The sequence below is a fragment of the Oryza glaberrima genome, chromosome 9, assembly GCF_000147395.1.
Source record: "Oryza glaberrima chromosome 9, OglaRS2, whole genome shotgun sequence".
Lineage (NCBI taxonomy): Eukaryota > Viridiplantae > Streptophyta > Magnoliopsida > Poales > Poaceae > Oryza > Oryza glaberrima.
In genome coordinates this window covers 13939033-14007987 of record NC_068334.1, presented here as the reverse complement: position 1 = coordinate 14007987, position 68955 = coordinate 13939033, and the positions used below count along the sequence as shown (strand labels likewise).

The following is a 68955-nucleotide window of genomic DNA, read 5'->3' as shown; positions in this document are numbered from 1 at the left end:
ATGTCATGATGTTTAAATTCGATCTCCATTAGTTCTACATGTGACAATCCTGTGACTTAGCAGAGGGTGCGATATTTTTTCTGTTATTGGTTACTACTAATCTCTATTTTTTTTAACGATTGCAAATTAACCTAGCTTTGGAGATTAGATTCCCTCCAGATACCAAGTATCTCTAATGTTTTGCTTAGTCGTGAGAAGTTATGGTTGAACTGTTGGAAATCAGATTGTCAAAAGAAATATATGTTTTTTAATAATGAAAATACACTAGCACAAATTCTTACAACTGTAACGAGCCAACTGTAACGGGTCCAATAAAACCATTACAAATTATGTCATCTGTAATGGACGACATAGGCAGTTGTTGCAGACGACCAAAACATTCTTGAACCGTTACTGAAGCCCCCTTATCTATAATGGCTCCTAACCGAGAGTCGTTACATATCTAATCCCTTTTATCTCTAACGGCTTTCAACTAGGAGCCGTTACGAATGACTACTCATCTGTAACAGCTCTCCATTAAGAGACGTTACAGATGTCGGTCCCTCATCTATAATGCCTTGATTTCAGGAGCTGTTACAGACTCATCTGTAACGGCTTTCCATTAAGAGTCATTACAAATGTCAGCCCCTCATCTGTAAAGATTTCATTTTAGGAGACGTTATAGATATATCCCTCATTTGTAGCATCTCCAAATCGAGAGCTATATATAGATAACTTCTAGGTCTACTTCACTCCTACTTAAATAAAAAATAAAAATTACAGCCAGTCCCCAACTCCCTCACTTCTCTCATTTTTCCTTAATCTCTCCCCCATCTCTTTCTTGTTAATGTGGTTGACCGGCGACGGTCAAGGGTGGTGGTTTGGCAGGGCTGGTGCAGGTGACGACGGTTGATGGGGGCTCGGGCACAGCCAAGGCCATGGCTACGGTAGCAAGGGCGCCAGCGGTAGACCCCAACGGTGATGCGTAGAGGGCCAGCCTTGGGACCGCCGGATCTGATGGCAGGCGACGATCGGTGAAGGCTCGGTGACGATGGCGCATCAAGCTAGCTTCTGGCGGTGGACCTTGACAGCGGCGAGCGTGTCTCTGCGAGGAACACTATGATGATCCTGCCCTCGCCGACCACCACCAACGTGAACCCACCCGTCATCGCCTCCACGACATCCTCCTTGTCACCCCGGGCACACCACCCTTCCCCTCTCCCGCTCCTCCATGCCACCACAACGTTGATATCGACGCCGTTGACCTACCGTCGTGCAACAGCCATCGGTGACAGGAGACCATCAGTGGGGATAAAGGAGGGGATGAGTTTTGTTTTTTTTTAAAATATGAATTTTCACATATGTAACAGCTCATGAGCCTAGTTTTCTTTTTTAAAGATAAATTTTCACATATGTAACGCTCTACGTTTTTAGCCGTTATAGATAACTTTTATCTGTAACAGCTAGATCGCCGTTTCATATGATTCTCCACATCTATAACTATTGGGTTGTAACGGTTGGTCCAACCATTATAGATGTGCGTTACAGATGTAGTGTCCTGTGCTATCACTTTATATCTCCGACTTCATTCGACAAACACACAAACAAGGATGATGTGACACATTAGATGTTATTTTGGTATTTATGCAAGTTTATACCCTAATCAAAAATTCCTACCAAACTACCATAGACAAAGTCAAAGCTAGTCCAGCCCCATCTATTCATCCACTTTGATCCTTTTGGAAGTCCAAGAGGCAATTTACAAATTAACTGCACAGACACAGAGACTTGCTGGAGACTGGAGCTCGCAGCAAACAGCCGTGGCATATCAGCCACACATAATTTCTTGCTTTGCTTTCTCTCTGATCACCGAGTTGAGAGCGAAGTAAAATGGTTGATTAGTCGCAACCATGTCACTGCTCAGAAGCTCATCCATTCCATCCATATATACATCCTACTACCTCTCCTACTGATGGATGGATTAGTAAAATCATCAATAGGCCGCCCCCGTTATAAATAGCCGGCGACACCAACTCCGTGCAGCTCTCTCTTCTATCTACCCTCTCGCCACCGTCCTTGTCTTCTCCCGGGTTTCTCCTAACCCTAGCTGATTCGAGGAAACCCTAGCGAGAGATGCAGCCGACGACGCGGGAAATGCAAGCCATGGCTGCGGCGGCGGCGGCGGGCCAGATCTCCCTGGACGACCTCCGCAACGGCGGCGGGGTCGCCGCCAATGCCGCCGGCGGCGGCGGCGTCCACGACGACTTCCTCGACCAGATGCTCAGCAGCCTGCCGCCCTCGGCGTGGCCCGACCTCGCCGCCGGGAAGGCGGCCGAGGACGACGCCGAGGGGATGCATCACCACCACCACCAGCAGCAGCAGCAGTTTGGTGGGCCGTACGACGAGTCGGCGATGCTGGCGTCGCGGCTCCGGCAGCACCAGATCAGCGGCGGCGGAGGAGGAGGCGGCGGTGGCGCGGCCGCCGTGAAGCAGATGGTGCTGCAGCAGCTCGCCGATCTGAGGCAGGGGCACCACATGATGCTCCAGGGCTTGGGGGGACGGTCGCCGGCGGGGGGCGGCGGCGGCGGCGGCGACGGGGGCCTTCTCCTCCCGCTCACCCTCGGCAGCGGCGGATCGGGCGGCGACGTGCAGGCGTTGCTCAAGGCCGCCGCGGCCAATTCCGCCGTACTGATTCATCCATCCATCCATCCATCCCCCCTTTGCTCGCATCCACCTGCTACCTTTTCTTCTTCAACTTTCAAGAATCAAGAATCTTTCTCTCTTTTGGCCCAAAATAAAATTCCTGCGTTTTGATTCGCTCCCGATTGTTCGTTCCAGGGAGGAGGAGACGCCGGCGGCGTCTACGGCGGCGGATTCGCCGGCTCGCTCCATCAACAGCAGCAACATTTCCAGCCACATCCACAGGTTCTAATTAATTCGCTCGCTGACATATCACATGGCTCGCCTCGCCTCAAAACGCTCAAACACAGACCATGTGTTTGCTTACAGACGGCGCCGACGATTCCGACGCAGAGCTTCGGCGGCGGCGGCGGCGGAGGAGGAGGAGGAACCGCGTCAGGCGGCGGGGCGGCGCAGCCTCAGGCCGGCGCGGCTGGAGGAGGCGCGCCGGCGCCGCCGCGGCAGCGGGTGCGGGCACGGCGAGGCCAGGCCACCGACCCCCACAGCATCGCCGAGCGGGTAAGCAAGATGACGCTAGCTAAGCTAAGCTAAGCTAGCTCCACCATCACTAGCACAGTACTACTACTACTACACCGAAACTTAAAAATAAAAATATTTTGTCCGGCAATTAGTCGGGAGAACAAAACCACGGGAGCAGTTGCCGCTAATCGGCGCCCGTGTGCGCTTGTTTTTTTGCTCGGTTTGGATCGGATTCCGGCCGGCCGGCTGGCTCCCCAACTACCAGTATTATTCCTTTGTCTGCTTCTCCAACCTACTATTCTCCTCCTCCTCCTCCCTTGTTGTTCTTATGCGAGATTTCACTAGCTCCTACATGCCTCTTCCATTGTTCTAGATTATTAGTGTTCCAAAAAATTATCTAGTTGATTTTAGTTATCGATGTTTCGCAGCTTCGGAGGGAGAGGATCGCCGAGAGGATGAAGGCACTGCAAGAACTGGTTCCCAACGCCAACAAGGTGAGCAAGCTAATCACAACCAAAGATTGAATTAAACGGCTAGGGTTTTGGCTTTGTGGGAGGAGAAAGGGGATCGAGCTCGAGCTACTCCAGCTAGCAATATCTCAATCAGACCGCGGGGTGTGGGGTTTTGCTGATTTTATTAGTGTTAGGGTTCAATGCCGGATTGCCGGGAATGGATGGATTAATAAAAGCTTAATTTAAAAAATACAGTCGAGGCCGCCGCAGCCATGAACATCAGTGGAGAAATTCAAAAGAAAAAAAGAATGGGAGTAGTCGTCCTCGTTTACCCGCACGCTTGCGCGCACGATGGGCGTCGTACTTGACCACCGTCGTGCTGTCTCGGCAGCCGCGCGCGGGCGGATGCTTTTGCTTTGCTTTCTTCCTCCTAGAATTCCTGCCCTTGTCGCGCGCGACGGACGACGCTCGCTTTCTTTTCAGTTCCCCATTTGAGATTAACCTCTTCGTGAATTGCTCATCTCATCTCAAGTGTGTGTGTGTGTGTGTGTGTCTTTCTTGGAGTTGATGCAGACGGACAAGGCTTCCATGCTGGACGAGATCATCGACTACGTCAAGTTCCTACAACTCCAAGTCAAGGCAAGCACGTACACTAAATTACTAATACATGTAGTACAGTATTAATCTGTTTTTAGTTCGAGATACTGACGTGTATTTTTTTTTTTTTTTGGTGAACAGGTTTTGAGCATGAGCCGGTTAGGTGGCGCCGCAGCCGTCGCGCCGCTCGTGGCCGACATGTCCTCGGAGGTAACCCTCGTCCTCCGCTAGCTCGCTCTCTCGGTCTCTCCAACATGGCAGCAGCAGCAGCAGATTGGCTTTCTCTCCTCCTCCTCCTCGTCGTCGTCCTCCTCTCGCTTTCTCTCTCTTTCTAGCTTTTCCGGCACTCGAAAGAATCACCAGGATGTGAACGAACTTTTCAGTGCCACGGCTGATGGCTACTGCCACGCACAGTGGCTCGCGTGCCACCGGGCGAAATGCCGCTACTGCCCTTAGTGCCACTGCTGCTGCTGGCATGGCAGCTGCATGCGTCTCTGACGACGACGACGACGACTCGGTACTGACGTGTGGGGTCGTGGTGCTGTGTTGCGCGTGCAGGGGCGAGGCGGCGGCGCGGCGAACGGCGGAGCACCGGCGGCGGCGGCGGCGGCGGCGGGGAGCGATAGCCTGACGGTGACGGAGCAGCAGGTGGCCAAGCTGATGGAGGAGGACATGGGCACCGCCATGCAGTACCTGCAGGGGAAGGGCCTCTGCCTCATGCCGATCTCCCTCGCGTCCGCCATCTCCTCGGCGACGTGCCATCTCCGGCCGCCGGTGGTCGCCGCCGCCGCCGCGCAGCAGTTCCCGGCCGGGCTCGGCGCCGCTGCTGCCGCCGCGCACCACCACCAACTGAGCGCGGCGGCGGCGGCGGCCATGCGCGGACACCTGCCCGGCCTGAACGCCGATGGCTCCGTGCCGGCCTCGCCGAGCATGTCGGTGCTAACGGCGCAGTCGGCCATGGCCAACGGCGGCGGGGGCGCCGCCGACGGCGAGGGGTCGCAGCTCAAGGACGCCGCCTCCGTCTCCAAGCCGTGAACCGGTGGCCGCCGCCGTCTCTAACTAACGGCGAAACCCTCGACGGCGTCGGAGTCAACGGAGTCAGCGGATGGTCTCGCTGCTACTTCGCTCGCTTCCACGGCCCGCATCTGCAGGGAAACGGGTGGGCTCCCACGGGTGGGCCCACGCACTCTCCTGAGGGCCCACGGGCCTATGGCCCACCCGCGGCTGCAGCAAGCGACGGGGGCTCCTCCTTTTGTTTTTCTTTTTCTTTTCTATTTCTTCTTAGTGTTACCATTATTTCCTATCTTTCTTTCTGTTAAATATTTATTTAGCTTGTTGTTTAATTTAAGTACATAGTAATCCAGGTCTGGTTCTTCTGGCTTTGTACCAGCTTTAGCCTTTCTTTCCTCTCCATCTGCATCAACTTTTCCTCTCTCCTTTCCCTTTTCTCCCCTGCTTTGCTTGGCCCAACTTTTCGTTTAGTTTACACACAAGTTTGTCCTTTGCGGTTGGAAGGGAATTTGGTCTCCTTGCTTTAGTTGCTAACCTAGTGTCATTCAAATTTTTATTCCCAAATATGTTTTCAATGCATCCCCGGTACTCTTCCCTTCTTTCAGTTCTTTTCGATTATTATTTATATTTCCTCTTTCAAAAAAAAAATATATAGCTCCCATTTTGGAGTTGTTTGGTTTCACCAATAAGAATAATATATAGTTGTGTTCTTGTGATTAGAGATACTACTCTACTCCATCCATTCCATCATATTTTGAGTTTGTATCCAGTCAAACTGCATTAAGATTAACTCACTTTATACAATAAGGTTATACTATTTTTAACACAAAACAAATGCACTATAATAAAATATATGATGAATTTAATGAAACTAATATGATATTTAGGTGTCACTATGTTTTTTTATGTATCTTCATCAAACTTGAATAAGTTTGACTCAGTATAGACCTAAAATGACCAATAATATGAATCAAAGTGAGTAGATCAAAGAACTAATTTGCCGTTGTAATTGTAGGTGCAAAGTTTCACTGATGTAAATCGCCTGCCTATAAACATATGAACAAGTGATTTCGATTCAGTAGAAATTTTATTTATGGAACCCTAGCATATCTCAGGCTGGATGAGAGTATATATGAGTTGTGCTTCCATCTTCATTTGCAAACGGAAAAGGGTGTCATTCTAGAATCTTATGTTGCTGAGATTATTAATTGAGTGATCTAGAACTAATTAATGTATCGTGTTAATCTGACTACGAAAATAGACGGCATGAGGGGACGGCTGAAATTGGTTATGGAAGTTTCTTTCTGTTTTTCTATGATGAAAAGGAATCCAAGTGGGCTGACCATATGATGACTCAAAAACGAGACCAGTCAGTGCTGGGTCATAGAGATGTATCATATGAAGTCTGCAGATAATCTTCATGCAAATCCAGTTTTGAACTACGTGGCAATTCCTTTGGAAGATTTGAGAAAAAAGAAATAATAAACAAAGCAATGTGAAATTTTCCCACTCTTTGGGTGGGTGGGTCAATGGTACCTTATTATGTTAGGAACTTTGGATATGTGATCATGTGAGGAGAGCAATTGATGGTCCAAGTTTAAGCCATTCATGGAAAATTAAATTGTTTTCAAGGGTGTAATGATATTATTTCCATGTTTTTTTTATTTCAGAAAATTAAGACTGAGTAATATATCTCCTGCCTCTACACTTAGTACACCCATGCATATCCAATTTCCATGAGGAATACAAATAAAAAGTTTAAGAAGACCAAACGAGCCAATTAGAGGTAGCTAAGAGCTGTATAGTCTAAAATTCTTAATTTTACTATTTGTGACAACTTCATTCACATAGCATGTTCCTCGCCTGTTGCCCGTGGAAATAGTTTTTGCAGACGGTTGATTTTACGTTTGTAGAAGTAGCCACTTTTTTCATGTTCTAGACTATCCAAAAACTAGTGGACGGATCCCGTGGGACATGATACTACTTAATAAGAACAACCCAGATGAGTTTCTTCTTCCCCAGATCTGTTTTCTCATCCTCCTTTCTCTCCGACTCATTATTTTTGTCATCCACCTTGCTTCCTGTCACACCCAAAAATTCTCGAACCAGAATTTCTAAGCTGAATGTGCATTAAATCCCTGTCCAGGACCAGCCAGGGTACACAAACGACAATTGTTGATATACAGACCCACGTCTTACAAAAAAATATAAAAGATTACAAATGCAGCGGGAAAGATAAAAGCGAGCTAAACCGGGAAGCTTGACTTCAGCAGCGGGCGACTCCACTCCACAGGCAAACCTTGACGGCAGCGACGAAACCAACCTCTCTGAGACGGTTCCAACTGAGAAGAACTTCAACTCTGGTGTGGGGGAAAAGAGAGCAAGACTGAGTACTGCCCACTGTACTCAGCAAGTCATACCGGAAGAGGAGGTATGATGCAGGATATAACTAAAGGAAGCTAGGGGTTCTTTTGCATAAAGCAGGCATTTCAAAGCAGTAGTTGAAAGCAGTAAAACAGCTGTAGCAATTAATCAATATTAACCAATCACTGTCCAACGCTACACCACGTTGCAATAGGCCCAACCAACCACCTGAACTACACTAGTTCATTAAGCTAAACTAGGGGTGAGACTAATCACGGTGAATCTGGTTGATCGCCCATAATCGCGGGCACGGCTATTCGAATAGTTTTACTCTGGCCAGAGGTGTACAACTGTACCCACAAGACACGATTCCACACATGTCGCCATGCCCCGAAGTATCACCATGATACTGCAAAGGGGGAAATCGTGACAAGACCCTCCACATAACCCTCCCCTAACCATCCACACCACGCTAAGGTTTCACCCCCACCCCTCAAAAGGCAGTGGGCGGTCCCCTCTTGCGCCGCGGTGAATCCGGCAGCTGGACAACCAAACACCTCGGCCGACCCAACTCCATCATGCCCACCCTCGCCACCGGTGCCTAGGAAAGGGTCGAGCTATACTTCAGATCAAGCAGTTACCCACTCCCGCTTGTGGTAAGCACGGTAAGTCTCCCAGGGTTTCCCGTGAACCGGTCCTTAACTGCCATGGGTGCGACCAGCAAAACCATGCACCCACAGCCCACCATTCAGTGTATTTTAATTAACTAACACCATTGCGGTGGCACCAATCCAAAGCTATTGCCAATAATCAAAGTCTATGCTTTAATGTGATTCCCTTTTTGTGTACTAATAGAACTAAGCGTGGCTAAGCATTTCCTAAACCAACATCTAGTCATTTTAATACCCAAGTTGTCAATGGCATAAGGAAATCAATATATGGCTGAGTAGTAGGACCCATCCCACATGATATTGTAAAAGAATGCAACATTTAATAGAAATGCGGGATATTGGTAAATTGGGTACAATATGATCAAACGTATTGCATGACTTGCCTTGCTCTCGCACTGATGAGACCACAGCAACGTCTTCGAGAAACCGCGGATCGACGAAACGGCCGAATTCTACGCGACAAACAAAGCACACAAGCAAAACATGCTATAAGACTACTGAAACAGGAAACAAAACCATTTTTAATGGATTCTTTGCATTTTTATGAATTTACTGAGACTTGAATGGACTTAAACGGAACTCGGATAAATTACTTATGAATTTTAGAAGATAAACTGTGTTTTTACTAATAAAGAAAAAGTCCTTAATTAATTATTGTGCAATAATACCCAGGGCTGACGTCATCCAAGGGGGGGCCGGCGCCGACAGGCGGGGCCCACGGGTCAGTGGCTCAAAGGGGAGAGGAAGGGGGCGCCGGCATGTGGGCCCCACGGACAGTGGCTCAAGGTGGCCGGTCTACCGTGGACCGGGACCACGCGGGTGGTCCACCGCCGGTCCACGGGACCGACGGTCCGGATCGGCCGGGAGGCCGATCGGACGGCACGGTGACGGCTAGGCACGGCTCGGCTCGGCTTCAAAACCGGCCGGCCGGCCATGGCAACCGGCGGTGACGCGCACGGTCGCCGGCGACGGCAATCAGCGGCGCGGGAAGCGACGGCGGACGGGGTACAGGACGGCGGCGTCGACCGAAGGCGACGGCGAGCGCGTGGAGAGAGGCGGCGCAAACGAGAGAGAGGGGAAGAGGGAGGAGGGGGGATCCTCACCAGCGAGTATGGCGGCCGGAACGGAGGATGAAGGTGGCGGCGACGACCCGGCGATGAGGAGGGGCGGACGGGCGGCGGCGGCACTTACGGAGGGAGTTGAGAAGGATTAGGAGTAGAGAGAGTGACCACGGCGGCCACCATTGTTGGCCGGAGACGAAGGAGAATGGATAGCTCACCGGCGTGCGAGGAGAACCGGGCTCCGGTGGGGTTTAGCGGAAACCGAGCAGCAGCTGAGGTGGCTCACGCGGCGGCAATGCTAATGGCGGCGGCGGCTCTAGTGGCTGCGGCGCGCGACCGGAGGTGGCGGCAAGCGGCGGCGCTAGTGGCGAGTGGCGCGGCGGCGGTAGGAGGCACGGGAGAGCGCGGCGAAAAGGGGAAAAGGGAGAGGGAGATGCGGGGAAACTTTATAGGGGCTCGAGAGGGCGGACATGGCCGGGAAACCCCTTGATTTGGCCGGTGACGTGGGGGGAGAGAGAGAGAGAGTGGGGGGGATTCAAATCGAATCCCGCCCATTTGCGGGCGCGTGCGCGGGCGGGAATGGCGGGGAGGGCGGCGACGTGGGGATGCGGAGTGGGGGCGCGGCGTGGAGCGGAGAAGGCGGCGGCGCGGACGGTTTCGGCGGCGGTTGCCGTCGTGGGGCGGGCGGCTAGAGGAAGGGGACAACCTGACAGATGGGCCACCTGTCAGCGTCCCGGAGAGAGGGGAAAAGGGAACGGGCCGGCCCAAAGGAAGGAGGCCGAGCGCGGGAGGGAGTGGGCTGACGGCCCAATAGAGAAAAAAGAAGGAAAAGAAAAGGAAAAAGAAGAAAGGATTTTTCCTGGGATTTAAAATTGCACTTTGGTGATTTTTAATTGGTTAAAATTATTTCCAAGGCTCTGAAAATTCCACTAAAAATCTTGTTAATGAATTGGAGCATGGGGAACTCAAGAAAAATTCCACCACGCTATTTCCGATTATTAATTGCATTTATTAATTAGGGATTTAGCTCTAGGTTAATTAAGATAATTTCTTCGGGCAATTTATTTAACCAATTTTTAAAGCAAGAAAAGGGGAAACTTCTGGGTGTGACACTCCCTCCCTCAACTCCTCCGCTCCAATCAATCCCGCCTCCCTTTGCCGGAGGACTGACCGCCATTATCCCCAACACTGATGGCATCCCCCATCCTCTTCTCCCTTTCCTACACCACATCAGTGGGCATGTAGAGTCCAACGAGGTTATTTAGTTGTTGGAATCGGTGAAGTTAGCAAGGAGGGAGGTAACTGTGGCAACGAGGTCGCCATTTGTCGTGGCTGAGGAGGTAGAAGAGGGAGGAGGCGAGGCCGAGGGGGATGAGATCAGGGGCACCAGTGATACAGTAGAGTTAGAGTCAATTGTTCTCAGTGTGAGGGCAATCTTGGAGTTCATGCAGATCTCGAGGTTGTCGCATCGTACTAAGTATCAGGCCTACTACCTAGATACCAACCAGTACCATAGGTCCCATGTACCAGGTGCAAGGAGGAAGCGCACGATCGCTGGGTTGGCTAGTGAGCCCCTTGCTGTCATCTCCTATCATCTTCTCCCTTCCTCTCCTCAACAATATGCTCCCTCCCTTTCCTTTTGTTGATGTGCATGGCGAGACACAAGGAGAAAAGAAGTACAACTGCTATTCGCTTGCACGTGAAAGCTCAGCTAGCTAGACAGTGGAAAGGAAGGGGGAGAAATCACTTAATAAGTCCCGTCCTTTAGTCTTTCTCTTAGACTATAGGTGGCTTGCTTTTTTAAAAATAGATTACCAACCAAATGTAAAATTATTTTCTGTACTCATATTTTTTTCTACAACGTTTTTTTATTTTCCAGACTATATTATATATTATATGTTTGATTTATCCTACTCATCGCGATGACACATATTACTACCGATGGCATATAGCTTGAGGCTGTAAAAGTAACCATGTGTTTTAAATCGATCTTGATGAAGACCACCGGATAGACATACAGGCGAAAGTGGGATCCAAATGTTCATCACCATATGCAAGGATGGCTTCGTCTATGAAAAGGATAACAAGATGTTCATACATCACCATATTCCCCTCCTATCATATCCAAACTAGATGCGCATACAACACCTCTTTAGATATTTTCCCCCCTTTTCGGGGAAGATTTGTACGTATTGCACGATATAAATTGCATGCATATATACATACTACTTCTTCTATCCCAAAATATAATAACTTTTAACCTTTATAATTTGTTCCAAAACATAACAACTTCTGTACTAATATTTCTTTCTCAACCAATCATAATCCTTCACCATTCAATATTTTCACTTATCATTACTTTTCAACCAATTACAATATTCCACAATTTAATTCTATCTATTTTCATAATAACCGGGTCTGTTTGGTAGAGTTCCAATTTCTAAATGTAGCTCCTGGAGTTGGGTTTGGAGTGGAGTTGTGGAGCTGCCTAAACTCAGCTCCACCTCTCTAGTTTATTTTGTGAGAGAGGTCCACCCAGCTCCACTCCTATTTTAGGTGGAGCTGAAACTGTTTGGTTAAGCTCCAGCACCATGAGAGGTGGAGCTGGAGCTGAAGCTATACCAAACAGGCCTACCGTGTTTAACTCTATAACTCATTATGTTTTAGGACATTATGTTTTAGACAGAGGTAGTACACGCTTATCACGTTGACGTTTTCTGATAAAATATCTTTTGCATACGTGTTGACCTAATGACCTTGCAACCTCTTGCTGCCAGTTTTGCTTTGCTTTGCTTTGCATGCGCACCACACAGAAACTGCGTCATGTGCCCCAGCTGCTTTCTACTACTCGTACGTTGAAATTTAACAGGTCAAAACATCAACAAGAACCAGGCAGCTAAAGCTCCTACTGATCGACCGACCGACCGTGACGTGTGGTCGGTCCAAACGGCAGCTAGAACAGAGGTCAATCATAAGTTAACAATATCACAAGCGGATGTATATGGCACGCACAAGTATTGCGTGTGCACTAGAAAAATTGCAGGCTACTAAAGGACGTGCTACATCACTAGTAAAATACTGTACTACCCAGAATATAGAATGTTATAGTGTTGGACATAGGTACTAAATTAAACAGGTAAAATTGATTGAGAGAGTTCTGATATGGTTGAAAAAAAGAAAGTAGATGGAAAATTTGAATGATGAAAGGTTGTGATTGGTTGAGAAGAAAATATAGGCTACTCATTTGTACCAGAAGCAGACAAAGATACTACCACCAATCTGAAAGTGGATTTTTATCCCTTAATTGAGCATCCCCTCCTATGCATGTTGCTCAAAAAATCATCAAACTTTTTTTCAAAAAAAATCAACATGAAATATATCATTCCACAAATCATGTGAATTCCAATTCAACATACATAAGTAGAAATAAAAATAATTAATTTCATTGCGGATGTGTAAATTTCACCGAGAATAGTACATATTTGCAGTAAAATTTGTTATTTTTAATTCTACTTGTATAAGTTGAATTTGAATTTGCATGTTTTAATGACATATTTCATATTCATCTATAATACTTTTTTTCAAAAAATTTAATAGCTATTTAAGTGGCATGAAAAACAAATGGATGTTCCTTTAAGGGATAAAAATAGTTTCCACACTGACCTAGCTACCTCACCATTCACTACTTACAAAAACTTTGGGTAGCTAACCTAGCTAGAATCTACTACAGATTGCTGAAGTTGAAAACTTTGGCACATGCACTACTGCTCCCAAGTCCGAAATTTTAGTTCCCAGCTGGGAGATCAGATCAGTCGTCGTCGTGCTCGGATGCTTGGGGCCCCGTACGTTGACTGCGCCACCATTGCCACCGGAGGAGAGGGCCGGCCGGCGCGTGCAGAAGATCTCTGATCATGTGTGTCACCGGCCAAAGCCGCCATTGCCATGTCAAAGCCCCTAATAATTACACCATGGAGTGCGAGGAAAGTCACTGATCGATCGATCGATGATGCCAGCTGCTAGTGGGTGTTGAGTAGCCAGTACTCATCAGCCGCGCGCGACCTGTCAATCCATCGATCGATAGATACGATACGCAGCTTTTAGCTAGATAATTAAGTCCCAAAATACTTATCGTTTTAAGTCTTTTTTTAACGTTTAAACATTCTTCTTATTCAAAAGATTACGGAGTTATTATTTATTTTGTTTGCTTTATTATTGAAAGGACTTTAAGTATAGCTTATCCTTTTTATATTTACATTATCTTTTTAAATAAGATGAATAATCAAATGTTACAAATAAAAAGTCAAAACGACATCTAATTTAGGACGGAGCCAGAAATTAACCCAGTCGCGATCGACAACGACATAGATAAGCATGCAATCAGTGATGGTGATTAATTAATACTAATTGTCTAGTAATACAGTAGTGATATATAGTTATATACTCACCTACTTAAGCGGCTGACTCCAGTAACAATGCACGCGTGCAATGTCAACCCGGCCGACAGGTAATGCGCATTACTGATTTGTTTATCTGATCTACACACGCTCATTAACGGTGACGTCGATGATCAATCAACCGATGCTAATCTATCTCACTGCAATTTTTATTGCTGAAAGCCTGAAACTGTCTATGCATGCTGTTATCTCGCCTTTGTCATCAACCTTTCTTAATTTCTTCTTTCTCGTCGCAAAAGAAGAAGAAAAATTTACATTCTTTCTCCCAGCGATCGAGATCTGCATCAAGCAGCAGAGTCCTCACGCGAGCTGACACTTGGACCAGCACCACAAGCAGCAGCAACTCGAGCAGCAGTGGTGGGTTGGTGGCGAAGGCAGGACGTACGGGGTTCACAGCTCGATCGTCTGATCTGCTGTATCTACCTACTACTCGATCTCCTGTCAGCTGGTTGTGATCGATGAGATCATCGTGGTTGATGATGGGTCTCTCCATTAAAAAAACAATGAACAAAAGGTCAATTTTGACTTGCCTTGTCCTACTAGCCAGCTGTTTAGGTTGACTAATAACGTCAGTTGATTAACTAATTAAACGACATGGTAAACTATTTTAAGTCAGCCTAACTGCCTAAGCCAGCTAGTGTAGCTAGATAGAAGTATAGGTATTTGCCCGATTGTATAATTAGGCATGCGAGCTGTTGACGGCTACCTATAGAGTCAGGCTACACCGTACAAACGTATTAGAAAATAATAAGGGATAAGTCCATTTTAGACCCTCAAAATTTTGACTTTATCTAAAATACACCTCAAACTTTAAAACCGGACATCCAACCCCCTTCGGCTTTTAATACTGTGCAAATCACACTCTAAAGCAGGTTTCTATCCGATTTTCCTCCACTAGGATGCTGCGTTGGATGCCAGCTGTACAAAGTAATGGACCCCACATGCCAGCATGTTCTTCCTCATCCTCTTCGGCTCTTTTCCTCTCCTTTTCATCTCCTCGGCAAGGAGCCGGAGCCACACGCGTAGCTCCGAGCTCCTCCAAGACGAGCCCATCGAGACGAGATGGCAAATTCATAGCATGCAGCTCCAGCGAGGGCACCGCCGCACCCGTCTTTTCTGAGCTTGGCCAACTCCACATCCCCGTCCTCGCGATGACCCAGCTGCTCGTCGTTACTTCCTCTCTGTGCTGCCGTCACCAGAACCCGTCATAGCCGCTCGGAGCTGCGCCGCTGCCTTCACCAAAGCACGCCGCCAGCACTGCCGCCTCCGTCAGCACACGCCACAGCCGCTGGAGGTAGCCTCATTTCCTTCCCTGATGAGGCAAGAGCTGGGGAGCTTGAGCCCATGAGATAGGCTCCGGTGAGCTCGAACTCCGTCTTCCAGCTGTCTCCCCAAGTGCCTCCTCATCCATGCGCCGGCGAGCTCGAGCTTCGGTTCCCCCAACTTCCTCGAGTGCCTCCTCCTCCGTGCGCCAGCAAGCCCAAGCTCCGACTCCCCGCCATCTCCCCGAGCGTCGTCGCCTTCGACAGAGCTCGCCATAGCCACTCCGAGCCGCTTCTTCCTAGGTCACCGCCTTCACCGGCGCACGCCGAACACTGTCGGCCTCCATACACCAAGAGAGGGGAGAGGAGAGATCCTCTCTGTGCTGCCGTCACCAGAGCCCGTCATAGCCGCTCGGAGCTGCGCCGCCGCCTTCACCAAAGCATGCCGCCAGCACTGCCGCCTCCGTCAGCACACGCCACAGCCGCTGGAGGTAGCCTCATTTCCTTCCCTGATGAGGCAAGAGCTGGGGAGCTCGAGCCCATGAGATAGGCGCCGGTGAGCTCGAACTCCGTCTTCCAGCTGTCTCCCCAAGTGCCTCCTCATCCATGCGCCGGCGAGCTCGAGCTTCGGTTCCCCCAACTTTCTCGAGTGCCTCCTCCTCCGTGCGCCAGCAAGCCCGAGCTCCGACTCCCCGCCGTCTCCCCGAGCGTCGTCGCCTTCGACAGAGCTCGTCATAGCCACTCCGAGCCGTTTCTTCCTAGGTCACCGCCTCCACCGGCGCACGCCGAACACCGTCGGCCTCCCTACACCAAGAGAGGGGAGAAGAGAGATCGAGAGAGGAACACCACCTTCTCCATGTATTGGGAGAGGAAAGACCGAGAAAGGAAGAGAGGAAAAGAGGAAGGACATATAGATATCCCTTCAACACAACATAGGTCATCGAAAGGATCTCGGACGACTCACCAAAGCATGAAAGCCAGTTAGAAAATGGATTCCTATTTGAAGAGTGCCTAACCGAATGGATAAGCTCACATTAACCCATCAATTTTGGATCCAATTCAGGATTTTTCTTGGGAAGAGGAAGGTTGACTGACTGATAACAATCCGGCCCAAGTGGGGTTGGCCGAGGCCCAATAACTTAAGGTTGCCCGGACCCCAACAGTTCTTTGGCACACCCACTAAGGGAAAGGCCTAATCTCCCTAAAAGACTAGTCCAATAGGGGAAGGGTGGCTCTCCCTTTTAAGATGGTTTCCTCCTCCCAAGCTAAGTAAGGTGGGATGGGAAGGGCGCAATCTCCCGAAAAGACTAGTCCAATAGGGGAATGGTGGCTCTCCCTTTTAAGGTGGCTTCCTCCTCCCAAGCTATGCAAGGTGAGATTATTTAGAGGCTCACACGGTCGCCGCCCGACTTTTGCGTCTTTGCCAGCGGGTAATAGTGGAGGATGTCCTTATCACTGACAGATGGTCCCCACATTTTTTGTATATACTTTTTGCTGATTGGATTGCTATCTCAGTTACACATAGGCCAAAACCGCCTAAAATATAAAAAGGGTGTAAATTGAACGATTTTATTATTAGGGTGTGTTGGATAGCCGGTTTTAGAGTTTGGGGGCAAATTTCAGACAATGGCAAGATTTGAGGGGGTGTACAATGGACTTATCGTAAAAAAATAATTCATGGCTAAAACTTTATATATATACATTTAACGATGTAAATGCCAATGTAAAAAAAACTTAAAATCAACTTTAAATTAGACTTTAAAATTTAAATTTTAGAAGCAGCTAATACTGTATAGAGGAAACGATGAGGTCCAAAGTACAGTCAGCTTGCAACACTATTGTATGCATGCGTGCTTAGCGTCCGAGTACCAGTCTGTCCGCTATCCCGGCACAGTAGTGTGTACTATATATATGTACGATGTATTTCCTTTTCAAATGGGTAGGACCGACCTAAGTTGCCTTGCTTTTTCGCCGGATGAGAATGCGTACACTGTAGCGGGCCGGTCTCCACGCCACGGGCACGCAAGTAGGGCCCTGTTTGGTACAGCTTTAACTCCTAAATATAACTCAGGAGTTGAGTCTAGAGTGGAGTTGTGGAGCTGACTAAACCCAGCTCCACAACTCTAGTACATTATGTGAGAGAGCTTCACCCAACTCCACTCCCAATTTTGGTGGAGCTGAAATTGTTTAGCTGAGCTCCAGCTCCAGAAGGGATGGAGCTGGAGCTGTGCCAAACAGACCCGTAGTACGCGTGCGCGAGGCCCAGCCCGCCCACTTTGATTCCATCGCGCGACGCGGAGGCAACACCCGCAAGTAACCACCGCGGCAACGAGTACGTTTTGAAACGGATGATCAGTCGCAGATAGAATGAAAAAACGTGATTAGTATATGATTAATGCTGTGTTTAGTTCCCTTTAAACATTTAACTTTTTTGTCATATCAAATTTTTGAAAACATGCATGGAGCATTAATTATGGACGAAAAAAACCAATTATACAGAGACGAATCTTTTGACCCTAATTACACCATAATTTGACAATGTGGTGCTACAGTAAACATTTACTAATGATAGATTAATTAGGCTTAATAAATTCGTCTCACAATTTACTGGCGGAATCTGTAATTTATTTTGTTATTAGTCTACGTTTATTATTTCAAATATGTGTACGTATACTTTATTTTTTTTACCATAAAACTAAAGACGGCCTAATTAGATATTACTTCGTTATTAAAGATTTAAAAACATATTTATTGATTTTTTAAATCCACTTCTATAAAGAAAACTTTTTGATGCGAAATATATATTTAATAGTTTAGAAAACGTGCTAACGAAAATAAAAGTTACTATCATAGTTCTGTGGCTCCGCGGACCCCACCAGCAGCAAATCCGCCGCCTTGGCTGGCTGGCTAGCTCTCCTCGCCGTTACGGTGGAGTCAGCGGGATCACGTGCGGGAGCGGCGAAACACCGAGAGGTCCGCGTGTTGACGAACAGGTGAGTGTTGGGAAGAGCAGGCCCGCTTGATTGATGGCATGGGGTGCAGTCCAGTAGTTCACAGTCCAGGGCCGGGTGAGTATGTACTATCTTTGCTGATTTTGTGGCCCGGACGGTGAAAACGGCAGGAAACGATCGGAATCGGTAGCATCTCTTCAGAAACAATGCTCGATTAGTCGGTAATTAACCATATTTATCATTTAAACCAGTTAGTATCGACATTAATACGATGCAGAAAGAATTATGAAAAAACAAAATTTAAAAACAGCCAAAAACGGTACGGTCGGAAACTGTACCCCTTATACGGAAACGGCGCTCGGTTGATTGGGAATTTCCGTGACAGTTTCCACCCCTGCCCGGACGTAATATGTTCATCCATTATATATTAGAAATAAGTTCAGTTTAATCTCTTAATTTGCCGTGGGGTCTGATATTCGTCCCCGAACCAAAATACTCGGTATAGCCCATCCCTCAAATTGCAATACCATGTCAACTTTAATCCCTCAATAGTATAGTGATTGGTTTTAGTCGACGTGACGAGTGAGACCCACGTAGAGCCCACATGTCAGCGGATAGCTCTTCTCCCTCCTCTCCCTGTTCCTCTTTCTTCTGTTTGTGCCCCAATTGATTAATGCCGGGAAGATCCACACCCGACTATGCAGTTGACGGCGTCATTGCTACCGGGAAGATTGGCGGGTGGCGCTTATAGATGGCCATAAGGCCCAAGGCCCGATGGCCCGGCCCAAGCACGGCACGCCCCGACCATCGGGCCGTGCTTGGGCTTCCCCACCGGCACGCTGGGCCGGCCTGGCACGGTCGGGCTGGCACGACCAGGCCCAGTACGAGAGTGTGGGGATGCATAATAGATTTAATTTCAACCATATGTAAGGCATGAGTGAGAAAAATAGACGTATTATATGGCACGGCCCAAAGAATAGGGACATAGAATAGACTTATTTTAACTATATATATATATATATATATATATATATATATATATATATATATATATATATATATATATATATATATATATCGAAGCCCAAAGAGGAGGGAGGAAAATAGACTTATTTCAAAGAAGGCACGATGGGTCACCCGTGCTTGTGGGCCGGCCTCGTGCTGACCATGCCGTGCCGGCCTGATCGCTAGTGGGCCGTGTCTAGCCATGCCTAAGTCGGGCGGGTCTTATGGCCATCTATAGTGGCACACTGGCACTCCATCCTCGGTCAAGCAGTTGACATCAAGCACTTTCAAGATCTTGTCCACATCAAGAGACGAATTTGGCGCTGAGTCCATCGGCATGGCTGTGCCGTCATCGAGCACCTCCATTTCTTGCCTGAACCGTGCCATGTCCATGATGGGACGCTCATCTTCTAGCTCCTCGCTGGTGGAGAGGGTGTAGATTAGAGATGCCGTCCTCAGGTACTTCAGGTAGATTCAGAAAGAAATAGCAGTGGTGTTTGAGCAAACTATATAAAGTTATAGTCAGCAAACTATATAAAGTTACAGTCTCCCCTCCTATTTATATATAGTAAAAAAATTTTAGGGGGTCTTCGTCGGGGCCTACATAGTCTTCACGCCAGTAGTAGGGGCTCGAGAACCCGCCGCCTCCATGCTGGATCCGTCCAAAGTCCTTCTACACCATGCACCATCTTCTCGCCGCTCTCAGCAGCATCCGGAAGTACTCCCCTTCCGATCACCACCGCCTTGGAGATCACCGGAGTAGCTCCCGCTTCGATGTTCTTCACCGCAAAGACCCCTCGGCCGCCATGCGCCGACCGGCACACCTCCACCGGCCTGACACGTGCGCGCGTACCGGCCGAGGCCCCGCAGGACCACACCGGGGTATGCCGGGTCGGTCGTGAGCGCGCGCGGCATCGTAGTCCGCGAGCGCGCCGGGGGTGTTGCCGAGGCCGGCCCGGGCATCGGCGCGGTGGGCGAGGAGTGGAGCAGAGAACGTGGCGGTCTTTGCAACGGCGGCGGCGTCGTTGGGCGCCTCGATGATGAGGGAGCACACGTACGGTGATGTAGCCCTTCCGGTTCTTCGTGTGCATGCATGGCAGCGCATGAAATTTGGTTTGGTTGATGTTCGATCGAGCTAGGGGTGTCGAGAGTGGTGGTGCGCCGCGCGCGGCAATAACAGGGGACTTGGGGTGTTTGTTAATTTGGGTGCGAACGTTCATGGGTTTGCAGGCTGCGGCGTGGTTGGAAGAGCTCCGGTTGGCTTGTCCAGTTTACCTGTCCTTCGACATGAACGTCGTTGTGGCAGTGCAGACGAGAGAGGGAGGAGGGAGAAGAGTTAGCGTCTGATATACGGGAACTATATAGGTCCTACTCGTCACTCGACCATTATACTACTGAGGGATCAAAGTTAATATGGTATTATGAGTTGGGTGATAGGATATACCTGGCATTTCAATTTAGGGACGAATTTTAGACTCGCCGATAAACTGAGAGACCTAAAGTGAACTTATTTCTAATATATTTTGTATTTTTTGGAACATTGGTACAAAAAACAAAGCGGGACAAAAACTAATTGCAGAAGCCACCGGAATTAATCCAGCAGTATACCAGTTCAAATTAGTTTCTTTTAAGATAACATTTTCAAGAAGAAACAACAAGTAATAAAATCTTATACATATTTTATTTTCTTGACGTGAAATCTTGGTGCCACTTCTCATCAGAAAATTAATCACACCTGAACACTAGTCCAGGGCCCATTGCGCACGGGCTAGAGTTGCAGAATTTGTGGACCAGCCCAAGAGTTTTTCTTCTCCTTCCTTTCGTTCTTCTTCGGAATAAGTCCACTTGCCGCCTCTCAACTTTAACGTCGCGTTTGTATGCATGTCTTCCTTAATAACCAATACCGGAAATCTCTACCCCTCAAGTGTTCAAAACCGTGTAAACAGTCTTTTTAAACACTTGAGAGGCAGAAATTTATAGTAATGAGGATTAGGGATGTCATACAGACTCGAAGTTAAAGCTGAGGGATGGCTAGTGGTCTCTTTTTTTTCCCCTTTCTCTGATTGCATCAACCAGTCATGCAGGTTATGTCACTGTACCACTATGGCCCAGCCCAAAGCGCATTATCGAGTGGCATAGACGTTATTGTCATCAGTCTCTCAGTTTTTTATTTCATTTTTTTTTTTTTTGCAAGGAAGGCTTACGGTATCCTAAATTCCTGATGAGATCTACGTGCTCTCCAGGTACTGAAAGTAGAGTGGAATATATTCGATCCTAGACCACTACATGCGCTCATGCCTCATGCCGTCATGCGGCAAAATGATGTTCATGGCAGGACCATGCGTCCGTCCATGCATGCGTGCCATTTTTGGCAGGAGTGATCCTGATGCTGTGATGCACGTTCAACGCAAGCAATGATCGAGCGTATCCGCTCTCTAATCTCCTTGTTAACACATCACATAGGGCCACCGTCCAACTAGAAACAAAGAACGAAAGAAACCATATGCTTGCGATGTCTCTGCATATGTACTCTCTCAGTCCCACAAGGGCATCCCTAATATAAGCCACAACAGTAGTGTTCTCATTGACTGAAGCCACTCCATAGAACACTTACCTTCCATTGGAGATATTCTTAGTTAGGCCCTTCAAAATCTGAGGGTGCAATACGAAGATACTGCAACCCACAACATACGTCCCAACCCACAAAGCCACAGGTGTTGTGTTACCTATCCTACCCCTATGACGAGATGATTGGTCTTCTTCGCACTCCTCCTTTGTCGCTCCCTTGCCTCTCTCCATTTGCCCGCATCTCTCTCCCTCTCTTTCCCCAGTGCGCCGTCGTTGACTCCGCCCCACCGCGCTGCCTTCGGCTCCGTCAACCCTCTCCCTCCGCCTGTCGCCGCTGTGGCCGTCGGCGCGCTAGTCGCCCTCCCTCCGTCTTTCAAAGCGTTGGCCGACGGCGGAGACGGAGGAGAGGGCCAGCGGTGGTAGAAGGGGAGCAGGTTGTGGCGGAGCTCGTCCTCGCAGAGAGACGGAGGCGGCAATGAGGAGAAGGGGAGGAAGTGGAGCAGGTTGTGGCTGAGCTCGTCGTCACAGAGGGACGGCGGCGGCAGGAACACGTTGGTGTTGGAGGTATACTCCGAGACATCGTCCTCCACCGACGCACACAGCTCCGTCATCGCGGCCATCATCCCGCATCCAGATCCAGTAGGCCTCTTCCCCAACTCGTTGGCGCGCGTGGCACGTCCTTCTCCCTTCGCCGTTCCTAGGTCGTCGCCATCGTAGATCCGTCGACTCCTCCACCACCTTGCCGCCTCCATCTCCTCCCTACCACCGTGGGCCTCCTACCTCCTCCCAGCGAAGAGGCCGAGGGCGGAAGGGTAAATTTCTGGTGTGGGAACCATGTCCAGGAGCCACGACGTAGCCCAACGCGGAGTCTAGCTCCATGGCTCGACGAAAAGGGGCCGAGGAGTGGAGGGAGACACGTCCCTAGCAGAGGAGTCGTGCCCCTCTGCTAGGAGACGGCTCCAGCCGGAAAAGCAACGTCCCATCATAATATGAGCAGGAACACTTTCCAGGTGCACCCTTGTATCTCTCGGATTTTGATTCTTTTTGGAACCGAGGGAAGAACCGAGGGAGTAAAGACTAGTACACCATTGCACGCACATCCATGGGATGACTGTCAGTATCTGGTGCGCATGCCCGACCATTCCTCCCTGCCGTCAGAATGGGCAGGCAGAAAGGCCCTTTTCTCCCTGTCCCGATCGAACCAGCGTTGGCCGTTGGATAGGAGTAATCTCTGTAGAGGAATCTAACTTACTGGATGTAATCATGATCGTGTGCGGCTCACTTTTAGGACGACAGACACGGGGCAAAAGTGCAGTTTCGGGTAAATTTTGATGTGATGTTCAGTTTGAACGAAGAGTAGATTGCGATCCCGATATTCTCTCATCTTTATGTCGCGGTTAGCTCCAAAAACCTGGATCTTTTTCCAGGTCATTCTGAGATCGTACGGACAGTCGGTCGACAGAACGTTCTGTCGATCGCTTGCATTGTTTTGTCACAGCAATGGAACCTGAATTAGTAGGTAAACCAAAAAAAATGTTTGAAGTTAAAGCAGGACAGTGGAAATTAGACTTCACGTGAGATGGGAGTAATGTCGGACCGCCCATTTTGTTGAGAACTCCTCTCACTTATCAATCACCTTCGACAGCATCATGAATTTGGCTCTTTATTTATAGTTGACCTACTTAAGTATATGTACTTGACCACTTTTGAGGAAGTGAGCCAGTTTTATACAGCCTCTGTTGATGAACTTGAGTCCTAAAGAAAAGAGGAAATCGATGGATATCTAGTGTCTCAGCCATTAGCTTCCACAGTTTACATAGTCACGGGCATTTTGGCACTGTGTCAAGTGTCAACCAGACTTTGTCCCCTCTTTTCCTTGCCAAAACACATTTTAAACAAGCTGACAAAAGTAACGACACGCCATGGAGTTAGTTGTTTGGCATGCCAACAACAAATTAATCCATTCCCAAATCCCAAATCAACGGCCGCTCCCAACATTTTTCAACACCGCTAACGACCACCATGTCCTCAGATATACTCCAAGGACGGTCTTGAGAGGGTACATGCCAAAAACATCCGGACAACACCCCGTTTACAGCCAGCCATTGCATCCACACCACCAGCTGCCCTATCCTCTGGCTTATGCACGGAATAAGTGAAACGGTATATTTGCAAACGAAAAATAATTTATAAATAACATATATATATATATTTCTTAACGATTTAAAAGCAAATACTGAAAAATAAATTTCGATGAATAAGCCTTAAAATAAACTTCAAATTTATGGTTCAAATTTCATATTTAGGATGATATAGTATAAGCATAAACGAAAAGATGATCGCAGAATTTAGCAACTAGTGCACAAATTGCACGCAGCAAGGCCAGTATACACACACCTGTCGTTAGTAGAGAGAGTACTCTACCACCAGATGCATCAATTCAACGAACCGTGCCATCCATCGGTAGCTAGCTGCTGGCTGCAGCTGCTGCCTGAAGGCTGGTACACAGTAGCACATGCTGCCGGCGGTGTCCCCTACTACCCCTTGGCCGCTACAGAGATCTCTCGCCGTCTCCCGCGTCCGTCCCGTCCGACCGATCGATCGATGGGCGCGGCTCGATCGATCGGCAGCAGGGCTCCACGCACGCACGCACGCACCCACCAACCGCGCGCGCGCGCGCACGGCCGATCGGCTGGGAAAAGCCGGCGTCTGCATGATTGCGCTTGCGTCGCGCGACCAGGATGTCCCATCCCCCGGAAGCCCCAGATCTCACTCACCTAGCTCCACCACGATCTGCCGGGGGTGAGATGATGAAAAAAGGACGTACGGGTTACATGCTTCCATCCGGTGAACTCGCTGCTGCATGCAGCGACTGGGAATACACTAGTACACATGTAATGGCAACAATGCTACAGCAGCAGTAGTAGTAGTACGGTGTCAGTTAATCGATCGAATTATTGGCGTAGACATAACCTGTAAGTGCCCTTTTGATTTGTAGGGAAAATAATAAGTTCCTATGAAAACCTTCCATTCCTATATTTTAAAATTCCTATGGAATGAGTAATTCTATTGAGATTTTAAAGAAAAGTTAGTAAAAAGTCTAACCCCTTGGAAAACAATTTATAACTCTAACTCTCTCATCCGATTCCCGTGATGTTCATGTGATTCAATCAAACAATTATTCGTGTTTTTTTTATATTTTGCAATCATCTATTTTATACTTGTATTCGTATTAAAAACTTGTATTTTTTCTATTCCCCTGTTCTTCCATTCCTGCGATTTAAAGGGACTACCATAGTCAAGAGTATAAATAGTGTGTGTATTTATTAATTGGGTGGTGGTTTGAACTTTGGATTAAGTTTTCTCAAGTCACGGAGGATCTCACATAACATACATATTGTGGGAGGATTATAAACCTAAGCTTCTGGCGGCTACATGTGCTCTGATAATTCATAGCTCTTCTAAAAACAACCCGATTCTAGATTCTAAGATTCGGTAGCAGTAGAATTTAGAAAATAAACTACTAATCAAGAAGTCAAAGAGCATTAACTTCTCTAATTTACACCAGTTACTTCAAATTCTCGGCAGTTGCTTATCAGAATATCTCTCTCTCAAACTAAGCCTATATATGGCAACCGGTAAGGGTTAATTCATGGTTGCGCTGCATGTTTAGTGAGGGAAAAACATATGAAATGAGTCTATGAGTATTGATTGGTATGCTTGGAGGAGACCATGTGAGGACAGTTTGGGACAGGAAATCCTTCCTCCTAAGCACCGCGGGGACAATACATTATTTGTTAGTTGTGGCAGCTTGCATGCCAGCATCTTCTTCAGCGAACACATTAACACTAGTCTTACCTCACACTAATCAGGCCTGACGTTATCCGGGCACCTACCTCTTCAATCATCCAGAAAAATAAATCCCCCACATGATGATGATCACTAAATTATGCGACACTGATTTGTGGCGTGTGTGTGTGAGCATAACTGCATATACACCGATGGATCACCGTCTTAATTGGACAGGTATAATCAAGCCCATCGGCTCAACTGTTTGCTAATAGTGTTGGAATTAATGAATGGGTCTTAGCCCACTCGAAGATTAATTCTTTGGAAAATTACAAAAGCCCACCTCATGGGATAGCATGCATGTGGAGTTTAGTACCACCTTACTTATTCTAGGAGAGGGGGACCTCCTTAAAAGGGAGGATGCCCTCCTAGCCACTTGAAGCATGTGTGGTGGAGAGAAGAGGGGGAACACACGCACGCGCTCGTCTCGCCTTGCAGGGCAGGGCGCGTCGAATGGTCCGTCAAAATTGGAAATGTTTTTGTTTTGCTGCAAATTCGGATTCGTTTTTGTTTTGGAAACGTTCCGAAAAATCCGGTGCGTGCAAACGGCGTGGAGTCCGGATAAGTTACGGTGCGTGCAAACGGCGTGGAGTCCGGATAAGTTACGCGTGACTTATCCGGTTCGGTTACGCGCAGTGGAGATCGTGCGGGCGCCCTGATCAAGCGACCCTTCTCTATATAAACCGAGCCGCCGCCTTCACGCAACACACGCGAAATCAATCTAGGGTTTGCCTCCTACTCTGTGCTGCGCCGTCGCTCGTAGGTTACTCCATCCCGCTCGCCGGTGTTCACCTGCGATCGGGAGAGCAGGTCTCCGGAACATCTGCCTTCGACGTCCTGCACCGGGAGAAGGCGGCAATAAGGTTTTTGGGAAGCGCTTTGCGCGACTGCTCCCTGTTCGTCCGCGACGGCTCGTCTTCCTCTTCGCTCGTGTGCTGCGTGCCTTCGTAGACGCCTGCGAAAAGTTTCGACCGAGCAGCCAGTCTTTCCGCCACCTCGGTACGTGTTCAATATGTTGCGCATATTTGATCTGTTCATGTTATACTGTATAGTTTACATGTGTAGATCTAATGATGCGTTCATGCTAGTTTTCATCTGTAATGTCATGATTTATTTATGGAATAGATTAAATCATTATATGCCTATAACCTCAACAAATAGTATGTTGACAACGATTTGTATCCGCTACCCTACACCAGTATCTTTCACCAGTGTATGGTACTCCACTAGATAGCAGAGTGACGAAATGTTCCTGAAATGCTATGCTTGTTCTCGAGCTGCATGTACAGTACTCTCTCTGTCAATTGATCTCCCTAACATGCCAAAGAAAATTAATCTTCCTGCAGTACACCCATGTGACAGTAAATCACAGCGATTTAAAGCCTTCTAATCTCGACAGACGCACAAGTGTTCCAGTTCTACTTGTTAGTACGGTTTCAATATTGAAGCTAGGTAGCTGTTTCAGAACATGTAAAGAAGCTAGCTGAAGCATGTGGAGCCGTGGACCATCTGACGCCGGCAAAGGATGAAATGACGATGAAAGAACCAACATAGACATATAAAATTCTACATCCTTTAAATTTTCTACTCTAATTAAATCTTCTCTCTCTACCCTAATACACTCTCCAATGAAAATCATGTGCATGCACACCTAAAGAACAAACACAACTGACAACACTGAGTCCACTGACCAATAGGTGTAGTATGACTAATGCTATTAGAGCTACTCCATATACAAAAGGGAGAACAAAACCAAAGCAATTAACAAAAAAACGAAAGCGATTAGGGGAAGGGAACAACATTGATCTCAGGCTCGAGCCCCTCTCTGTCGACGGCGACGACGACTGCATCATCCAAGCACGTGGGCTCCATTAGCAGGCACGAGAAAAGGAGAGAGCAGCTGCTGCATAAACAAGATTTGGCCCATCTCTTCTCATCACAGCTTCCACTGGCGCCCAGAAAGATTCCCGGTCTCCAATGCATGCAATGGCAACGGATGCACCTAGCAAAAGCTTCTTCCAAAGTCTCCTCCCCATCACTCCCTCTGCTGCAAAGAACAGATTAATTAAGAAACTATATTTTTAAAAATTTTAATCCAGCCGCTCCATCATCAAAAGCAGTAATACAGTACAGTACAGTTGAGAAACAGAAAAGATTTTATTGCTGCAAAGAACAGATTAACTAGTAAGAGAATGTATTTTTTAAAAATTTTGATCCAGCTGCTCCATCATCAAAAGCAGTGGAGTAATACAGTACAGTACAGTTGAGAAACAGAAAAGATTTTATTACTACGAGTACTATTAATCTATTCAAGATTCGAGATTTCGAGTGTTCATATACAGAGGAAAGAATTTGCAGCAGCAGTAGAAAGGTGAGCGTTTATGATGATGAGTAGGGAGTAGGGACAATGGCTTTGCTTGGCCCAAACCGTTGGGGCTCGCGCGCTTGCGCTTACTTTGCCACAAAGCAACAAAGGCCAGGTTAATGGCCATGGCCGGATCGAGGTCGAGGCAGGCAAAGCTAGCGCGACGCCGACCAAAGCAGAGGAGAAAAAAAGAACACCACGACGACGACGACGAAGAAGAAGAATAGCCTTCTTGACTTTCTTCTTGCCCTGCTTCCGAGGTCGGAAAATGGCTAACGTTGATGTTCTCTCAGCTGCGTTTTTGGACTAAAGAAACGGTGTTTGGGTTTGGTAGGTCACAGTCAGCATGGCACTGTGTGTTTTTACGACGAGAAATGGAGACTTTTCAATTATTTGACTTGATGTTTAAGCGTCGATAAATAATTAAATAGTATATCTCCACTGGTTTAGTGATGGACAAAATGCTACTAAAAACTTTGATGTGATAGCATAGCAGAGTAATCAGCTGTACTCACTGATTGATCGATGCAGTGGACTGTAGTGCAGCTCAGGTTAGTGATTGTTTTTACCTGTGTTTTGTTTGCGGTGGTGGGCTTCAGAAGGGTAGGCTCTTGGAGGTGGAGGAGGCGGTGAGGGCCTTGAGGTTCTCCGACGACGGCGGCGCGAGGTCCTGCGGGAGGCGGGCGCGGCGCACGATGCGGCGCATGTTGCTCTGGAGGCTCTGCTGCACCAGCTGCCGCACGGCGCGCTTCTCGTTGCTCATGCCGGCCTCGTCGGCCTCTTCTTGGCGCGCGCCGCCGCCGCCGCCGCGCTCCTGCGGGGCCGACATTGTCGCGACGATGCCGGCGGCGTCGGCAACCTGCTTGCCCTTGTCGGCCCGGAGGATCTCGAGGATCCTCGACGCGCGCTTCTGCGCCAGCGCGGTGCCGACGAGGGTGAGCTCGAGGAGCGCCGAGGTGGCGCCGGCCTCCGCCATGGCGGCGCGGTCGGCGTAGCTCCGGTGGGCGAGGACCATGAGGATGTACGCCGCCTTCTCCTGGCACCCGGGCTCGTCGGACCAGTTGAGCACGTCGACGAAGGCCGGGACCGCGTCGGGGGCGCGGCTCACCGCGCGGCGGCCCTCGGGGCAGGCGGCCACGAGGTTGCAGAGCGCGGCGAGCGCGCGGTCCGCCGCCGCGGGCGCGTCGCCCACGGCGGCGACGAGCGACGGCGCCAGCCCCGCGGACAGCAGGTGCGGCGCGTTCGCCGGCGCGATGGAGAGGTTCAGGAGCGCGCGCAGGGCGTCGTGCCGCGCCTGCTCCGTCGTCGGCGCCGCCTCGAACGCGCGGACGAGGAAGGGGGCGGCGCCCGACGCGCCGATGATGGGCTTGTTCGCGTCGAGCGCGCTGAGGCAGAGGAAGTTGGCGACGAGCGCCTCCGTCAAGTCGCCGGACGCGCCCTCCGCGATGCGGAGCATCTTGTGCACGGCGCCGGCCTGCACGATCGCCGCCTTGTTCCTACGAATCGAAGCAACTCCCAGAAATCAGGAACCGAAACCAGTAAACCACCAGATCTGATCAAGAAGCAGAGGAGTTCATCAAACTCGGCAAGAGAAGACGACTCACGTGTCGTTGCCGATCCCCAAATTGAGCAACGCGTACAGCGCGGCGGCGACCATCTCCTCGCCGCCGCCGCCGCCGTCGCTCTCGTCGAGCATCGCGACGAGCGGCGGGATGGCGCCGAGCATCGCGAGCATCTCCCTCGCGCCGGCGTCGTCCTTCGCCTTCCTCCGCACAACCGTGGCGGCCTCGACGCGGCACATGTCGCCGCCGCCGCCGACGCCGGCATTGTCCCCGTCGCAGGCCTGAAGCGCTCCGACCACAACCTTCAGCTTCTCCAGCGCCTCCACCTTCTTGACGGCCGCGTCGGCATCATCCGCCTCGTCGCCGCACTCCGACGGCTCCGCCCGGAGCAGCTCCGCCAGCCGGTCGGACCTCGGCCTCGGCCTCGGCTGCGGCGACCGGTACCCGTTCTTGCTCCGGCAAGAACCCCCTCCAGCGCCGCCGCCGCCGCCGCCGCCGCACGTCAGGACCTCAAGAAGCTTCCTCCGCAGCGCGGCGGCCGAGAAGATCGGCCACAGCCGGAACCCGCCGCCGACGTCGGCGTGCGCGCACCTCGCCACCATCGTGCACCTTCCGAAGCAAGTCACATTGGCCGGTTGGCGAGGCGAGCAGCGAGCTCTGCTCTACTCAGCTCCAATGGCGTAGAGGGGAAGCCGTGGCGCGGCGAGGAGGGGGTTTATACGTGTGAAGGCAACAGGTGGCCTATGACCATGAACGGTGGGCCCATGTGGTCAGTGTAACAAATTATTAGTTTTTTAAGAGGGAAAAAATCAAAGGGTATTTAAAGCTAGATTTGTGGGCTTGTGGCCAAAGACTCAGAGGAACTGTGGGCCCATGTGGTCAGTGTAACAGATTATATTTTTTTAGAGGAAAAAAATTCAAAAGGTAGAATTGAGCTGGGGGACATGTTGATCCACATCACTGATGAATCTGTCAACCAGCTAGTTTATGGTTATTGGTCACACTGACAGATTTACAGTTGGATTTAGCAGTGGAGGACCATTGGGGAAGGTGATTAAAAATGTGAACAATGCATATATATGCTTAGCTGAACCAGGTCAGCAGATGACGATTTCTGGTAGTTAATTAGTAGTATACAGTTTATCTTTATGCTAAGACTCACTCTGCAAATGCAGCAACTTGATTAGTTGTCACTGTTGGTCACATGCAGATGCACGGTAAGTTGGACTTAATACTTGTCACTGTTACCGCTCGCATCTGTGATATTTTTGTCACGCGGTCTCCACTACAATTTAGTTGTGGATAAACATTTTTCTGGGGAACTCGACCTGATTTTGAGGCTTAACCATTGTGCTTTGGTAGGAATTTTTGCAAGATTGGCATATTTATCGTTGCCTCTCTTTTTTTTCCCCTGTGTCCTAGGTAAAGTGTTTTAGTCTGTGCTCGGTATAGCTGGGCAGTGGCTTATTTTACAGTAACCACTAGAGAGTTTGTGTAGCGCAGACTGTAGCGACAGATAACTATACCAAACGGGCTTTAACGTAGTATTTGTATACCGGCAATAACCTTCCTTCAGAAGTAAATGGTCTAGGCCGTTTTCCTTGAACGGGTTTTTAAGGTGGATGGATTGATGGGATGAGGATTTAAACATATTCAAACTCTCTATATAAGAGAGGTAATATCCTATTTCTACAAATCCGCCTACATAAAACGAAAAACACGTAGGATATAATAAGTTGAGAACTTGATATCATACGCCATACTTTTGGCCTCATCTTTTCGCTTATACTTGTATTTATCAGCCAATATTTAAATTTTCAACCTTAAATTTGAAGCTGATTTTTGGGTTTTTTCATCGAAGTTTATTTTTCAGCCTTTGCTTTTAGGTCGCGAAGAACACATATATAAAAGTTTTATTTACAAATTACTTCTTGTTTGCAAATATACCGTTTGGTTTATTTAACAAATAAGCCAAACAATGGTGCAGTTTGTGTTAAGTATATTATTTTTCATATGTTATCATTGAGATCAGTTTTTACTGTGGCCTCCACGGATAATATTCTATTATCGGTATTTTGACTAGTAATCCCTCTGTCCCAAATTATAAGGCCTATATTTTTTTATACGGTTTTTAATAACATACTTTGACCAGTATTTTATTTCATTATATGATTCCAACAAATATAAAATTAACATCACATGAAAGTAGTTAAAAATATGAATCTAATGATATAACATGCAGAATACTTAGTATAAATATAGTTAGTATGATTATTAGTTAAAAGCTATCGAGTTTGATTTTTCTTAAAAAGGGGTCGCCTTGTAATTTAGGACGGAGTGAGTACAAATGAACTAAATCATTAGTAACTTTGAGTACCGGAGTGTGTTTGAGGAGAAGGGGATTGAGGAGATTGAGAAGATACGCAAAACGAGGTAAGCTATTAGCTCATGATTAATTAAGTATTAACTATTTTAAATTTTAAAAATAGATTAATATGATTTTTTAAAGCAACTTTCCTATAGAAATTTTTTTAAAAAAACGCACCATTTAATAGTTTTAAAAGCGTGCACGCGGAAAACGAGACTCAATCTCCCCTGTCACCCTGGAACGAACAGAGCCCTAGTATTGTAGCGATCACAACTACACATATTAATTTTTAAGAGTACTCCTAGTATTGTAGTATTGTAGCAATCACAGCTACACCTATTGAATACGTCTGATCGACACTTTCTTTACCGTCATCCCTTGCTTTCCGGAGGCAATTTTTGTTGTGTGTAATTTATGGCATTCAATTTGGTGGTCACAGGATACTTACAGCAAATTATGTACCCACTGAAAAAAAGCTTTGTAGATAGTACTGAATTGAACAAATCTACATAGTACGGATAAACTCTCCCGGGGCACCAATCAGAAGAGAAGAATGTGCCCATCCTCTGTCTCTTCCATTCCTTTTCACAGTAATGTAGTATGTTCACAGTAAAAAACTCTTCCGATAGCTTGTTTTTGAATCCAAATGTTTTGCACACAGATGCGTAGTACAGAGCCAGCAGGGCAGATCCATGTCTGCATTTAAGGCTGTGTTTAGTTCAGCGCAAAGTTTGGATTTTGGTTGAAATTGAAGATGATGTGACTAAAAAGTTGTGTATGTATGATAGGTTGATGTGATGGAAAAGGACTAAAGTTTAGATCCAAACTTTAGATCTAAACATAGCCTAAAACACAGAGGATCCTGTTGTGCTCCAAGCTAGTGGCACCACTGGCATATGCATAGAGTTCCAACTTAATTCCAAAAGACCACTGTATTGATCTATTCCCCTTATTCTCCATAGCCGATCCACTTGATAATGATATTCAATTGACTTCACATATTGCAACTTAACAACAGTACAATGTATCTGTATCTGCATGAATTTTGCGCCGCAGCATGTGAACATCACACTGACTAATACTATGAATTTCCCCTTTTGTGTTGGAGCATATAATTCTCGAGAAACTAAGAAAATTTCACTCCCTTCACCCCCAAAATATTCACCTTTATTTTAAAATATATATATACTACTCTATTTCAAAATATAGACTAAAAATGTTTTTATTTTGAATATTACAAGCGCGACCATACATGGGGTGTGTTTAATTCACATTAAAATTGAAAGTTTGGTTGAAATTGGAACAATGTGACGGAAAAGTTGGAAGTTTGTGTGTGTAGGAAAGTTTTAAGTGATGGAAAAGTTGGAAATTTGAAGAAAAAGTTTAGAACTAAACTCGGCCATGGTCAAGAAGGTGATAGTAGTAGACAAGGTGCACGGATAAAAGGGAGAAAAGGCTCAAACACCCACGCAGATTAGTCCACCTGGCGTCGGCTCGACAATAGCACGTGGAGCAGTCCACCCGGCATGTGTTGCTCATTTGCTCAAGAAAACGCTCTCTCTTTTCTCGGCACGCCGGCTACACGAGCATATGCATGCTGCATGTCCTTCCTTACCGCTCTTCGCCGATGCCGATCTCGTCTCCATTAATAATGGAGAGATCGGATGTTACAAAAGGAAATTGGCAAAGAAGCATGACGGCCATGGTAACTTAATCTTGAATGAGATAATAAATTAGACAAAGATTGATATAGATTTATTGCACTAAAATATATATTATTCTAATATATATTATTCTAGTTAAGTTATTTTGGATGAAGGTAATACGCTTTTGTAGTTTTGGTCAACGCAGATTCCTTTGTGAGCAGGATGCATGGCTTCTGGTCAAGAACAATACAATACTACTATCGGTATCAATATCCCGGAATTGCCGGTTTTGATCGCTCTCGATCTCGAGCTGAGCTCCGAGCCTCCGAAGCAAAGCAAAGCGTACTACTACACCTCATATAAGCTGCTGTTACTACTGGTGGAGTAGGAGTACTACCTCGTTTAGCACCAGAAATGACGTACGGTAGCTGCGCATTTTGACTTGGCGGTCGCATTTGCTGCAGTCTGCTCAGTGATCGGCGAGCCATCCAAGCCAACCAAACCAACCAACCCCCGCGTACGGCCGCACCGCCACCGACACTGCCGCGAGAGAGAGAGAGAGAGAGAGCGCCCCCACTTCCCATAATAATCCCATCTGGTTAGGCAGGCCGTGTAACTTACTACCCCCTCGCCACGCCACACATGCGGCCGGATCAACACACCAAGTACGACGACGCGTCCAGCCATGAACCATCCAAGCCGTGTACGCTGCACGTATTAGGTTGGTGCAGCCAGCGTCTGCCGCGTCCAGTCGCCGGCCGAGACTTTTCTCTTAGCCACCCCCATGTCACCGCGCGGCCGCGTGCTCCTCCCGCGGGGAGCAGCGCGTGCGAGGTGGACGAACGACGAGGACGGCGGCGTACGTGCGCTGTTCGTCGCCGAGGCGCGTGCACCTGCGGCGGACGACGAGGCCGGAGGGAGAAGTATAAATGCGGCGTCGGTCGTCGTGGTGGTGGGAGGGGGGGGGGGGGGGGGGGGCGGAGGGCCTTTAATTGTGGCGCGAGACTTGGGCCCAGGGCGGGCCGGGTGGGAGTGATTGCGAGACAACTTAAATGGGCAGGCAAGGGCCGAGTGTCGCAGCGACGCCACCGCTGGCGCCAAAGCCCACGCGGTTACATTTGTCGTCCGACGAGGCGGGCAGGTGGCACAGTGACAGTAAAGTTTCTGCAGCCACGTCGCCGGTACAAAGGGCCAAACCGGGGATTAAAAAAATAGAAATTTAGTGCAAATTTAAGGGCCCTTTGAATCGCAGGATTAAGAAAACGTAGGAATAGGAAAAACACGGGATTTTAGTAGGATTGCAAGTGTAAAACATAAGATTGTAAAACGCAGGAAAAACACATGAATGACCGTTTGATTGAACCGCAGGAAAAACACAGGAATTGGATGAGAGATAGACTCAAAGAAAAGTTACCAAGAGGTTCTACCTCATGTTAAATTTCCTCCAAAACTTGCATGGGAAGAGGCATTCCATAGGAATTTTATAGGATCTATTCCTTTGATTCAAATGGCTATATAGGAAAAATTCCCATAGGAATAAAATCCTCTAAGGGCCCTTTGAATCGTAGGAATGAAAAAACAAAAGAATAGGAAAAACACATGATTCTGACAGGAATACAATTGTAAAACAAAGGATTACAAAACACAGGAAAAACACAGGAATGGCCGTTTGATTGGACCACAGGAAAAACGCAGGAATCAGATGAGAGAGATAGACTCAGAGAAAATGTTCCAAGAGGTTAGACCTCTTGCTAACTTTCCTCCAAAATGTGCATAGAATTACCCATTCCATATGAATTTTAAAGGATTGGATAGGATTCAATCCTTTGTTTCAAAGGCATTCATAGGATTTTTTTTCCATAGGATTGAAATCCTCCAAAATTTCTGCATTTTTCCTGCAAATCAAAGGGGCCCTAAAATTCCTATGAATTTCCTTTGAATCAAAGGGGGCCTAAGATAGAAATTCAGTAGAGTATGTGCAAATGATGGCGTCTTTGTATGTGTGTTTCTGCCATGTAATAAGAACAGAAGTTCAAACTTATGAGATTGAGTACTAAATTTCAAGCAGTAAATTCGATTGAAATATTTGAAATTAGGTGAAAACCATCATCTCAATATATTGAGCACCGGATCCCGACCACTAATGAGATGATGATTTTCACCTAATTTCAACATATTTCAATCAAATTTACTGCTTGAAATTTGAATTTTACAAACTATTGAAAATTTCACTTGAAATCCATGAGATCTTAAAATTTTCACTGTTTTTGATCGGTTCATGGACCTTGAACCTGACCATTAGGACTGGAATGCGTTGGAGGTCCAGATCGGCTGACTGGAAATGAAGGAGCAGCAAGACACATTTTGCAGCGATGGCAGGACAGAATGTCAGATCATGTTGAACATCCTGCAAGCACCGAAAGGCAAGGCAAGAACCAGGGTTCAGGATGAACTGATTGACTGGCTGAAAAATGCGAACTCGGATCAAGTCAAGCTTCCTGCAGCTCGTGAGGCTGCCGCGCATGCCAGCAAAACGCAAACTGTTGGGGTGATCCAAGCACAGAAGGCTCTCACTACCTGAAACAGTGATCAACAGCAGGAAAGCCTATGTTATAGTGTCCAGATGACATGAACGTCTGAACATGAACTGTCAGAACAGTATACACCGAACAAAAGATGGAAGTAACATATAAGAAGAACATCTCATTTTGACAGGCTTTTGGGTGTAATGGCCCTTTACATTCAACATGAACTAGGACGGTGACATTTTCACAGTGAAGCTAACTGTTACAAACAACGTCCAGATAAACTAGACAAGTACAGAGAGCAAAGGTAACAGATAGGCACCAGATTCCTACTGAATCAAAAACTCTTCTCTCGTAGCATACCAGCACAGAGAGAAATGCTAATCAGCACCTATCACACCAACAACATAATTATGGCACAGAAACTATCTACAAAATTCAAAGTTTTCTATGCAGAAGCTACAGGGTGAAACTCTGAAAGTGCAGACTGCATGATAATCAAAACAGTATTAATAGAGAGGCTATATATGGATCCCACAATTGAGTGACAACTGTCGACAACATACAATGCTGAAACTCTGAAAATGCAGACTGCATGATAAGCAAAACAGTATGAATACGGAGGCAACTGTCCACAACATGCAAATTTAACTAAAAAACTTAGCAGCCTGCAGGATCAGTGTAGCCGCTGTTTACCCTCCATGAATCCTAGCCCATAACAGATAGCCTAACAGATAACAGGGCATTGTCATGGCATCAATATCATTTCTGTTGAGTTGCACTTGAGTTATACAGTAATGCTTTTCCCTTTTTGAAAGGCTGTTAATACAGCGGTTTGCTTACTACAATTACGATTCACTCAAAAATTTATATCTTTAAAACAAGAAAAGAACCGATAATAGAGTCAACGCTGCACAACTTGTATCATCATACTGTGTTAGCTCTGGACGTTATGCCGGACGTGAAATGAACATGTCTGGACGTTATGCCGGGCGTTGAACACCATTTCTTTTAAAGAAATAAGTAACAGCATTCATAAAACACAGTTATCAGTGTTGAACAAATTTGAAGAAATGAAATGTTCAGATCCACACTCCACAGAATGTATATAATCATAAATACTTGACATGGTAAAGCCCATTTCACAAACTAAGATAGACAATCTAGAAAAATATTCATTTTTCAGTTTTCCCAGTGGAAAGAACTGAATTTCCCCATGAATGATACATATAAAAGCAGTGGAGGCATGCCCACACACAGACATGCCTCCACACAAACAGAGGATTGTCCTTGCAAAAGTTCCTAGAAGATATGACAATAGGAACAATATTACACAGAGCTAATATATCAGTAGATACTTCAAGTAAGAAATTTCTACTGATCTAGAACAGTATGCACTCGATTTTAGAAACAAAAAGGAAATATTGGAACTATGAGATCCAGTAGAAAGAACGGAGATGGCACATAATAAGATTCAAAGGAAGGCACTGTTCAGATGGATAAATGCAGTAGAGAATATGAAAGGAAAATTAGGAGAGCAAGGAAAACACTGTGCAGATCGATAAAATACGCACATACTGTAGAGAATATGAAAGGAAATGGGAAGTGCATGAAGCAATTAACAACCGTGAGAAAATACAAAATGCTCGGAACACAAAGGGGAAATTTGGGGATTCTACTAAAGAAACTATAGTAGCCTATAACAGAGGTTACAGAACATGGAAAAGAAAGGTCAGACAATTTCCCTTTCACTTGGCTAGTTGATATGTTCTAGACAGTTTTCAAATTTAAAGTACACAAATAAGAGGATTGCATATCTATCTTTTGCATGGCCATCATATATATTATCAGGTATTTTCTTCACCAGTGGGACACCTAAAATGGTGTAAAACAGTGTATCTGAAGCAATCTATTGCGATGAATGATGTGTTCAAACTAAAAAAATTGCATGCACATATAAGCTCGTTAGTTACATCTGTATGACCAAATAGACAAAAAAGAAATCCATCATTTAAGAAAGGAATAACCAACCCATGGAATCTATAATTGTCCTTGCTTCCAGGAAAGTGTACGCAAGGGAACAGCACCTATACTCATTACTTAAAGAGTCACTCTCTAAAATATTTATCACTAGATTTGATGAGATTGGCATATGATACGACAAAAAGAAGTGTTCCTTTTGCTATTCAGTGTTTAATTCTACAGTTGGTGTGAATGATTAGCGTAGAATTGCAAGCTTCAACCGCTAAGTAGGAGCTACAATGGTGTCCAATTTGCTTCAACTGCTAAGTCAGACATCAAAATACTTTTTCACCTAATCTAACTGAACCCAGAGTAAACCACGATTGAGGGTAAAAGTGGTACCTTTCTGGCAATCTAGTGTCAAGCAAAAGGAAGTAATCAAGCATCACACATTCACCACCCATTTCTCTCTCCTTTTTTTTCCAAACATAGTTCATCCTTTATTTAACTATCCATTACTTAGTGAGCAGCAGAGGAGGTCTCCCCACCTTCTGTGCCAAGACCATACAACACACCGGCATACTTCTCGGTTAACCCATTGAAGTATGCCTCCTTGAGCTTTTTGAATGACAGCGCGGTCAACAGTGAGTCGGAACCAGCCTGATGACAAATTCCAACGCGCTCAACATCAAGCAGCTCGGCAAGCTTGTTCAGCCCACCATGGAGGCTGTTGCAGAACCGCATCAAGTGCTTGATGTCATACACGACGGGGAAATATATCCTGATGAGGTCGAAGAATCCGGTTATCGTGTCTGGCAGGTATGTGCCGGTGAGCAACTTGAGCAAGTAGCCAAAGTCGTATCCGCTATGGAACGTAACCCAGCGAACCTCAGAGTTCATCACAACGCCCGACGACATGAGCAGCTCAGCGAAGCGGCGAGCATCAGCGCCGTCAGCCGAGTGACGGGTGAAGTCAATACCGCTGCGCCGGAGCAAGTCAATGGAATCTGCAGCAGCGACGTCGGTCCGGGGATCGAAGCCACGAAAGTTGAACTGCCAAACACAAGGTCGACCCTCGGGGCCAAGCGACGGGAGCCCACCATGCTCATTCGAGAAGGTTAAACCAAGCTGGATAAGCTTCAGCATGTCGACGTTGGCTTTGAGCGTTGCGTAGTTGAAATCGGCGTTGGACTTGAACGTCCCGAGCGGCCTGCAGACGACGCCCGGGAACTCCGTGTCCATCGCGACGTACGGGAAGTCGTCAACGATCTCCCGGATCACCGCGAACTCGGCCTCGAGGTTGTCCTCCCACACCTCGCGGATCTCCACCCCGTCGGGCTTCTCGGCGGCCGGCGTCGCCATCGGCTCGCGCGCATCCAAATACCTCGAGCTTTCCCCTCCTCCTCCTCCCCAGCAACGGCTACGGCTCGCGCGAGAGCGAGAGCCGGGGGAAACGGGAGCGGCGGCGGCGGCGGCGGTGGGGCCCAGGGGTCAGCAGCGCGGGGCGGGGGAGGCTACCATGGGGAGTGGAGGAGATCCAGGAGGGGGGAGGGGGGAGGAGGAGGAGGGCGTCGGATTGGGGAAATTTTCCGGGCGGGGGGGGGGGGGGGGGGGGGGGGGTGGGGGGTTGTGGGGTTGGGGGGAAGAAGAGAGGAATGGGGAAAGTGGGTGACGTGCGCCGCCGGGCCAGGATTGGTGCCACGTGGCGGGGCCCGCACGGTATGATTGCCTGCTCGCCCGAGCGTGCCGACGTGGGTGGGTGGGGTCACTGCCCGGTGGGACGAGGCGAGGGGGCGTGTTTTGCGTGGTAAAGGTGGCTCGCACGTCAGGTCAGGTGAGGAAGGAGGCTGGCTGTGACTGGCCGAGCAATCTGGTTTCCCTTTCTCGGTAGGGTGAGCGGGTCGGTGAAGGGAGCTTGCAGATTTTGTTTGTCATGTTGACTGTAGCATGTTTAAAGTTGGAGAAAGATACGTTAGGGTTTAAGTTAGGATGGAATAGATCAAAGTAACGAATGGTATAAAAGATAAATATTTTGAGTAAAATTTAGTCGGCCAAAAAACTATACTGGGTGACGACGCAACAACGACAGCCAGTACAGCCAGGCGCGTCTTCATTGGTTTGAATAATTTTTCTTAGGGTTTTGCTAATCTCAATAAATATAGTTACTTTGATCATTCTTGGAAAAAAATCAGTGTTTGATATATCTTTCAGATCATAGACTAGACAATACAAATTACGATATACTTAAACGGAAAGAGTAAGTCTATAATCCTCCTACAAACTATCTTGTACTTTTAAAAGACTCTCAACTCATATATCAATCATGTTCACTTTTTAATTTTTAAAACCATACGAGAAAAGTAAAAAAAAACATTTTTTAGCTATATATTTTTTTCCTACGATAGAAGGCAACTAAACACCAATACCATAAGAGTTGGACAAAAATTCATGTTTATCAAATGCATGTGTGCTTTGTTCAAAGGTTAAGAATCGAGATATGATAAAGCTATCCAAAACTTTGTTAACATACCACCCTAAACACACAAAATTACACGTTAACACTCAATACCAAGTCTATTATCAAGCACAATCAATTGATCGGGCATACACATTGCAATGTTTGTCACCGAGGTTAACTGGGGTTCACTGCCCAATGGATCGAGGGGACGTGTTTTGTGTGATAAAGATGCCTTACACGTCAGGTGAGGAAGGAGGCTGGTTGTGGCTAGCCAAGCAATCTAGTTTTGCTTCCTCTGTAGAGAGAGCAGGTTGGTGAAATGAGCTTGGGGTTATATGGGTGGGGGCAAGGTCACCGATAAGTCATTGTCCGGTGGGGCGAGGCGGCGTGTTTTGTATGGTAAAGGTGGCTTGCACATCAGGTGAGGAAGGAGGCAAGTTGTGGCTAGCCGAGCAATCTGGTTTACTTCCTATATAGGGAGAGTGGGTTAGTGAAGGGAACTTGAATAATTTTTCTTGTCATGTTGACTAAGTATATGTTTAAAATTATGGAAACATATGTTAGGATCCAAGTTAGGATGGAATAGATCAAAGTAAGGCATACTTATAAAATATGGATTGTATAAATGGTGAGTATTTCAGCTAAAGATTGGCCGGGCATAATACTGTACGGCTTGACTGTGACTGCACAGCAACGACAATTAGTATAGCCCAGAGCTGCCTTTCTTTGTTGTTTTGAATATTTTATTTAGGGTTTTGGTAATTACTTTTTAGCTTATTCTAAGAAAACAATGTTTGATACTTTTGGATCATAGTATAAACGATACAAACTACAATATACATGAAATGGAAGGAGTAAGTCTATATTGCTTCTATCAACTATATTATATGTTTTAAAACTGGCTCTCAACTAATATCAACCACATTCACTTAGTTTTTAAAACCATCCGAGAAAAAGAAAAGAAAACCTCATTTTATATATTTATTACAAAGCAAGTCGACTGTGCACCGATAATGTAAGAGCTCGATCACAAATTCATTTTAATCGTATATATAATAGTGTGCTTCATTTGAAGGTCTAAAACGAAGACATGATAAAGCTACCCAAAACAAAACTTTGTTAACTTACAACTTTAACACACGAAATTACACGTCAACACTGAATACCATGTCTATCATCTAACACAATTGATTGATCCGACATACACACCACAATGTAATGCTTTTGTAAATGTGGGCAAACTAGGGAGCATCCAAACATGGGCCAAATTCAATTTTAGCAAGGCACGTACCACATGACCCCATGATTCGATTGGATTGTTGTTACATAAAAGGCAAAAAATGAAAATGGATTGACTATTATAGTGCTTATATTAGCAACATGGTATACCATTTGTGTGCATGAACAACTATAGTGCAAGGATTGCTATGCATGGCATGCCTAGGAGATTTCACGGACGCAAGTCCTCAGCGTCGCCTCGCCTCTCTTTTTTTTCCCCAAGTGTATCGCAGGGTTCTGGAGTTGCCCAACGCATCGCCTCGAGTAGTGGTTTTGTAACTCCCTAACCGACACGTGCCGAGGCAACCGTGACCTCTGCAGATATGGTAAGGGGTTGCGGAACCACGGTCCCCATCGCCACAGATGCTTGGCTCTGACGTGGTGGGTTAAGAGGACTATCCACGTATCCGATGAGCTGAAACAAACTTTCTCAGTTCTATTCACGTATCCGACGAGTTAAAACAAGCATTCTCTAAAAAAAAGAAATAAGGGTACGAGTACACTCCTAGCAAATACGGAGGAGCCGGATTGGTGGCACTGTGTGGCAGACTGGCTTGGCTCGGTGGCCGCACCCGCACCCGCACCCGATTAGTCGACCACCCAAACCTGATGTCTCTCCCTCTCCAACACATCGGCAACCAACCACCCTCAACCTCTCCTCTCTGCTCCGCTCCGCTCCGTCCTCCCGTTGATTCGCTCGCCGCGCCGCGCCCCGCCCGCGCGCTGAGATCCGAACGGCCGCCCTTCCCCCCCGCCGAGATCGATCTCCACCCCCCCACGACCGCTAAGACGGCGCCGACGAGGCGGGAGCCATGGAGGCGTCTTCTTGGGACGCCCTTCGCAAGCAGGTGATGACCCCCATATCCCGCGCTCCCTTTCTTTCTTCTCCCCGACGGACTCCTGAGATCCGGCCCTGTCCTCCGCCACCGCCCGCGTGACGGAAGCGACGATGGGTTTATGTGGGGGATCCTGTGAATTGATTGGGAGGAGGCGTCTCCTGTGAATGAGATTGGGGCAATTGTCTGCGCCGTTGGTGGGTGGTGGAGTCCGTAGCCTGCCCGCTCTTGGAGAAAACAGCGTATCTTCTTGCGTTTTCGTTGTTGTAACAAGATATTGTTTGCCATTGGATAGGTGGTAGACTGGTAGTAAAGAAGATGTGCCTTCGGACATCCATAGCTCCATGAACGGTTTACCATTCCATTTTCTATTGAAAGGGTGAACTTGGAGCAATGTGACATACTGACATGGACCCACTAGCTAGATCTTCATGATCCTACCAAACTGTCCCCAAAAGGGACAGTTTCAGATGGAATTCTGTACCTTCAGCATATTTCTTAGCAATGCAGTTGTGGAGAACAGAGCGAATGGACCTATCACAATTGTTTTCAAACTTTATGTTCTTTGTTACTACTGTCTGATTGTCTCTATACTGATCCTTGAATTGGTCTGGGCTTTGAGCCTTAGTCTAACCATCTTTCATGGATCGAGCTTGTTTAGCTGTTCTTCCAGACCATCAGAGTGTACGACTATTACATATTTTGTTTTCGTATTGTCTGACGAAGTGGTTCCAAGTTGTCTATGCCAATGTCGTCATTACCCTAGTACATCCTATTGCTGCAATCGGAAAATATACCTTTAATGGTTTCTTGGTAATTCTTTGAGTAGGTTAATTCATAATTTAAGCAGAAAATCCAGGTCTCTTTTTTTTTGCAATACCCTAGTGCCTGCACCAGTTTTGAATGGCTGTGATACCTTGTTTGTATTCAATTGACTCTTTCAGGCAAGGAGGTTGGAAGCTCAGTTAGATGATCAAATGATTGCATACCGTAAATTGGTGTCTATGAAATCAGATGGTTCAGAGAATGATATCGAGTCAGATATAGAAAGATCACTGAAGCAGCTTCAGCAAGTAAATTCTCAAATGCAAACTTGGGTATCATCAGGAGGCTCTGAAGTTCTTTCTCACACATTGACCCGTCATATGGAGATTTTGCAAGATCTTACTCAGGTTCAGAACACCTTACACTAACTGTCTATAATGTGCATAACTGTAGTTAGTTTAACACTTTTCTGGAAAGAAGGCAAGTGAATTTTGTAATATATTAATAGAGAAGGTGATAGTATAACTATCATTTTTAATCAAGCTGAATCATAATCTTATGTTGTCCTAATGTGTCGTAAAACATATTTCTCTGAACTACATGTAAGACAGCTATTCATTAGTCATAATTTTAAGTTTGCCTAAATGCAATGCAGGAATTCTATCGGCTTCGATCAAGCCTCAGAGTGAAGCAACAACATGCTTCGCTCCTTGACCTAAGAGATTTTGACAGAGCAAAGTTTGATGTTGAGAGTGGAGACTCAGCCGATCAAGCTCTTCTTAGAGAACAAGCTGCAATCAGTAGGAGTTCTGGACAGGTAGGACAGTCCTCCATCCTTGTTTTTTGGAACCTTTGAATTTCTTATATGATATTTGCATCACTTGTTTTTGTTAATTTTAGAAAAAAAAATCGTGCATCAATAAATGTAATTAGGATGTAGCTTAACTGAACAGGTGGAGTTACACTTTTTTATGGAGTAGTGCTATATTCCCTCCGTCCACAAATATAAGGGAGTTTAGGTTGTTAGCAAAGTTTAAAGTTGAGTTTAAATTACTTTGATGCCCTTGGGACTTTACTTGATTAGGAAAGATCACGAGTAGCAATGCAGTGATTGGATGGATTGGGAAAGTAGTGCTCCAAAATCCCTTATATTCGTGGACAAATGGAAAAGCCCCAAATCCCTTATATTCATGGGTGGAGGGGAGTAGGAGGGTTTTTACATCTCATCAGTTGAATCTAATCAGTTGGTGGTTATGAAAAAGCAAGATGCACTCACAACATGCAGCATCGGATTTTGTAAGAAGTTTGTAAGGATTTTTTTTTGTACGTGTACCATTTTCCTTTGTTACGAGCATAAACTCTAAAGCAGTTTAAAGTTTTAAACTCAAGTTGCTTTGCCTGCATTTCGGGTGCTAAGTATTTTCAGGTCAAAGAAAGGAAATGTAATTCCTGCACTAAGTGTTTTTTTGGGAAATCTATGTACTAAGTGTTTTTGGTCTTAAAGATACCGAAAAGTTGATTACTTGCACTGGGTGCTATACTGTCGTGGAAAATATTACTACACAATGAAGGGTAGTTAAACTACTGTGTGTAAGATTTGTGCCTCGTGCTTGAAAATTTCTTCGCCTTTGAAATCCTCATATTGGATTTAATATTCTTGACAACAGCTAGCATTTAGTATATTTAGCGATTGTTTGGCTACCAGGATAACTGACAGCTAGCATTTAGTATATTTAGTGATTGTTTGGCTATCAGGATGCACTGAATGTGGGAGTTTTCCTGTGAGGCTGTGACTCGGGTGGATGGCTAGGATTAAACATACGCTTTGTTGGGTGGGAAATCTTTTTCCTAATCCATTATCCAAACAGGCCCGTGTTGACTATCTACCTTTTCAGTTACATGTCTCTGTCCTTAATTTTATCTAGAAAATCATTGAACTTTTCCAAATTGTGTAACCAACAAATTAATTCGAGAAGACTTTATAGTACAAAACCACAAATGGCTGCTAAACCATAAAAAGTAAAAAAACCAGAATTGTGCATAATGATTGTTGCCCTGTATGCAAATTATACTGATAGTCTGTAATACTCTCAATGCATAGCTGGCCAAGGGCCCTTGTAGTCTTGTACTTTCTGATTTTACTAGCATAATGTCATCAGAAATTAGTACTAAGAAATTAGATGTTATATTGGTGAAACATGGAATTTAATTGAGAAAATTTCGTCTCTTGAAACCTCCGCTTATACTACTGAGAAAATCCCCTATGTACCCATGAAAGTTCACCTAATCCCTTCTATACCCCTGAATTTTGCTCAATCCCTTACATACCCCTGAATTTTAGTTTGGATCCCTTCCATACCCTTTCCGCTAGTTGACCGTTAGTTGACTGTTAAATTCTTTTGAAAGAGTCCATTTTGCCCTTTGCTATGAAGAAATATAATAAATTAATGAAGTACATTGTTGGAATGTAAAATTTATTGGAGGAGACTATTATATTTATGAGTTTGTGATGCACCATATTATTTGTGACAAATTTACTTTTACATATGATATAAAAAGTTAATACTTATTTATTAGTTATTAAAAGTTCTTTTATGTAGCATATGTGTTTTCATAGTAATACAACAGATTTGTTTATTACTATCAGAACACATATTCTAAAAAAATGTTTTAATAACTAATAAATAAGTATTAATTTTTTATGTCATATCTAAAAGTATATTTATCGCAAATAATATGGTGCATAACTATCTCATAAACATAATAGTCTCATATAACAAATTTCTATGCTCCAACAATATACTCTATTAATTTATATGCTTCTTTATACCAAAGGGCAAAATGGACTTTTTCATAAGAATTTAACGGTCAACTAACGGAAAGGGCATGAAAGGGATCCAAACTAAAATTCAAGGGTATGTAAGGGATTGAGCAAAATTCAGGGGTACAAAAGGGATTAGGTGAACTTTCAGGGGTACACAGGGGATTTTCTCACTACTATTTTAGATTGATCATACTGCCCTCCACCCTCATTTCTATGCCTGAACAATAAATTGGAATGATGTCAGATGGATAATGTGATATCACATGCTCAAGCAACGCTAGGAACTCTCATGTCACAACGATCAACATTTGGTGGCATCACTACAAAGATAAGCAATGTTAGTAGCCGGCTTCCTACGGTATGTATCTGCATATCATATGCCCAAGCTACTCAAGTCTATTTTCTCTTGTGATATGCAACTCAACTTTTTTGACTAAATCTGACAGATCAATCATATCCTCGCGTCAATTAGAAGAAAGAAGTCGATGGACACAATCATTCTTTCACTTGTCGCGTCTGTCTGCGCCTTTCTTATTCTCGTCTACTGGTTGTCAAAGTAGGGGCTGTCAACTTGTCATAGCAAAGGCATTAGGGTGTTGTAAGTTTGGATCACACTGCCGGTGCAGATAATCGAGATTGGTGTTTGTACAATATTGATTCAATGTTATACTGTTTTGATGGTTCTTCAGGCATTGTGCCTCTCACTGCACAGCCGCATGACTTCTAGTATCGACTGGACCCATATACTACATGTACTTGTACATGAATACGTGTGATTTCCGGAATGAAGATTAGTTTGGCATTTCTCCCTGTACGCAGGCGGCACGCCTTATCTAAGTTTATGATTTTTGAAGGTTGATGCATTTGTGCCCGTTCTTGTGGCCTGCTAGGTTGCTGGTTGCGGTTTCCAGGTTGAAGCTGTTCAGGAACCAAGCAAAAGCAGGAAACATCTACAAATTATCCCAGGTAAACACAATCATCAACTGCAACGAGGGATACTAGCAAGAGGAGGTAGAAGGAAAAAAAAAAAAGAAATTCTTGCAGAGCCCCTGCCGAAACTTTTCTGGCGACGATAAGAGGATTGAGAAACGGTCTATGGTGGCAATTTTTCTGCCGACGATGATAAGGGGACTTGCTAAGAAACTTTCTATGGTGGCCGGATCCTTATGTACGAGACAGGGGTTTCAAAGCATGGGTTAAGGCTTAAACCATAGAGAATAAGATCGGCAGGTTCATAGCCTTACACATGGTTTTGACTGAAGTTTCTTCTTAAGGCTGTGTTTAGTTCACATCAAATTTGAAAGTTTTGTTAAAATTGAAACGATGTGACGGAAAAGTTGGAAGTTTGTGTGTAGAAAAGTTTTGATGTGATGGAAAAGTTGAAAGTTTGAAGTTTGAAAAGTTGTGGGATGGTCTTTTCTTGCCTGTCTGAGTTTTTTAAGAGATGTGTTCTCCCTCCGTTCTATAAGAAATAAACTAATACTGGATTTGATACATTCTATTATTACAGATCTGGATAGTAGGTCGTTTATATTCGTAATACTGCACATCCGGATGTATCAGATCTATTTTATTTCGTCCGACGAAGACAGTAGCCCTACCCTGGGAACACCGAAACAGGCCAAATCGGAGTAGGCAAAAGACGAGACGGAACGACGGCCCGCACGGCGCCACCAACCACATGCGTCCGCCCGCCCGCGCATGATTCCGCCCGGCGTACGTGCGTTTTCGGTGACGCACGACGCTCCGTCCGAGAAAAATGAAGCCGTAGCCGTGAAGCGCCCACAACCACAAAGCCCAGGCCAGGCCACAATCGAAGCCGAAGCTGATTTCTCTGTGTCCGTCTGTCCCCATGTCGTCGCCTCGTCGCCAACTGATTCCTGCCAAAAAAACAAGTGCCACAGCGCTACACAGACCACATGATACTACCATATACGTATATGACTCTACTAATAATCTAGTGAATTCCATGTTGCTTCGACGGAGCCAGGGCCAGCCGAGCCGAGCCGCGACGAGACGGGATGAGAGGCCACGGCCCCCCATCCACGTGCTCCTGCCGCGCAATCTGCCCCGTGCGCTTCCCGGTTTCGGTGTTGCACCGTACCACGCCCGCACACGGTTTCTCTCTCGCGCGCGCGCCCACAGCGAAAATCCGAGAGACCGAGACGGACGGCGGCGGCGCCCTCGCCTCCCGACGACGTCGCCTCGTATCCTCGCGCAAATGCACGGTGCATCCGCTGATCATTCACAGGCATCACAGCGAACGCGACGTCTTTGCGCGCAAGCCTCTCCCGGTCACGGCTTCGCTTGGTGTCGAATCAGGCGCATGGCCAAAGGATTAACAACACGGCGTCAGATCAGATCCGGGTCAACTATTGTGGGCTAAAAATCCTTTCAGGACAAGCCTTTTGTTTTTTTTGTTTTTTCTTTCCTCTCTTCCCGTGGCTAGGAATCGCCGCCGTAACAAATGCGTACGGGATCGCCACCACATGATGATGCAGTAATGTGGAAACGAGGGCAAACACAGCTCACGCCAGTTCCGGTCAAGCACTGCTGCTGCTGCTGCTCATCAGAAAATTTTCTCGACGGAGAGTGATTCGCACGGATATATACGACGCCATACCCATGCTGTTTGGTTTTTGGGTTGTCGACTGCAGCAGCAGTCGAGTTTTGATCGAACTCTAGAAATCAATCGAGTTTTGTTCTACCCAGGAGGCCAGGATGTCTGAATTCGATGTATCTTCTGGGTGTGTCAATAGTCAATAATACGTATTGAGACTGAGAGGGCGAGAGCAATATTTTGCTACCATTATATATGCCAATAAAGCTCTCCTTTCACCAAAAGGCTCTTCCAAGACCTTGCGGAGTTGCAGCAAACAATTGAACACAGAAAATGGTCGACATGAACTCATTTTTGAACACACACAACTGAAAGCCGCGGAACTGGGCGAGATTTTTGCTAAAAAGAAGTAGGGCCTCCGATGCAAAACCACTCACTCCAACACGACAACCATCCCAATTTCCAGCGAGACATATACTATATCAGACCAAAAGAAAAATGCACCATCAGTCTTACTATTGTTAATGCTCCTCCTCCTCTTCCATGACAGCATACCAAGAACCGCATAAGATTAGCACACAGTTTCGCTGATGAAACACACTCATTAGCAGGAGCCCCCACTGCACCGTCATTGTTTAGTGAAGTAGTAGCGTCTCAACCACTAGCTCGAACTGATTAGCAAAGAGAGAAACCACTAGCAGCAGCAGCCAGCAACAACAATTCCCAGCGAAGCACCAGCATGTGAATGTCGCCATCTAAACAACCCAGCTTTTTGTCAGACATCACCCCCCATGATTGATGGTTAAATCTGCTGTTGCTGCCAATGATATGTCGTAGCCGATCAAATCCTCCCCCTTTCTGCTAAGTGGCCCAGGAGACAGCGGCAAATCCAGTGTGTTTAGCAGAAGCAGCAGCAGCAATCAGATTATTGTAAATGAAGGGAGATCTAGTCATGTAACCACTTGGTCTAATCGCTTTACTATCAAATTATCAAATTAACATCTCTGTCAAAAAGTCCACAATTGTGAATACCTAATCAACCAACCAGATGACTTGAGGGAATTAGCCAATTACTAAGCAAATTCGCCACCTAATTTGGAAAAAGGAAGACCATGGATCATAAATACGACTTCTCTAACTCTTCTATCTGTTTGATTTCTTTGGCTTTGAAATTTACTAATGAACAATTTGGTCAGCTGATGAAACAATTTTCAAAAACTGCACAAGAACATTGCTCGGATAACAATTGCAACTTACAACAATCCGAAGAAGATAGAAGAAGAAGAAGAAAAAAAAATCTCACTGAATTACCATCAATCATCATCAATGGAAAGAATGCTTTGCTCGGCGCCAATTGCTAGCATTTCCAGGCGTAGACGAGGAGGGAGAAGCCATGGCCGCGCTGCAGCTCGGCCTCCTCGGGGCTCGCCCAGTCCATCACCGTCGAGCCGCTCGCCCACGACGCGGAGGAGGAAGCCACCGACGCCGATGACGACGAGCTCGCCTTGGCCAGCCTCCGGGCTTGCCCCCTCTTCCTCCGGTTCTCCCCGTTGCTGCTGCTCTCGCTCCAGTCCCCTCGCCCCCACCTCCCGAGGTAGCCTGCCCACGCGCCGCCGCCGCCGCCGCCGCTCCCGGCGTTTTCGAGGAGGTGCTCGTCCTTGACCTCGGCAGAGTCGCGGTCGTCGCCGGCGATGTCGGCGAGCTCGAAGCGGAAGATGAAGACGGCGTGGGCGGGCTGGGGAGGTGGGGTGACCGCGGAGGCGTCGGCGGGGACCGTGTCGCGGTTGGGGAAGAGCCAGTGGTGGAGGTCCCAGGAGACCTGGACGCCGTCGCCGCCGCCGAGGTCGACCTTCTCGGTGCCGCGGAACTTCCAGCGCAGGCGCCGGATGTGGAGCACGCGCTCGCCGTCGACGGTGACCGACATGCCGACGTCGGCCTTGTCCCTCTCCTTGTCCTTGTCCTTGTCCCTGTCCTTTCCGTGGCCGCGCGACACGAGATCCACCGAGATCTCCCGTTCCTTGCCGCGGACGTTAACGAAGGTCTTGTGGCCGCGGCCGTGCCCCGCGTCGCGCATCGACACGTGCTCCCGCCGGGAGATGAGGACGGCGTCGGGGCCGGGGCCGCGCCGCGCCTTCGTCTTCCTGTACGCCTCCTCCGCCATGTCGCCCGCGACGAGCGCCATCTCGCCGTCGACCACGACGGCGACGAAGTACCCCGACGACGGTTCGGGCGAGCCTGGGCAGGCGAACCGCGCGCGCGTGAGGTCCCACGCCAGGTCGACCCGCCGGTCCCGCACGCGGAACCGCTTCGACCCGCGACGCCGCCACAGCAGCCACGGCCGGACCCGCACCGCGACGGTCGCCTCCTCCTCCTCCTCCTCCTCCCCCCCGTAGCACTCCGCCCCCTCGTCGTAGCACCCGTAATCCGACGCCGCCGAGGACGACGCCGCGGCCCACGCCCCCGCCCCCGCCCCGCCCGCCACGCGGAGCACGACACGGAGGCTGAGCCCGAGCGCCGCGCGCGACCACGACAGCGCCGCAACCCCGAGCCGCGTCTCGTACACCGACGTCGCCAGGCTAGTCCCCACGCCCCCCGACGACTGCCCCGCCACGCCCACGCCACCGCCACCGCCACCGCCACCGCCCCCTCCCGGCGCGCCGCGGAAGCATGCCGGTATCCCCCCCTCGGGCATAATCAACCCCCACCTCGCCTCGCCTCGACACGAGCTCCCCTCGCCGTGACCTTCTCGCCGCCGCGGCGTTCGCGTCTGCGGCGAAGGGGGAGAGAGAGAGAGGAGGAAAGCAAGCAGTAGACTTGGGTCGCGGCGGGAGAGGTGGGAGATATAACTCGGGTCTACGGGCGAGGGGTGGGGTTGGGTGGGGCCGAGACACGTTGGACCCAGCTGGGGGGTGGGGCCCACCTCGCTGCGACTACTGGGCGCAGCAGCAAAAGCCACAGGTTGGACCGAGAACTCTCTCCGGTACGGTCTCTCCTCGGTTTGGGCCCCGTTTGATGTGTTTTCCTCCTATTTTTGACAAAACCACTGCAAATTCGCGTGCGATTTCTAGTTTTTTTTTTTCAGACGTACTAAGCTTGTCAACTCCATTTCAGAGACCGTTCCGGTTTTGTCTCTTGAGGAGAAAGTTTCGATACCGGACGATACTGGTGTACCATTTTAGAGTTTAATAAAACAATATATATATACTTATCTCTAATATGTCGAATTATAAGGGCATGCTCATTTTGTTTTCGCTTTCAACTCCATGAAATTTAATAATGGCTTATTTTTACTTTTTTCAAATTTCAGTAACGTTCGATGTGTTTGCTCTAAAACTTTGCTAAATTTTAATGGAGTTTTTAAGTAAGATAACAAATGTAAGACATGGTTTTGTTGTTAAAGTTGGAGCTAAGCTAATCGCGGCACAAACATTAATGAATAATTAATTATATATTAGCTATTACAAATATAAAAAATAGATTTATTTATTTTTTAAAAGAAAAATATTATATTGAAGGTTTTTTCTTTTAAAGTATCATTTAGGAGCATCCCACGAGCCAAAATCAGATGATGCTTAAGAATATGTTTGTCTTGTTATCTTCGCTAAAATATGATAAGGTTAAAAGTAACAACAAAGCAAATAAACCCTAAGTATATAATATTTCAATGGCTCCAAATTTGTGAGTTTGTTTTATATCTCATAATTCAAAAGCAAGTTTAAGTAATGGGATATTAAATTGGGCATTTCAACCCAATTCACACATGTGATAACTCAATTTTGGATCGTTATACCCTGATGGACAGGACAGAGTGGCCAAAATTGGTCGAAACGGTCGGTATTGACCAGAATGACCGGTATCGTGTGGCTGGGATGATACATCCCTAATCCCTTGGCGTGCATCGGTTTGGGTGGTGGAGCGGTACAATACCAACCAACCCATTCAGCCCGGTGCCCGAACAGAATTGATAAGTTTGCGTGGAACCGTAACAAATTCGCGTTCAACAAGAAGAGTGGATGCGTTAAGCCGATACTCCCTCCGCCAAAAAAACAAAAAACAAAACAGAACTGAATTTAACATATCGTAATAAATGTATCATATCCGATATTAAATTGGTTTTTTATCGAGAAGGAAGGAGTAAAGTGTAGCACTGTCAACTGCAGATGGCCAGATGCTACTCACTCGTTCTGTTATTTTAGTCGGGTTGTTTCGAGAAGAGAGGGCAGTTGTTGTTGCTATTCAGCTGGGTGCAAGTCAGATGGTCAGTCTGGTTGATTCCCGTTTTCGGCCTGCAGCTGAATCGAAAATTCCAAACCTTGGTTTGCCACTTGTTAACACGCTATACTTCACATCGTTCATCCTCCGAAGACCCAAACTTGCTGTTAATTAAACGCGTGGTTACGACCAGACGTTTTAGGTTAGAACGGGATCAATGAACCTAAGCTTGATTATTTTTCTCGAACGCACGGGAGATCTACAAATAAAAAAGAATTCAAAAGAACTTACACAAGCCCATTAAAATAGGGTTTAAGTATAAAATGGATTGGCAAAGATATACAAAAGGATTACGACCATATATGATCAAAAACTAGTAGACCTCTGGCTCCCGTTGATTATACACCATAATTTAGTCTCATCTATAATATCTTGCATGATGACATTGTAATTAGGTGAAGTCACTTAAAGGAACAACATATAAATGGATGTCGCTAAGCTTGATTATTAGTGATGTTGGTTCAGGTTGGGTTACTTATCTCCCACCAAAAAAAGAGAGAACTAATTTGTGTGGATGTCACTTCTTTTGTGTTGTCAAAATGGGAATTGATTGCGGATTAAGATGTCCGGTACTTAGTGTGGAACAGTACTGAACATGATTGATTATGCTGGTTTAGGGCTGGGAATTATGGATATGCACCCTGAAACGGAGAGGAAGGTCGGTCATTTAACGAACTACAGTGCCGCAATTACTAACCTGATTGGAAAGTGTTTAATTACATTTTGGCTGTTTGGAATGAGCTGGCGATGCTACGTTTCTATAATATCTTTTGAATCTTTGTGCCTTTCTGTATTAGACTAAGTGTCACATTTAACGTTTTTCAAAAGTAATCCATATCGGCTTCAAAGTTGTTTAATGCAGCGGCTGATCTCCTGAAATTTTCTTGGGTGTGTGCCCATATCACGTCTCAGAGAAAAAACTCTAGAAGTATTCACGCACGCAAATACAAATAAAGTTTTAAACCATTCTATTCAACGTTGATCGACCTTTGATTTTTTTTTTAAAAAAAGTAAAAGATCCGCAATGCATTCAAAAAATAGGAAATAATATTGTTTGGTAAATGAAACCTCTAAAATAATTTCTTTTCTTTTTTTTATCGTTTCTTTTTTAAAACCAATATAAACTACTCCATCCAATCTAAATATAGCAAATTCCGACCTTCAAAATTTGTATCAAAACATAGCACTTCTTCACGTGCTCACTTGTCTTAACCAATAATAACCATTTCTTATATAAAATGTTCACCTGATTTCTCTTAACTATCACAATTCTCCCTTATGTAATTCACCTTTCTCCTTATTCTCCTTGGAAAAAACCGGAGATGCTTATATTGTTTAGATGGATGTATTAGGGTAAATAACTTTATCGATTATTTTTTTTGTAAATTATCGAAGTATAATATGATTTGCCAGACATGGTACCACATATTATGAAAATAGCTTAAAAAAAACAAGCACCGATCATCACATCTGCTTAACACGGGACCTGATACTATCATCATTCTCCGGATTCTTGTAGCCCTTTTGAAAGACCATGCCTTTGCCTTTTTTCCGCCTACGAGGCCTCCGCCTAATCATTTATCTGCTGGCTAATGATGCAATCATGCAAAGCCGTGCTTCAGCAGGTCATTAAAAATCATCATACATAGAGCCTCGATTCAACCGTGTACATACACTCGTTATATCAGCGACAGTATCAAAACAAGAACCTCTTGATGAACATGCCCGCCCAAGCTGAATTAATCCAGGACGACGTCGTACGAAACAAGCGGCCGTTCTTTTTATTTATTTATTTATTAACATACATACATTTTCACTATTACACAAAACATTTTCATGAACAGGGACCCATTTAGATTGCAGACGGATCATAACTGGTCGTGTCTGGGAAAATCGTTCTCCCATTCTTGCGTACGGGTCCTTAAAAAGACCGCACGCGAAAATACAGTCATCTTAAGATCACTGCACGAGAAAATACCCTCCCTCCTTTTTCCCTCTTAACACTTCAAAAAAAATTCCATCCTCCCTCCAACTATCTCATTTCCTTATCTTTATCTTCACCTCCATGTCTCTCTCTTTCCTCTCACGCGGCGGCAGGCAAACGCGGCTCGGCAGCGCGCGGACGACGTACGGCAGAGGAGCGGGGCCCCGACTGCCGCCGCCGACGAGGTGGCTGGGATCCGGCGGCGCGGCGCCTCTCCGCTGCCTCCCCGCCGCTCGGATCCAGCGGTAGCGCCCCTCTCCCGCCCTCCGCCGCCTAGATCCGGTGGCACCGCTCTCTCGCCCTATCCCGCACGACGGCGACGACAATGACAAGGAGGTGGCCGGGATCCGGCGGCATAGCGCCTCTCTGCCTCTCCCCGTGGCACGGCGCCTCTCCGCCGCTTGGATCCGGCGGCGGCGCCCCTCTCCTGCCCTCCGCCGCCCAGATCCGGCGGCGCCACCCCTCTCCCATGCGATGGCGACGACGACGACGACGAGGAGGTGGCCGGGATCCAGCGGCACGGCGCCTCTCCCAGTGGTGCGGTGGTGACGACGACGACGAGACAAGCTGCAGTGACGGCGGCAGCTAGGGTTTCGATTTTTTTATTTGCTTTTTTTTCAGATTTTTATTTTTACATGTGGGCGATATAACCACCGTGTGGGTGCGCCACCCGCACACAAAAATAGGCCCTGGGTGTGTGCGGGCCGCCTACCCGCACACGAAAACCTGTTTTCACCGCACAGGAAAATCCTTTTTCTATTAGTGTTCATCTTAATTTTCATTAACACGTTTTTTAAACTGTTAAACAGTATATTTCATGTGAAAACTTCTTATACAAAAATTGTTTTAAAATATGAGATAAAATTCCTTTTCCAAATTTGTAATAACAAAAACTTAATTAATTAAACAGTAATGATTTTATTTCCTTTTTTACTCTAACATCATCTTCATTAGAAATAAATACTAACCATAAAAAAGAAGCAACTTTGAAAGTGAAGGCAGGTGCAGACAACTTGTAACAGCGGGGCAACGCAGCGCAGGTGCGGAGAACGAATGTTCGCACTGGGATTATCCAGTGGATAGGATTAGATTCTGCTCGTTTTTAGGTAGCACGTTTTTTAAACTACTAAACGGTATATTTCATGCGAAAACTTTCTATAAAGAAGTTGTTAAAAAAATCCAACAAATTTATTCATAAAAAAATTATATATTAATACTTAATTAACCATATGCTAATTATAATTCTCATTTTACGTGCGGCTAAACTGTCCACCGAAATGATCATACCCTTAGAGCAAGTTTAATAGTACAGCCAACTACGGACTTCAATTCATCTATAGCTAATCTAATAGTCCATGCATACAATAATTAACTATAAAAATATACTACACCATTAATACCCGGTCACACCTCTCATACACACGTAACGTCTTGTAATCCGTGTTGCAGCCGGCTATAAATCTGTAGCCCACTTTCTCCTCTCTCTTCTCTTTTCTTCTCGATATATGGTTATAACTAGTTTATAGCTTGCTATTGTACCCGCTCTTATTAGCGGCTGGGCACGTGAGCGTAATCCCGCGCTAATCCGGCGTTGATTCTTCGTCTCCGCTGTTCGTCGCCCGTTGGCCGTTGCCGTGGACCGGATCAAAGGATCGAGCTGCTTTGCCCAACCGCGCAGGCTAAGACCGGAAACGACAGTGGTGGTGGTCAGTGGAAGGTGCGTAGCTAAGCTAGGATGGAAGGGCAGAAGGCGATCGATCGATCACCGGTAAAAGCTCTCGTGCAACCGAACGATCCGGTCGCTTTGGTTGAAAGGACGCTTACTTGTTCGTGACCAACCACGGCCGGTCGTCGGTCTCCCTGGCCGCCGCCGGCCACCGTGACGAGGGTGAGAGACCGGTCTCGTGCTATATCTAGCTTCGGTAAAGCTCCAATTGTTAATCCTCGAATTTAAGTTGGATTTAGGGTTTTCAACCTAAGATAGTTTGTCCATATGTGCTTTTAGTCTAAAATACAGAATTTTAACACACGATATAATAATCCGAATTTTGAGAGGCAGAGATATACTTAATTAGTTGCAATCTTTTTTTTGGATTACATGGCAAATATATACACACCATTACACACGCAACACCACACTCAAACCTCCACGAATGCATCCCCTAAAACTATGCTCTAAGAGACGAAAATCGACGGCACGAGATATATTTCGTTAGTTGCAAAATAATTTTTTTTCAGAGTACACCGAGATACGCGCGCACACCGCTACACTCATATCCCCGCGAATGCATCCTTAAGACATGCTCTAAGAGACGAAAATCAGCGGCACATCCCTCATCTCGCTAAAATCTTGTTAAAATTTTATCTATATGTACGTAATATTCGTAGGTATCAAGATTTGAATCCTGATAAGTGAAGTCATATACCCACGACTTCACCACCACATCACTGATATTTTCATGGTTGCAAAATGTTTTTGAAGTACTCCTTTGATTCCACTATTCAGTAAACTTGACAGTACAACTTTTGTGTAGTTTAAAAGATGGTAGCGGCTTGTAAGCGTGTCAACGCGTGCGTGCGTGCGTACTGTGCGGTTCGGGGACTCCCTCCATCCCCCCTGTGCGGTTAAGGTTCAATGCAGCCGTTTTGTGTTTGATATGGTGGCAGATTGCACGTGCTTCACGAGCTTCCGGCTCCGGGTTGGGAAGTTGGGGTCGTCACTTGTCAGCCCTGGTGATCGACGACTTGGACCGGATTGTTTCTCCGATCGAAACTGCCTACTGCTCGACCGTGGTATTTGCGTTTGCCGGATTAGTTACGAGATTTCAAATTTTATATTCTAAATCGCTTTAACTTTTGTTCTAAGTTTGATTAAATTATTTATAACATAAAGCAAACATATTATCAAAACATATCTAATATCAAATTTAGTGAAACTAATTTGATATTACAGATGTTATTACATCCCTTTTATAAACTTATCAAAACTTAAATAATTTGACTGAACTAATCAAAATAACTTATACCCCCTCCATCCCAAAATATAAGTATTTTTTACTCTAACACGGTTTCCGAGATTCTATTTTGACCAACAATATCTATAAAAATAAGATGTTTTAAATAAAAAAAGTTATATATTACGATAGATTGTTTAATGATAAATCCAGTAACTTCAATTTTACATGAGTATATTTTTTTAAATTTTTTTTTTCGCTATTAATAGTCAAAGTTGAAAATGTTTGATTTGTCATTGTACTAAAAATGCTTATATTTTGAGAGGAAGGAAGTAATACAAGGCTCCCATCGGATGGCCTAATAAGCCAAAGAAAAAGCCAAAATTTGAATTTTCAAGCTTAATTTTAAGATTGATTTTGAGATATTTTCAACGTAGTTTTTTTTTCAACATTGACTTTTAAGTCACCAAGAATACATTTATAAAAGTTTTACCTATAAATTTATTTTTATTTTCTTGGCTTATTAGGAAATGAGCCAAATGATGGGACCCAAAAGGGATGGGGTAAGCAGTAGTATTTTTTCAACTCTTGAACAAATGGTGTTTTGTGCAGTTAATGGACTGGTCTACATGATCTCGTGACGTTGACATGTCGTACTAATCCTGGCGGCATTGTGCTACTAATAAAAGGGCGTAACATGTTGCAGAGGGAACGAGTCACACACTGTGACTATTTATGATTTATTATCCTGATCAGCTGGGATCCATGGGCGTATCATATCGTTTTGGTTTGGGTTATTTCGGTCAAACTCATCTTGCAATTAATATCTGCCTGTAGCTCCACACACATGATACATGCATATACAGCCCTAGCTGCACTGGGCGTGTACAGTCAAAGTAGACATAAATTCGAAGTACTAGTAGAAAAGAAAACGTATGTATACATGCAACTCCAGCGCCAATATGCGGCTGATGGAGTATACGCAACGTGACAGCAATATATACCACCAATCCATCATCAACTTATCCTCCCATAGAATCGACGACCGCTCGCGCGAGCGCCTCACGGAGACAGCAAAGAAAACCACGAGCTGCCATGCATGTGCGAGATGCCATGCCCTGATGCCACAGCGCGCATGCCACCGTTGCGACTCTGTTGCGCGAGGTTTCCCTATTAACGGGGTCCCTTAGCTAATAAGATCATCTCCAACTAGGATATACCATATTTAGTTCTAAGTTGGTACTCCCTCCGTTTCTAAATATTTGACACCGTTAAATTTTTAGCACGTGTTTAACCGTTCGTATTATTCAAAAATATTTACGAAATATATAAAACTATATATATACATAAAAGTATATTTAATAATGAATCAAATAATAGGAAAAGAATTAATAATTATTATTTTTTAAATAAGATGAACGGTCAAACATATTAAAAATGTTAACACGTGAATAAACTTTTATATATATATATATATATATATATATATATATATATATGTTATTTATTTTGTTGTGACTTATTTTATCATTGGATAAACTTTAACCTTAGCTAGTATTTTTACATATTTACATTAAATTTTTAAATAAAATAAATAGTCAACCGTTATGCGAAAAATTAACGGCATCATATATAAAAAAAATGATAGTATCTCCTCTATTCTAAACAAAAAGCTGAGTCGATTTTACGTGTCAGATAGCACGGTTCGTCGGCTGCAGGGGTATATGGTTCGCCTTTTAATTAAGTTTATGATTTGATTTTTTTTTTAGCACACTACAGCTGGTCGTAGCTTTGCCGGTGCGCGACCGGGCGGCAGTGCAGCACACGGGGCTGAAAACGCCGGAGCTGGCTGGCTGGCTGGCCGGCCACTCGGACGACCAGCCGGCGCGCCATGGGCCCAGATGAGTGACGGTGCGTGTGATGCCGGCGATTATACTGGGCGAAGCAGCTAGCTGTAGGGCACACACACATATGGGCCATATGCGCATATATAGGAACCGATTCATCATATACTAAAATTAATTATTCGAAGTAAACATTCGTAATCCATAGAGTCCACCCTTGCAACAGTCGAATTTTCGAATCCCTTTCGTTTTCTCTCTCCCTCAATTGAGGGATATCGATGCAAATGGACCGACTAGCGAGTTCACTTATAGATCGATCAAATAAGTGATAACTCGTAGGTATTTGCGTCATAGTCCAGCTTGCTGCACTTAAAGATATAAGTGGGTCGATCCATAAACTTATTTATAGGTTGAATTAGTAGGTAACGGTGGATCAATCCAGAGAGATTACTCCCTAATTTTGTCTATAAACGGGTTCGTGGGTTGACACGCTTGCATCCCAACCTCGATCTCTCGTACACAACGTGCCGTGTCCCTTGATCAGAAATGACGATTGGGATGAATCGATCGATCATCCATGCATGCAAACAGTAGCTTAACACACACTGTTTCTAAAAGGAAAAACAGTATTCAGCGTGCCGGTGGCTAGACACGCCATGTGACTGAGATGTGTGTAAGAGACGAGTCGATCTCTTCCCGTTATTCATGCAATGCATGGCCCAGGCCGATCGAGCAGGCAGCAGCTAGCTATAGATAGCTTTTCTGATGAATAGGAGTGGTCATCATCCGCGAATCTTGTCATCTCCTGGTTGGATCGATCAGTCTCACGCCCCCAGATAGATATATCCATCCGATCCCTTAGCTATATTTCAGGATTTCCTAAATTGTCAGAGTCGGGGTTGGTGGGTTACTGTATTCCAGCGGCTGTACAATACCGTGTAAAATTTATCAAAATTTTAAATTATTTTTAAATTTATTTTAATTTTAGGTGGTTACTGTGGTTCTTCTTTCACGGTACCCCGTAGTAAGCGTAGTAACCGCACAATTGTTGGCGGTTTTGTAAACCCTGACTATATCCTGCCGTATTCTTGCTGCTGGCTGTGAATCGATGGATCGATCTGTGATCCGATCGACTTGGCGTGAGACAGTGTGTGATGATGATGGCTAAGCTAGGGCAACGTGCTTACGTGCCGGCCGGCGAAACAGACGGCCTGATCATTCGATCTCGGTGCATGCACTGGCCTTAATTTGAAGTGTCCAGGTGCATGTGTATGTCGTTGGATTAACTGTCACTAATCAAGAAATTAAAGCTGGGGAGGACGATTTGCAGATTCGTTCGTACGTTAATTTGGAGCTTTGACCATCGCGATCTATCGCATGTTTCGGATGGGGGAGGTGTCCGCGTGGAATGGTGCAAATTGCTCCGAGTGCAACTTCCTCCGCTGCTGTATGCGTGTCTCCTGCATAAGCAAGTGGGTACATATCGGTTACCGTACATATCGGTTACCAGAGGAGAATGTGAATGTGCATGCACCTACCTTTTTTTTCCTTTGAAAATCACTTAAAAAAATTTTTTGAACGGAAAACAGTACAAGATAGTGACTTTTTATTGAATAGAGCAGGAGAAAATACAACCCTTAGGGATAAAGTGAAAAAGTGTTCCACGTATATTATACACTATACAGGGTGCGGGACGAGCTCACGTAAACGCTGAGCCCCTGCCAGAGCCCAAAGGCTAACCTCCTCTTTGATCTTTGTTAGTAGGGAGTTCGTTGCCATCTCTTTATGGTCAAAGATCCTCCGATTCCTTTCTTTCCAGATCTCCCAGACAACTAACAGGATGAGGGATCTAAGTACCTTCTTCGGAACACCGGGCATGTTTACCATGTTCTCCCACTAGTGCTGTACTGAGTGGGCTTCCTCCCAATGGGCCGGTTTCAACTGCTGATGGCCCACCCATGTGGCGATGAGATGCCAAATTCTCTTGGTGTATCTACAAGTGCCTACAAGGTGCAAAGCTGTCTCATTTTCACAGCGGCATAGGAGACAATGTCCGTTGTTCTGCCAATCCCTAACTCGCAAGCCGATCTGATGTCCAGACTCTGTTCTGGATAATGAACCAAGCATGGAATTTGCATTTTCTGGGTGCCCAAACTTTCCAAATCAAGGAATTGAAGTTTGTATTAGGTGCCCCATAGCACTGTGCTTGGTAAGCCGAGGATGACGTGTATTGCCTGTTGATGGTGAATTTCCAAGCAATCTGATCCGGTTCTTCACTGTCTAGATGGACATTCCGAACCGCTTCCCACAGGGAGACTAGCTGGTCAATGAGGTTGACTGTGATCGGCGAGTGCGGTTCAATGATCAGATCTCGTACCCATACGTCACCATCTTTTCCTTGTCGTAGAGACTTTCCTCTGTTTTTGGAGATTGCATAGACCAGTGGCATGAGGTCTTTAGGTCGGCGTCCATCTATCCAAGCAGAGCTCCAGAAGCGTGCCATGTTTCCATCACCCATTGTTATTTCTGTTGAGGCGGCGAACAGGTCTCTATCAATTTCGTCACAAGGCATATCCAAGCCAACCTAAAAATCACTAAAATTTTGAACCATCCCATTTGAAATATATACCAAATCAGTCTCTCTCTCTCTCTCTCTCTCTCTCACACACACACACACACACGTCGGTCTTCACATTTTGGCTTATTTTAGAGAAAAGTATTATCACAAAATCTAGACCAGTGGTGGCCAAATGGGCTGGGCTGAGACATATCGGCCTGGCACGGTGCCACAGTAGCCGGCCTGAAGTAGGCACTTACACAACATGGCCTATGACACGACACGGCCCGGCCCGACCAAGTCACAAGGCACAACTAATTTTTTTCCTTATTTTTACAATACTTTTTTTTTCATTTTTCATGTAGTTTCCTCTTTTTCGAATATTTTTCCTACTTTCTCCCATTTTCTCACATTTTTTCTGAGTTCCCTCTCCCATTTATTTACTTTCCCCTTTCCTCCTCTTTTTCCTTTTTCTTTCTACCGATCACGTGTCACATGAGCAGGTTGAGGCTATACATCCCCTTCTTTTTTTCCCCACTCTGTCCAATATGATTTTATGGGCTGGTCGTGCCAATGGCCGCCACCGGTTTGTAGGCCATTTCGTGCCTAGGCTGGCACATCACAGCATGGCATGCCTCCTCCTTAGGTCATTCCTAGATTAGGCCATGCCACGTGGACCAACACGGTATGACCCATTTCATCTGATCATGCCTCAATAGGCCATGGTGGATCACTAGATCGCCTGTTTGTCCACTATGAGAGTGTGTGGAGCGGTGACCTATTTAGTTGATTGCCAAAGATTTTCATGTTAAATCTTGTGCGTGCTACATTTTATTGGCATTGTGTCTGGATGAGTTCCACAATTGTGACATGCAATACTATATTAGTACTTAGGACTACACATTAGATAATCAATTTATTGCCAAACTTTGCCACATTGCCACACTTTAGGCAAACGTGTGGTGTGGCATGTTTAGCCAACAACCAAATAACCCCTTAGAACATTTCTAATAGATGACCAAGCTAAGTCTAGCTCTCTAAATGTCTATATGGCTCTCCATATTTCTTATGCACTCTAACATACTCTTTATATCTCACTCCCTATACTTCATGTCTTTCGGTGGGTCCAAATAGTAGGTAAACATATGTGAAATATTTTGGTTAGATCAACATTGTCAAAATCCCTAAACCCCCTGTTCTCTTGTACTTCCTCCCCCTCTGGCATCCTCAAGCTTGTTGAGTTGCATCCAACGGGCTAGAGAAGCTTAGCGTAGTTGCCGAGCTCTCTGGCTTGCAGTCGACCTCTTTGCCATGATCCTCGCACCCTCACAGTCCGCATCATCCCACGTGAAAGACAGAGATGGATGGCATTGTCAGTGTGCCTGTCAATGCTGATCCCAATGGATGTGTTTGGGCCCTACCCTAGGTTGCCCGCAGTAGTGACCATGGACGTCTCCATGGCACTAGGCCAAAGGATGAAAGAAGATACAGTGGCGCTGGGGTGGATGTGCCATGATGGATGGAGAGGCATCGCCATAGATAAGGTGGGGGAGTGGAGAAATCCGACAGATGTAACGGGAGTGTTGTGAGATGCGGTGGGATTCTGTTGATAAGCGCATTGAGGCAGCAAGCACATGGAGGCAACAAGTGACGCTAGTCTAGTAATAGGGGCATGATCAGAAGAAGAGAGAAGCACCGGGGAGGGGGGAGGAGGAGAGACATACCGTTTAGTTGATTGATAGCCGACCGAGAAGGGTGGGAAAAGATGGCCAATGACATAGCTGGGATAGTGAATCAGATGGGATATAAGGCATGTTTAGGAGAGCTTCTAGTAGCTGCAGATTTACACAGAATCTACAGCTCCCCAAATAGTCTAGGGGCTTATTTGGGAAAGCTTCTAATAGCTGCAGCTTCTCTCAAAATCAAAATCTCCCTCAGATAGTTCAATTTTTCTTCCAGATCTAAGATTCTGTAGTTGTATAATTCAGAAAATGAACTAGGTGAAAGAACCTGGAAAACCCAATTTTTCTAGATCCTCAGAAGCTGGTTACCAATCAACTGCTTCTCAGAATTTTAAGCTCCTCCGAACAGACCCTAGATTATCATCCTAATTTTGAGAATCTGTAATTATAAGATCCAGAAAATGAAGAAACCAAAAGCTGAAAAGCCAACTTCTCTAATTCTTAGAAGCTGACAACCAACAAATTTTCGGAATTTTAAGCTCCTCCAAACATAATCACATATTAGATGGAGTCTTTTTTTTTTGAGAAACACAGTACAAACGCAGGCGCTCACAACACACGTACACCCTACCCTATGAGCATCTCCGAAAGATTGGGCCGACATATCGTTAGAGTCTATTAAAGAGGTATTTCAGGTGCATTTGCTAAATTACATGTACGTATAACCTCACTCCTCACGCATGGCTACACTCAATTGCAAATATAACCCAATTTCCTCTCATTGTTATAGCAAGTACTCCCTTCGTCTCTAAATATAAGGGATTCTGGTTGAATGTGATACATCCTAGTAATTGATATAGCAAGTCTAGTGGGGAGTCGTAGCCCATAACTTAGCTAGCTACACGCCTACACAGTCAACCTTGTCCTATTCAGAGCCATTCTTCTTCCCACGAGCTCACACAGTCACGTATTATGGGGTTGTTTGGTTAGTATACCCACATTTTTGGTTAGGTAATTTTGACCATATTAGATAAGTGCTTGGTTGACTCCTATGGGTGTGGTAAGATATCTCTTTTTGTAATTTAGGTCTCACATGTTAGTTACTATTAAAAGTATTACATGGTTTCTTCAATTTGTTTGCTAAAGTGTGGCTTGGATTTCGATGGTCTCACCTTTAGCAAGTTTGATAAAGAAAACATAGTAAACCTTGGCAATCCTAGTATGTGAACCAAACAGTACGTCCATCATTGTGCACTGTCTGCAACAAACATCTATTAGACAACACACCCCTGTTTGAATCAATGAAGATTAAGTACGGATACATAAAACAAAAAATTAGATAAACTTCCATATAAAATGTTATACACTGTGTAACTTCTATTTGCTCGATGATTTTTAATATATGTTTTCTTCCGTATTATTTAAACCACTTCTTCCAGTTTATTTATTATCCCATAAAAATCCTGCTCCATCCATTTCAAATATATAAGTATTTATAGAAATTCAAAATTTATGCTACAATGTAAACTAAAATGACTAAAAGAAAATGTTTCCCTCTGTTAGTTTTTCTAAAAACAGATGCTATGTTTTGGAACACCGAGAGAGAGATTGAGTAGTAGTAATAGAATGAGCGATAGTCATCTATAGTACTGCACATGTAGTACGACTCACTGACAGATGGATCCCACAAACCCTTAGGCTCACATGTCTGTGATGCATGTGCAGTACTGCACAAGATCTGGATTGGTAGTAGAATACCTTTTCCATTCTTAGGAGGTGCCAGATCACCATCCACCAGCACATTCATTATCGAAGGTACAAAATATCACCTCTTTAGAGCAAGTTTTATGATAGGGGTGATTAGTGATTAATTAGGAGGCAACATATACTACATATTGTCTCTAATATATTAGTCCCAATACAACATAACTATTTATTTTATTCATTCTCATCAAATCAACATCACTCTTTTATCTTTTTTTCTTAAAGTTTACGAAGATGTTATCCCTTTTATGAACGCAAAATCTATTTCGAGAGGCATCTCGATTTAGACTTAACGAGTGACACGGACAATTACGTGAGAAGTACTAGTAGCGTTTAAGACATGCATGCAAGTAGTTTTTGCTATTGGGTTGTGCATATATTTTTTTTCTTCTTATGAAATTTTCTCTTAAATTACTTATCCGATCTATAATCCGATTACACCGTTGTGTTCGTAACAATTAAATCTTTACAACAAGATCTCACATGATTATATTTTGATGAAAAATCATAAATTACTTTTATGATATGTCTAAATTATTTTGAGATTTCACTAAGTTACTTCTTAGACATACAAAAGTAAATTCAGTAAAGCCTAAAAGTAATTTACATATATTATAGAAGTAACTTAGAACAAAACAAATGTAACTTTAGCATGTCATTTGAAGTAAATCCGTTGTAGAGATAAAAACATGACTCTATCTAGAAATTAAATTAATCAACACAATTATGGAATTAACTAAAAAAATAATAAAAGTAATCACCTCAGAGCATTATGAATGTATAGGAAGTATTTTAATCAAATCTAAAAAAGTAACTTATATATATGATAATTATATATATGATAATTTGTTCAATGAAAAATGTATTAATTAAAGTTACTTTTTTTTATATAAGTTACTTCTATAATATATGTAAATTACTTTTAAACTTTACTGAATTTACTTTTGTATGTTTAAGAAGTAACTTAGTGAAATCTAAAGTAATTTAGACATATCATAAAAGTAATTTGTGATTTTTCATCAAAATATAATCATGTGAGATCTTGACGTAAAGATTTAATTGTTACGAACATAATGGTGTAATCGGATCGTAGATTGAATAAGTAGTTTAAAAGAAAATTGTATTTGAAGTATAGGTAGATGGTGTCTCTTATAAATGGAGTGGTAGTTGGTTTAGACAAACCAGCTACCACTAGCTCACGTCCTTTTATGAAAGATGACTCACCCTTTCACTCCCCTCTTCTCTTCTTCTCCTCACTGTTTAAGTTTACGTGGCACTAATAGGCTCATGCTTTGATACAGGTTAACTTGGTTTTCTTTTATCTATACTAGAACTACTTTTCCACGGTGTCATACTGGTTGAATTAGCCATCGGCTGACGACAAGCTCATATTGTGACCGAGCAGTCGATTGCCACCTGGTCATCCTAGTGCAATGGCGACCAAACACTTGTTTCGTGACATCTTTTTGGAGAAAAATGTAGTGGATATTTGACTTGATCTACCTGCCTACGTGGGACATGTATCTTCTCCAACTACCCTGATCTGTCCTGCGTGGTGTTGTAGAAGATCACACACTTGGTTGGCTGCAGAGTTTTGCTCTTGCAAATTACCAAGACACGGATGAATCAAATATAGGATAGCCTCATTGGACAAAAAGAGTTGGGAGTAAATTTTACAAAACCACATGTATTATGATCCAAGTTACACGGAATCACATGTTTTTGACATGTCAGATGTGACACGTAACTCCCGGTATTACGGTCCAAATGTTTCATAAAATCACACCGATATCCAACTTTAATTTGTTACCATAGAAAAGTAAAAATGCTTAAACCTAGATAGCTACAATTGGTATATGATGAGTTGAAGAAGTTGTAAATTTGATACTATGTAATTGGTCAAATGTGTGGTATTATGGGAATATGGTTTTAAACCATATGCCCATAATACCCGAGGTTATATATGTCAAAAACCTTGTGGTTTTATGTAACTTGAACCATATAATACCTATGACTTTGTGAAATTTACTATAGAGTTAACTGATTGTATAGAGCATAGTAGAAAGGCCTTTCTGGCTCTGCCCAAGTGGTAAATACGTAGTAGCAGTATATACAAAAAGGGACCCCATGTGGCCATGTACGACATAACATAGAACTCTCCTGGACTAGATAGATGACACCTACGTAGAGCAAGAATTTCGGATATGTACATGGAGCAACTGATCCAACCTTGGATTAAGAAAGAACACTGCCCCTGTAGTGGATGAAATTCACGCGAGTGGAAAAGGAACACTGGGTTAGCACTGTGCTACCTGGAAGTCGTTTAAGTTACTACCTGGAGCGTCTGAGATTAATTGGCGTGTCCAAAGATCTTGAGGTACCACAATGCACCTTGAGCAGCATGTTCCTGGGCAGCTTTCTTGGAACGCTTAGGTTCACTGATGCACTCCACAATGGTGGTTGTGAATGTATCCACATGGATAGTCACCTTGCAAGTGAACCTGCATAGTTTTCACAGCATTAGCAATGCCCACATTAAGTGTTAAAATTAGTCTAGCCATTGTATTAGCATACGCAAGCGATCAATGGACAAAAATACTTACAAGGGTTAAAGGTAAACGATAATGAAAGAATCCACTTGATTCTGATAGATAACATTCGAGCTCACTGATACATTAGGAAGGGTCATGAATGAATCTCAAAATAGCTAATAACGTCAAATGGTGGACACTCACCAGATTTCAGTCATCACTGGATTTCAGTCATAGATGGGACAGCAATCCAGAAATAAGATATTCTGGTAATTTGCTATTTTCATGCTACCAAAATAATATAAAGTGTGTAGGATGTTGAGTATGATGCATAACCCAGCATGAAGCACACCTATCTCTCAGCAAAATATACCATGTTAAAGAGTGAAAATACTATAGCTGGTTGAGCTCTGAAACAGATTGGTGGTTTGACGCTTTCTTTTTTCACATCTAAGGTAAAAACACCAGTTCACCGTTGTGAATTGCAGAGATAAATTGGAAATACTGGAGTACTACTAGGTATGTGCTTAATGCTGCCCCTTGCCAATGGACATGTTCCAGTTTTGACTTGTGGAATTCATCGGTTTCTTAACCAAACCATGAAAAAAAACTTCTATGAAGTACAGTGCCATTATGAACTAATAGACTCGTAATCGTGTTATCATCTTTTACTCGTGTTAACAAGATGGAAGAAAAGATTAATAATGACAAGTACTCAGAGAACTCTATAAGAGACATACAATGGTAAGGTCTAGTTGCTTTACCTAGGATAGGCTGATATGGTTGGCTAATCACACTCGCAGTAATGTAATTCACAGTGATGCATAAAATAAAA

General features: G+C 45.4%; 6 protein-coding genes across 10 annotated transcripts in view; 2 read left to right on the top strand and 4 right to left on the bottom strand.

The window, feature by feature from the left end:
• The first annotated feature begins 1803 nt into the window (after positions 1 to 1803).
• LOC127785419 (bHLH transcription factor RHL1-like) lies at positions 1804 to 6170 on the top strand. Of its 2 annotated transcripts, none has more exons than XM_052312861.1 (7): positions 1804 to 2664; positions 2818 to 2904; positions 2989 to 3177; positions 3567 to 3632; positions 4155 to 4229; positions 4329 to 4397; positions 4746 to 6170. In XM_052312861.1, exons 1-7 carry the CDS (start codon positions 2113 to 2115, stop codon positions 5220 to 5222), a joined length of 1515 nt encoding a protein of 504 aa, XP_052168821.1. In that variant the 5' UTR covers positions 1804 to 2112; the 3' UTR covers positions 5223 to 6170. The 2 variants fall into 2 exon arrangements, with proteins under 2 accessions (XP_052168821.1, XP_052168822.1); XM_052312862.1 differs by having other exon boundaries at positions 1807 to 2664; positions 4164 to 4229; positions 4746 to 5941.
• Positions 6171 to 26615: 20445 nt separating this feature from the next.
• On the bottom strand, positions 26616 to 30235 carry LOC127783515 (protein spotted leaf 11). 2 transcript variants are annotated; one of them, XM_052310699.1, is made up of 3 exons: positions 29353 to 30235; positions 28318 to 29244; positions 26616 to 27430 (listed from the first exon to the last, which is right to left on the bottom strand). In XM_052310699.1, the coding sequence occupies exons 1-2, from the start codon at positions 29910 to 29912 to the stop codon at positions 28344 to 28346; spliced, it is 1461 nt and encodes a 486-aa protein (XP_052166659.1). In that variant the 5' UTR covers positions 29913 to 30235; the 3' UTR covers positions 26616 to 27430; positions 28318 to 28343. The 2 variants fall into 2 exon arrangements, with proteins under 2 accessions (XP_052166659.1, XP_052166661.1); XM_052310701.1 differs by having other exon boundaries at positions 26617 to 27427.
• Positions 30236 to 38194: 7959 nt separating this feature from the next.
• Positions 38195 to 39401, bottom strand: LOC127783937 (probable CCR4-associated factor 1 homolog 7). Its single transcript, XM_052311094.1, has one exon. The coding sequence runs from the start codon at positions 39171 to 39173 to the stop codon at positions 38331 to 38333; it is 843 nt and encodes a 280-aa protein (XP_052167054.1). The 5' UTR covers positions 39174 to 39401; the 3' UTR covers positions 38195 to 38330.
• A 2758-nt stretch (positions 39402 to 42159) lies between these two features.
• On the top strand, positions 42160 to 46774 carry LOC127783938 (Golgi SNAP receptor complex member 1-1-like). Its single transcript, XM_052311095.1, has 5 exons — positions 42160 to 42395; positions 43328 to 43555; positions 43804 to 43965; positions 46217 to 46330; positions 46419 to 46774. The coding sequence occupies exons 1-5, from the start codon at positions 42360 to 42362 to the stop codon at positions 46530 to 46532; spliced, it is 654 nt and encodes a 217-aa protein (XP_052167055.1). The 5' UTR covers positions 42160 to 42359; the 3' UTR covers positions 46533 to 46774.
• Positions 46775 to 49727: 2953 nt separating this feature from the next.
• LOC127783936 (uncharacterized) lies at positions 49728 to 51328 on the bottom strand. The gene has a single exon (XM_052311092.1). The coding sequence runs from the start codon at positions 51222 to 51224 to the stop codon at positions 49890 to 49892; it is 1335 nt and encodes a 444-aa protein (XP_052167052.1). The 5' UTR covers positions 51225 to 51328; the 3' UTR covers positions 49728 to 49889.
• Positions 51329 to 67613: 16285 nt separating this feature from the next.
• LOC127785458 (endoribonuclease Dicer homolog 4-like) overlaps positions 67614 to 68955 on the bottom strand; it is a 5246-nt gene continuing 3904 nt past the window's right edge. For 2 of the 3 annotated variants that reach the window (XM_052312909.1, XM_052312911.1), the window contains one exon: positions 67614 to 68090. In XM_052312909.1, coding sequence (XP_052168869.1) covers positions 67940 to 68090 — 151 coding nt within the window. In that variant the 3' untranslated portion in view covers positions 67614 to 67939. Of the gene's footprint in view, positions 68091 to 68192; positions 68257 to 68955 lie in introns of all 3 variants that reach the window. The other variant, XM_052312910.1, reaches the window with a different exon arrangement.

Bases quoted from the DNA above. Each gene is read 5' to 3' on its own strand.
- LOC127783936 (XM_052311092.1), bottom strand. From the start codon at position 51,224: ATGCCCGAGGGGGGGATACCGGCATGCTTCCGCGGCGCGCCGGGAGGG.
- LOC127783515 (XM_052310699.1), bottom strand. From the start codon at position 29,912: ATGGTGGCGAGGTGCGCGCACGCCGACGTCGGCGGCGGGTTCCGGCTG. The intron at 29,245-29,352 runs GTGAGTCGTCTT...TTCGATTCGTAG, and splicing joins TTGGGGATCGGCAACGACAC to GAACAAGGCGGCGATCGTGC.
- LOC127785419 (XM_052312861.1), top strand. From the start codon at position 2,113: ATGCAGCCGACGACGCGGGAAATGCAAGCCATGGCTGCGGCGGCGGCG. The intron at 4,230-4,328 runs GCAAGCACGTAC...TTTGGTGAACAG, and splicing joins TCCTACAACTCCAAGTCAAG to GTTTTGAGCATGAGCCGGTT. The intron at 4,398-4,745 runs GTAACCCTCGTC...TTGCGCGTGCAG, and splicing joins TGGCCGACATGTCCTCGGAG to GGGCGAGGCGGCGGCGCGGC.
- LOC127783938 (XM_052311095.1), top strand. From the start codon at position 42,360: ATGGAGGCGTCTTCTTGGGACGCCCTTCGCAAGCAG. The intron at 42,396-43,327 runs GTGATGACCCCC...TGACTCTTTCAG, and splicing joins GGGACGCCCTTCGCAAGCAG to GCAAGGAGGTTGGAAGCTCA. The intron at 43,966-46,216 runs GTAGGACAGTCC...GAATGATGTCAG, and splicing joins TCAGTAGGAGTTCTGGACAG to ATGGATAATGTGATATCACA.
- LOC127783937 (XM_052311094.1), bottom strand. From the start codon at position 39,173: ATGGCGACGCCGGCCGCCGAGAAGCCCGACGGGGTGGAGATCCGCGAG.